The 72,089-nt window shown below is 40.1% G+C and overlaps 2 protein-coding genes across 2 annotated transcripts; both read left to right on the forward strand.

Annotated features, from left to right (window-relative positions):
• Positions 1 to 872: 872 nt before the first annotated feature.
• Positions 873 to 33,056, forward strand: LOC135466882 (xanthine dehydrogenase/oxidase-like). Its single transcript, XM_064744637.1, has 36 exons — positions 873 to 1,230; positions 4,255 to 4,312; positions 4,750 to 4,846; positions 5,324 to 5,432; positions 7,555 to 7,681; positions 8,178 to 8,239; positions 9,329 to 9,412; positions 10,015 to 10,095; positions 10,935 to 11,076; positions 11,753 to 11,920; positions 13,847 to 13,924; positions 14,147 to 14,223; positions 14,528 to 14,621; positions 14,985 to 15,097; positions 15,363 to 15,547; positions 16,079 to 16,241; positions 16,392 to 16,599; positions 17,233 to 17,411; positions 18,659 to 18,778; positions 19,364 to 19,585; positions 20,289 to 20,352; positions 20,682 to 20,751; positions 21,429 to 21,516; positions 22,341 to 22,427; positions 23,131 to 23,322; positions 23,735 to 23,880; positions 24,477 to 24,558; positions 25,052 to 25,147; positions 25,438 to 25,566; positions 26,317 to 26,391; positions 26,914 to 26,966; positions 28,289 to 28,403; positions 28,864 to 28,950; positions 29,366 to 29,533; positions 29,991 to 30,158; positions 30,610 to 33,056. The coding sequence occupies exons 1-36, from the start codon at positions 1,162 to 1,164 to the stop codon at positions 30,658 to 30,660; spliced, it is 4,107 nt and encodes a 1,368-aa protein (XP_064600707.1). The 5' UTR covers positions 873 to 1,161; the 3' UTR covers positions 30,661 to 33,056.
• A 4,079-nt stretch (positions 33,057 to 37,135) lies between these two features.
• Positions 37,136 to 49,622, forward strand: LOC135466883 (mitochondrial chaperone BCS1-like). The gene is made up of 5 exons (XM_064744638.1): positions 37,136 to 37,226; positions 38,755 to 39,528; positions 41,399 to 41,554; positions 47,239 to 47,356; positions 49,367 to 49,622. Exons 2-5 carry the CDS (start codon positions 38,796 to 38,798, stop codon positions 49,620 to 49,622), a joined length of 1,263 nt encoding a protein of 420 aa, XP_064600708.1. The 5' UTR covers positions 37,136 to 37,226; positions 38,755 to 38,795.
• The last annotated feature ends 22,467 nt before the right edge of the window (positions 49,623 to 72,089 follow it).

A 72,089-nucleotide genomic window follows, 5' to 3' on the forward strand; every position in this document is an offset into this window, starting at 1 on the left:
CGGCTTACACCCACCATAATGCTGGTCGCCGTCGTATAAGTGAAATATTCTTGAGTACGGCGTAAAACAGCAATCAAAAAAAAAATAAATAAATGACGATGTTAAGGTTGGACTTGTATGACGTAATTTGGCTGAGACTACAGAGGTTTGGTGGAAAAAATGCATAAAACCAGCCACAGTATCCAGTGATTTTTAAGTACCTTATTACTTAGATTAATTTACCCGTTTTTGCTTTTTTCACACTCAATTTAACAATATATACGGGGTAGTTAATTATGAATAAATAATGAATCTGGGCCCTAATCCTTTAATGTGTACCGGTGCGGTACCAAATGGTGTAGGCTTATTACCTGTGATACACATCTTGGGCTATACGCAAGCACATATATACAAAACGGCATATTCTCTTTTTGAAAGTAAAAGGTGCTGTGAAAGTTAATTGATAGAAATCTAGTCCAGACACTACCCACCACCCCACGCCCACCCCCACCCCCATTTCCATATTTCTGAAGTATATAAAAAAAAGCTTTTCTAAAACCAGTTTTAGAAACTGTTACTGCAAATCACAGTGTTTGGCGTGTGGTTGAATATAACACTAGTAATCAAACTTGCAGACAAGTCACGTACCAGTTCAAACAAACGTAGTGTGAGTGTGTCACATACCGCACCTCGATCATTTGGCAAACCTATAATTTATCCAATGGTAATGGCCGTAACCCATTTCTAGGTTACCGTGATAAAGGGATGAAAACAAAGGGAGTACTTGATTGGTGGATTGAGGCCCGCCCCTTTTGGTCTATAGTCAAGCGGTGAAGGTCGCCAGATATGAAAACACTCGCAAGTTATGCACTGTCTTTTGCTCGTAAGTCTGAAAGATGCACCAGCATGTTCGTCGTGATAAAAGTTGATTTAAGCACCACATTCGTTCACGGAAAATTCATGAGCTGTCATACCAGTTTAGTTTGAGTGTTTCTGGGGCGTGAGTGTGTTTGTGTCCGATACGAAATCTCCTAAAACTCCACAAGAACTGGTTACAAATAACGTACGGCGAAAAGCGTGGCATAGAGTTAGTGTTATTCCCATGGTGTGTTGTAGCCGTGTGGTGGGTCCGTAGTGTTCTCGTTGAGTTGCCTGCTTCACCATTCAGTCACAGTTCTCAAAATGCCAACTGCCAGATCTGAAGGAGCTTCCACACCTTGCTGCCTTATCTTCTATGTCAACGGGAAGAAAGTAAGTAGCCTATGGTAAACACAGTGTACACGTAGCAAGCATAACGATCATAGATAGGTTTATATAGGCAACTGGTTTATGATATATAACGTGTTGAGCATTCCTGTGTCGTATATACCCTAATTCTTCTAAAATTTGGGACAGATAGTAGTACGGTAGTGTTGAAAGTCGAATGTTACATTCGAAAAAAGAAACTCAGTATTCCTGCTTGACTTACATATATATTGGCTAAAATGAGCCGATCAGGTGTCCCAAATTTTAGAAGAAATAGGGTAGGCCTACCCTGTCAAACAAGATGTGTATGATGTGTACGATGTTGGTATACTATTCGTTTTATGATGACCTTCCGGGGGTATACAGGTATATATTTGGCTGAGGTTGATAATGTTTTTCGATATTATCAACCTCATCCAAATGTCTACCCGTATACCCGTACACAACTGCTTACTGCAGGACAAAATCCTTAAATCTTTCCATGTCGGTGTTGAAGTTCAGGGCCTTCCAACGTCGAAAGAAGGTTGTAATCGATGTCATTTTCTGTTAAAATTATAGTTCACTCAGTGTATCGTACAGTTATTAAACATCGGAGCTGTCGTGCTTCTGTGAGTGACGCCGGAGCTACGTCATTGTAGTCACTATTTAGTGCTAATCAAATGAAACGTGCGAAGAAGATGAGATGACAGAATACTGTGATGGATGGGATGCTGCGATTTCGATTTCGGAATGGAAAATGTCGATTTGGATAATGATGGGGATAGTATGGTACTCAGTAGGGGAAGTCTCGTCACTGAACATTCAGTCTTTGCCCATGTCAAATTTCTCATGCACGACCAACAGGGTGATGTTGTGATTAACAGACAGGGACGAAACTGATTGATATGTGTCGGGACACAGGGGCTTCTGGAAGGTGATATAACCACATCTAGGAATGACAAAGACATTCAAAGGATAAAGGTTTGGTCCCATCCTGTTTTCAGGCCTCAAACCAAGGCAAAGTGTCCTAGGACTTTACCTGATCTTTCTGGAGGAAATTCTTCAAAAGATTTTAACTGTCCTTTTCATCATGGTGGGAACAAAAATTATCGCAACATGCTCATTAGATTTTTTTCATATTTCCACAGTAACGCTTACCCATTTTGCCACGTTCTTTTTATTAGTGCGAAACTAAAAACGTTTCTTTTTTTTCCCGACGTCGGCCATGATCAAAGCAGATGACAAAAAGTTGTTTTTGTTCAAGCAAAGCTGTCTCCCTTTTTTGTTACATTTTGCATCTGCGTCCCTCGCCTTGACTCGGGATATATCTGCACGTGATGCCTTCACTCCAGGAGTATATGGAAACTGAAGTAGCCCCGGAGTCCTGTCATATTCGTTCTCAATGAAATCAGTAGAATTTTCTCCGAATGGTGATAAATGTATGTGTAGGCGTACACTGGCTGGGAACAGAGGCTATATACATTTTCTTAAGATTAATAGACAGGGGTCAATTTTCACAAAATATAATCAACTTCATTTGTAAATCTGACAGCCTGAAATTTGACAGCTTTCCCAGACGACCATAAAGTGAATTTTTAAATTAGAAAAATTTTACAAAGTGAATTCATCCTTTACATAATAATTCAGTTGCATCACATTATTTGATTGGTGTTTTACACCGTACTCAAGAATATTTCACTTATACGACGGCGGCCAACAGTATAGTGGGTGGAACTGGGCAGGGCCCTGGGGAAACCCACGACCATTTGCGGGTTACTGACAGACCTTCCCATGTACGGCCGGAAAGGAAGCCAGCATGAGCTGGACTTGAACTCACAGCACATTGAAACATTAAAAAAAAGGTATAAAGTGAAAGTATACATGGCAGATCTCTGTCTTAAAGTTTAGTATTATATGCATGATTTTGTTTCATGCCAGTGTGGTTGTATAACTGTAAATATCTGGCCTACATCTCCTGCAGTCACTCGCACTGTATGAATGTGTCAGAGGTCACACTTCACTGACCTATGGGTGTGACAGGGAGGACAATGGCTGCTGTCAAAACACCAAGATATACATGTTGCCCCTGGGGCACTGACCCACATCCTGAAGGTCAGAGAGTGAGAGCCAGTAGGGGTCAAAATATTTTATACATCAAGTACTTCAGAGCATTGACACGGAGAAAACTGAGGTCATCCAATATGTGAAATGCATTATATTTCTGAGGCCTATACATTTCCATCATAGTAAAACAACACAGAAGTAGATTAACAAACATTCATTTATCTTTCTGAAGTTATGAATATTTCCATGATCAAGAAAATGTAATCTTGTGATGACCTGTGCTCAGTTTGCATTAGGTCATCAATTTTATTTTGGGGCCGCAAAAAATTGCCTATACAATAAACCGATTTTGATCCCTCTTAGCATGAGGACACAAGAACTGCCCAGAACAGCTGAGGTCTTCAGTCTGATCACACCTACACTGTCTATATCCCTTACTAGTTTGATGGATGGTGTTGTCAACCCGGAAAAGCCGGTCAGTGGTAGCCTGGATATGAAGTAGACCTACAATATAATACATGTGTATGTGAATGACTGGTTCCTGACCTCTGACCTCCAATATTAATACCCTCCTGAGGGCTCTGCCCATGCAGTTTTCTCCAACCATATAATGCTGGCCCGCCATTGTATTTATATATGTATGTGAAATATTCTTGAGTAGCCCATGGTGTAGAACATCCCTCAAATAAATAAATGAACAAATAATAAATAAATCTGATCCTAGGTAGGTTATGATTTTGAAGTTTTGCAAGCTCATGATTCTAATAGTTACTTTCTGAGATTATCTGAGGCTATGATTTTGAAGTTATGATTTTGAGGTTATGATTTTGAGGCTATGATTTTGAGGTTATGATTTTGAGGTTATGATTTTGAGGCTATGATACTGAGGTTATGATTTTGAGTTTATATGAGGTTATAATCCTGAGGTTATTTGTGGTTATAATTCTGATGTTATGACCCTGAGATTATGATTTGTTTGTTTTATAGATTGTGGAGAAGAATCCTGACCCGGAGACAACATTACTGCTGTTCCTACGGCAACGCTGTATCCTTACTTAGGAATTCATGTGATTTGATTGTCTTTTTTTAGTTATATATATATATAAAAAAATTCTTAAAGCTGATTTGGTTAAAATTGTTAATTTCTGGACTGAGCTGGTGATAAAATGTGTTTTGCAGGTTACACAGTAATATTCTTTTTGTAACAGAAGAGACAAGGAAATTCTGGTAGCCCCATTTTGGCCTATAATAGGCGTTTTTACCAGTGTCTTTTTAGTTGTCATAACACCATAAAAGGTATCTTAGAGGATATTTGATTGTCCTCATTTATCAGACCATTAGGTCATTCCTCTCACAAACTTGTAGGTTTCCAAGGTTTCTCTCTTATTCTGCTAATTATTTATCTGGTCAGAATCATGATGTTCAGCAGTCAAGCACCACTACAAGCTTGCTGCCTGTAACTTTCTTAACCATTTTTGTCAGTGCGCCTGACGGGCACTAAGCTAGGCTGTGGGGAAGGAGGATGTGGCGCCTGCACCGTGATGCTCTCCAGATTCGATCGCAAACAGAAGAAAATACTGTATCCATTCTATGATATTATCCCCAGCCGGTGGCTAACTGTCATGGCTGATTACACTTATGAGTGTCCAAAGTTAATATAAAGCTTGATATCGTATTGACAGTTCTTATGACTTGGGATTCAAGAAAAGAATTACGTGTATACTTTTATCACTAAGTTGAACCTGGGACAATTATAACATTTAGATTCACCCCAGTCTGAGCACAGAGAGAAGCTTTTTCTACATGTAAAGCAAAGTGTTTCATGATACATGTAGTAGATGTACATGTACCTGGATACGCTCACATACATAACAGATGTCAGGAATTAATGTGGCGTTAAAAGTTATTTTGTTATGTTTTTTAAGTCAAAGGAATTGTCCTATGCCTAGAACTTGTCCAAATTTTAATCTTGTTTTAAGTATCTGAAATGTACATGTAGTTTAGCCTGAAAAAACTTCTGATCTTGAGTGACAATTTCGCCTTAGCCATTTGTCAGACATTACTCTGTCAACTCTTGTCTATATCCGTTATGTAATGTACATGGACTGGCTGTGACCACAGTGGAGGGGATAGGCAGTGTGGCCCAGGGGCTACACCCTGTCCAGGTAAGGGGTAGCTAACAACAGTTGAAGGGATAAGCAGTGTGACTCAGGGACTTCCACCTGTCCAGGTAAGGGATAGCTAACAGCAGTGGAGGGGATAGGCAGTGTGACCCAGGTAATACACCCTGTACGGTTAAGGGATAGCCGGCAACAGTGGAAAGAATAGATTTATTTATTTGATTGGTGTTTTTACGCCGTAGTCAAGAATATTTCACTTATATGACAGCGGCCAGCATTATGGTGGGAAGAAGCCGGGCAGAGCCCTGGGGAAAGCCAGGACCATCCGCAGTTTGGACACTCCATCCCTGGACACTCTGTCCGGGTAAGGGATAGCTGACAACAGTGGAGGGGATAGTCAGTGTGGCCCAGGGGCTTGTCCAGGAAGGGATAGCTGACAACAGTGGAGGGGATAGGCAGTGTGGCCCAGGGGCTACACCCTGCCTAGGTAAGGGATAGCTAACAACATTGGAAGGAATAGACAATATGACCCAGTTATTACACCCTGTCTAGGTAAGGGATAGCTGACAACAGTGAAGGGGATAGGCAATGTGGCTCAGGGTCTATACCTTGTCCAGGAAGGGATAGCTGACAACGGTGGAGGGGATAGGCAATGTGGTCTAGGGACTACACCCTGTCCAGGGAAGGAATAGCTGACTACAGTGGAATGAATACATCTGGAATATAATACAGAATTTGCAATCCAAATTGTGCAATGTTTAATTCTAGATGTAATAAAGATTTTGAGGTGTTTAAATCTGGAATGTAATGCACATTGTGTAGTGTATAAATCTGGGATGAAATACAGATTGTAAGGTGTTTAAATCTTGGATGTGATACAGATTTAGAGGTGTTTAAATCTTGAATGTAATACAGATAGTGCAGTCTATAAATCTGGGATGTAATACACATTGTGCAGTGTATAAATCTGGGATGTAATACACATTGTGCAGTGTATAAATTTGGGATGTAATATACATTTTGCAGTGTATAAATCTGGGATGTAATACACACTGCAATGTATAAATCTGGAATGTACTTCACGTTGTGCAGTGTATAAATCTGGAATGTAATACAGTCTATAAATCTGAAATGTATCACAGTGTATAAATCTGGAATGTAACAGTGTATAAATCTGGGATGTAACAGTGTATAAATCTGGGGTATAACACAGTATTTAAATCTGGGATGTGACACTGTATATATCTGGGATGTACAGGGTGTCCCAGAAGCCGCATTGTGCAGTGTATAAATCTGGAATGTAATACAGTTTATAAATCTGAAATGTATCACAGTGTATAAATCTGGAATGTAACAGTGTATAAATCAGGGATGTAACAGTGTATAAATCTGGGGTATAACACAGTGTTTAAATCTGGGATGTGACACTGTATAAATCTGGGATGTAACACGATGTTTAAATCTGGGATGTAACACAGTGTATAAATCTGTTATGTAACATAGTGAATAAATCTGGGATGTAACAAAGTGTATAAATCTCGGATATAACAGAGTGTATAAATCTAGGATGTAACAGTGTATAAATCTGGGATGTAACAGTGTATTAATATGGGATGTGACACTGTGTAAATCTGTGTTTAAGTCAGGGATGTAACACTGTATAAATCTTGAATGTAACACTGTTTAAATCTGGGCTGTAACAGTGTATAAACCTTGGATGTAACACAATCTATAAATCTGGGATGTGACACTGTGTAAATCTGTATAAATCTGGGATGTGACACTGTGTAAATCTGGCATGTAGCAGTGTATAAATCTGGAATGTAACAGTGTATAAATGTGGGATGTGATGCTGTATAAATCTGGGATGTAACACTGTTTAAATCTGGAATGTAACACACTGTATAAGTCTGGGATGTAACACTGTATAAATCTGGGATGTAATGCACTGTATAATCTGGGATGTAACACTGTGTATAAATCTGGGATGTAACGCCTACTGTCTGGTGACACATGTCTATGGTGACTGTGAGACAAGATAGTGGAGGATGGCCGTGGTTCATTTCTTACTCTATTGATCTAGTTTTCAGTCTAGTCCCAGCTGATGAACAACTTGTATGCCTGTAATGATCGAAATGACGCATATCTACCTTGTGTAATATTTCAGGAGAGGATAGCCAAATCGCACGGCTCCCAGTGTGGTTTCTGTACCCCAGGCATTGTCATGTCCATGTACACCCTTCTGAGGAACAACCCTCTGCCCTCCACACATGAGATGGAACATGCTTTTGATGGTATGTCAGTCACTGCTATGTTGTAACACACACTGGAATTTTACTTGATTGCCAGTCTCCCTTTGTCACACTTGATATCCTTTGTGTTATTTGCATATACATGTACATGCACTGTAAGAAGCAATGAACAAACACTGAGTACTGAGAGGTTAGAGCATGAAAACAGGACTGGTTGGCCTGATTGGCCCGGTGTTGTTATAATAGCTATGTTATAATGTGACACGTGGACATGATGGAGTACTTCAGCGCTGGCAACACTTTGGCGGCATGGATTTGGCATGCCAAAAGAAGCAGACTTTTGTTACTGGTACACATTAAGTTCATAATTTAATGAAGGAAGTGATAATGATACTTGTAGCATTATGCCTGTCTTTCTCAATGTTTGGGCTGCCCTGTCTGGCCTTTTTTCCCCTGTAGACCATGCATATTGTGTTTGCTGAGAGGCAATAGTGTCTTGTATTTAAGATGTTCACATACGTGAAATGTTGTTCTGTAGGAAACCTTTGCCGCTGTACTGGTTACAGACCAATACTGGATGGATTCCGCACCTTCACAAAGGTACTGTGTCTGCTTGTGTTAATGTGTAATTGGCTGTGGCAAGTGCATCGAAAAAGGGCCTAGAAAACAAGTTGTTTTCCACAAATTGGGAGCCTACTTTCAAATAACTTTTCTTAGCAGATCAAACCCTTCCCCATGCCATATCAAAAGTTTTCCTCTATAGAACCCGCCAAAATTTTTCTACAAGAATTTGAACATAGGAGGAGTGGTAAAAAAACTGAGATCTTTATGTTTTTAATGAGAATGTGTAAAAATGATTTTTTTTCACTTTATTATCACACAAATCGTGTTTTTATTTTTAGATTTTAGACTGCCACTAGACCATTTTGAGAAGGACTCCACCTATCAAACATTGAGTGCTAGGACAACATTTTGTATTCCATGGAACAAAAAATAAAAAGTCAAATCAATGGAGATAAATTTTCCTAGATAAAGATAACATCAAATGTCTACAAAAAAACGCATCTTCTTCCTTCAGATTTGCAAGAGTTAAGTCCCTAGGCAGTTTACACCGCTTGGCAGTCTTTGTAAATTCAGCTCATGAGGGTCTTTTCGTTCCAAAACATTGGTAAAGGTTCTTACATATCTGATTATTTTTCAAGTTTATTTTATTACGTACTATTTTGTAGGGCTGGGTTTGTTATATACTGGAAGTAAATTGACAATATCACTGGAGAATACATTTGCCGGGTACACATTTTATTTTAAAAATATTAAACTTACCACACATATATATATATATATATATATATATATATATATATATATATATATATATATATATATATATTTAAACCCAGCCTTGGACAGGGAATTTCCCAGCGCACAATGTTTTTGGTGCCATGGTGATCGTAAGTGGTCAACAACGCCCATGTGCCCACTTCCTGTGGTTTCCTCCACCCTTAAAACTGGCCGTCATTGTATAAGGAAAACTCATGAGTATGGGCTTAAGCAACAATCCAATAAGTAAATAAATAAACATTTGGAAAATCTCAAAACATTTTTCATGTTTGCCAATACATATGTTTAATGTTTCAGGTTGCATGAAAACATTTTTTTTTTAAATTTTTGGTGCCTATCTATTTGTAGGAATGTGCCATGGGTGAAAACTGTTGTAAAAATCTATCAAAGACAAGAGAAAATGGTGACCAGAATGGAGTCAAACTCAGTGATGTGAGTTTTGTTACAGTTGTGTTTTGTCATTCAAATATGCCGTATTAATCATTTGAGATTCTGAATATACAAAGCACTAATGTTGCCCGAAATGAAGACTTTAGAGTATACTTGTATATATGAAGATTGCTCTGTATACTTGTATATGTGAAGACGTGTCTGTATACGTGCATATTTGAAAAACTATACTTGTATATGAACTATACTTGTATGTGAACTACACTTGTATATTTGAAAACTTAATATTGTCAAATGTCAATGTAATTTTATGCTAGTACATTGATTTAAATAGATAGTTGTGAATTTGCTTAAATATCAGACCAGTACCGGTTGTGCCTTGAGCCCATTATCTCTCAGCATGGTACTATACATATATGGTTGTACATTACCTGAATAATCCTTCCTTCAGATTTGCAAGCGATTTGGTGCCTGACTCTGAGGTCTCTGGTTCGAAACCCGCAGTGGTCTCAGCCAAATTCCGCTCTAGAATCTGTGCTATATTCAGGAAGTGTAATCCCTATTAACAATAATACTGTTGCTAAATAAGATATACATGTAAGCATATACTTATATTATTGTTACATAATTCCACTGTAACACAGGTGACAGTGGATCATTTGGATGCCAAGGATTTCAAACCATACAACCCTTCTCAAGAGCCCATCTTCCCTCCAGAACTTCAGGTATGGTAACCACGGTAACTTCATTGAAGCTTTGTTTTTGTTTTGTACAGTTGTATGTTTATATATTTTTGTTCTTGATGTGTATGAGGGTCACTTGTTGATAAAACTGTTGGAGCTGGTGCTACCTTGACCAGGGATGCAGCGTGTTTGGATCCAATTAATGCTAGTTTTGTCGGTAGATTTTGTCAGGTATGTGCCTGGTATAAAGGTTTTCTCTGTGGTTTGTTACACCGGCCCCGATAGCTTAGTTGGTAGAGCATCTGCTTCAGGAGCTGTAGATCCAGGGTCAATCCTCTGCCAGGTCACACCTAAGGCTTTAAAAGAGGAAGTTGTAGCTTTCTCACTTAGCGTTCAGCAATAAGGGGAAGTGCAATGACTGGTTAACCCAAATCAGTATAAATGCTCTTTTGGGGCAGCTTACTTGTCTTCAGTAAGCCGTCTCTGTGAAGCAGCACTAGGTAAAAGAGTGGTGGAAATCTGTCCTGCAATAAGGAGGCATATTACATGCATTCTAAGGATTCCTTCATTGTCATGTGACTGAAAAATTGTATGATGTTAAACCCCAAGCACTCACTCACTCCATGGTTTGTCACAACCATTTATATGTTGCTGGAAGACCTTCCCACATATGACCGGAGAGAAAGTCAGCATGAGGGGGACTTTTAGCCAGCATGAGGTGGATAAAACTCTGTAGTGTGTGCATGTTAATTGTTATAATTCTCCATTTTATGAATGGTTATCATCAGTCAAGTTTTATTCTGGCAGGAATAAGCCTCTTACAATGTGTATTGCAGTTAACACATGTAATTTTATGATTCTTTGCTTTGCTGGATTACTAGATGTCAGATGAATTGGACAAGGCATCACTGAAGTTTGAGGGAGAAAGAGCCACTTGGTACCGTCCAGTGACCCTCACTCAGCTACTGGAGCTGAAGGCATCCCACCCAGACGCTGTGCTGGTCAATGGGAACTCAGAGATAGGTAAGATTTGTATGGGGAAATACAAAGTAGAAACTTCAGAGACACTTGTGAGTAACAATTATATGGGGATTTGTAGCATAGGGATACATGTACAAGGATTGAGTGAGTTGGAGCCCAGATGTACAAGGATTGGGGAAGGTGGAACTCAAATATACAAGGGTTCAGCGAGTTGGAATTTAGATATGTAAGGGTTGAGGGAGTTGGAACTCAGAAGTTCATGTACATGGATTGAGGGAGTTGGAACTCAGAAGTTCATGTACGTGGATTGAGGGAGTTGGAACTCAGAAGTTCATGTACGTGGATTGAGGGAGTTGGAACTCAGATGTACATGTACATGGATTGAGGGAGTTGGAACTCAGAAGTTCATGTACAAAGATTAAGGGAGTTGGAACTCAAATGTATCTCTACATGGATTGAGGGAGTTGGAACCCAGATGTACAAAGATTGAGGGAGTTGGTACTCACATTTACAAGGGTTGAGGGAGTTGGAATTCACATGTATTATTTGCCATTATTATCCTGTCATCAAATTTTTAATCTACAGTCAAGTACAACACGACAAAGTGCTCATTTATTCATTTTATCAGTAACCAGAAAACTGTTGATAAATTGACACAGCAGTGTAGAATCTTTTAAAAATTACTTAGTATAGTCTGCTTTGTTTTTGGTTTACACAGGGGTGGAAATTAAGTTCAAGTCCAAAGTGTATCCAGTAATAATTGCCACGACACATATCCCAGAACTGAGAGGGGTAGAGCTGACAGATTCAGGCGTGGTGTTTGGGGGATCAGTAACGCTGACAGAGATTGAGATCTACCTCAGATCTGTTGTGGAGTTGCTGCCAGGTAAGACTAGATTTGTTAGATTCAGGTGTGGTGTTTGGGGATCAGTAACGCTGACCGAGATTGAGATCTACCTCAGATCAGTTGTGAAGTTGCTGCCAGGTAAGACTAGATTTGTTAGATTCAGGTGTGGTGTTTGGGGATCAGTAATGCTGACAGAGATTGAGATCTACCTCAGATCAGTTGTGAAGTTGCTGCCAGGTAAGACTAGATTTGTTAGATTCAGGTGTGGTGTTTGGGGATCAGTAATGCTGACAGAGATTGAGATCTACCTCAGATCAGTTGTGAAGTTGCTGCCAGGTAAGACTAGATTTGTTAGATTAAGGTGTGGTGTTTTGGGGATCAGTAACGCTGACAGAGATTGAGATCTACCTCAAATCAGTTGTGAAGTTGCTGCCAGGTAAGACTAGATTTGTTAGATTCAGGTGTGGTGTTTTGGGGATCAGTAATGCTGACAGAGATTGAGATCTACCTCAGATCAGTTGTGGAGTCACTGCCAGGTAAGACTAGCGCTGACAGATTTAGGTGTGGTGTGTGAGGGGTCAGTGGTGCTGAGAGAGACTGAGATCTACCTCAGATCAGTTGTGGAGTCACTGCCAGGTAAGACTAGAGCTGACAGATTTAGGTGTGGTGTGTGAGGGGTCAGTGGTGCTGAGAGAGACTGAGATCTACCTCAGATCAGTTGTGGAGTCACTGCCAGGTAAGACTAGAGCTGACAGATTTAGGTGTGGTGTGTGAGGGGTCAGTGGTGCTGACAGAGATTGAGATCTACCTCAGATCAGTTGTGGAGTCACTGCCAGGTAAGACTAGAGCTGACAGATTCAGATGTGGTGTTTGGGGGATCAGTAACACTGCCAAAGGTTGAGATCAGCCTTAGATCAGTTGTGGACTCCCTGCCAGGTAAGACTAGAGCTAACAGATTCAGACGTGGTGTTTGGGGGATCAGTAACACTGCGAAAGGTTGAGATCAACCTTAAATCACTTGTGGAGTCTCTGCCAGGTAAGACTAGGTCTGTCAGATTCTGGTGTGGTATTTGGGGGGATCAGTGATGCTGACAGAGATTGAGATCTACCTCAGGTCTGTTGTGGAGTCACTGACAGGTAAGACCGGAGCTGACAGATTCAGGTGTGGTGTGTGAGGGGTCAATGGTGCTGACAGAGACTGAGATTTACCTTAGATCAGTTGTGAAGTCACTGCCAGGTAACTAGAGCTAACACATTCAGGTGTAGTGTTAGGGGAATTAGTATCTGAAAGAGATGGAGATCTACCTCAGATCAGTTGTGGAGTTGCTGCGACGTAAGACTAGGTCTGTGGTGTTTTGGGGATCAGTAACGCTGACAGAGATTGAGATCTACCTCAGATCAGTTATGCTGCCAGGTACTGTATGGGCTCAGGCTTTTAAATCTTAAAAGAACATCTCAGACCAAAGACAAAAATGTCACGAAATGAGAATTTATAGTGGTCAGGAAGTTAATGTATGAAGAATAAAGAATAAAAAAAAATGTCTTTGCTCGATGTGTCTGTGAATATAATAGAACAAACTATTTGATCAGAATTTTTTTATGTTTGTCCAGCAAGTAGTTTTGACTCAAAAATCCCTGCGGAGGAATGTGAAATGTTGATATTTCTTACCTTTAGTGCCCAGATTAAATCTTCTAACTAAGGTTTTTTGAAGCACTGAGTGGACCATTTTTTGTATTTATTTGTTTTATTAGTGTTTTACGCATATTCAGGAATATTTCACTTGTACGACTGTGGCCAACATTATGGTGCTAGGACCACCTTTTGTAGTCAACAAGAATAGTTGAATATGTGTTAATACATGGATTGGCACACTGAAATTATTTGCAGAATATTTACAACATGTATTTAGTGGGAAATGTGTTTGTTTTATGTTGTGTATTTGTACTTATTTCTCTGTCAAATAGAGCACAAGTCCAGGACATATGTTGCCATGTTAGAGATGCTGCGTTGGTTTGCTGGACATCAGATCAGGAAATGTTGCTGTAAGTACTGAAAGTTTTGTATTGTACACTGTTTAACATTTTCACTCTTATGTGATTAATGTTCACCGTGGAAAAAAAAGATATGAATTGCATGTGAATGAAAGGATGAATGAATGATTATAGCTTGACACCACGATGGCAATATTTCAGCCATATTGTGAGGGGAACATGTTTATACTAGGAGACAGTAAATGACTTTTGATGTGATGGAAACATTCAAAGTAAAACAGAAAAGACAGACAGAGTTCAGAGCAGTTAAGAAGAACCAACCCTCGTTAAAACTCAAAACCACAATATTTGTATTAGAATAGATAATCTAGAAAATTGTATCCCAGTGTATACATATACATGTATACATGTATACATGTATGTGGAAAGAATTTGATCTTGTATATAGGCCAATGGTGTTTCAAATATTTAATGACAGCATCACCAGTAATGCTGTCATGTAAATCAAATATAGTGTTGATTGTGTAAAACTTTTTTGAACATTAAAGTGCTTGTGTGTGCTGTAGTTATTTTGATGCTATGTATGGTGTTTTGTTTGTGTGGTATTTGCAGGTCATTGCCTATCTTATATGGTTTTGTTTCCTGTATTTGTAGGCTATTGCAGGGAACATCATGACAGCCAGTCCAATCTCTGATCTGAACCCGATCCTTCTGTCAGCTAAAGCTGTTCTCAGACTGGCTTCTAAGGGTGAGTCACCTTGACATCTTTGTCAGGCATAACTTTGCAGTGTCCATTCAACTTGTATGGTCAACAAAAAGTTTGAATGCCTTCCTACATGCATGCGGTATTACAGGTAAAATATCTCATTTAATATTATTATAATATTATGTCAGCAGTAAAGTGAACTTGATTGAGTGTGAATAACAGGAGAAAAGACTTTTGATAGTCCTGCTCTACCCTGACAGCAATTAAACATCATACAACCAATTAATACACTGTGACAGCTTGTCCTCTATTTAGCAATAATGGTTTGCTGGATCTCTTATTATGTAAATGTAAACCACATGTTCAGATTAATAATTTCTCTTTCACTCTCCATACGTTTTTCAGATGGTGGTTACAGAGAACTGAAAATGGATCACAATTTTTTCAAGGGTTATCGCCGCACTGCTGTCAAACCAGAGGAAATTCTTATTTCAGTTCACATTCTGTTCACCTCTGAGGCAAGTTCATTTAATAATTGTTTCCTACAATGTTAGCACAAGCATTTGGAGAACTACTTAAGGTACAAAATTCTCCCAACACTTACAACTATATGAGAGATAGTCTGTTGAAATTTAGCACAGCATCATCTACCTCCACCTCTAGTCCAGTTTAACCCTTGCAAAGCTTTGACACTCATGGTCAGTCTCCTTATTTTCCTTCTTCGTGATTTGTCAAGATTGATGAAAAGATTTTGAATGTTAATGGAGAAATGCTGTTTTTCAGACGGAGTACTTTTCAGCATACAAACAATCACACAGACGAGATGATGACATCGCCATTGTAAATGCTGCAGTGAGGGTGGTGTTTGAGGAAGGGTGTGACCGGGTGCGGGAACTGACCCTCAGCTACGGTGGGATGGCTCCCACCACTGTCATGGCACACAAGGCCATGAAGTCTGCTGTGGGAAGGTCAGCTGTAGCAAGTCATAATTATGTCCTCCTCGTACATCTAGGTGAATTCTCCGAGTGCAATTAGTATTACTATATTACTATATGTGTTGTGAAATGATCTTTTACAGATCTCTCTCAGTGTTTTGGAGAAATTTTGCGTATGAATGTAGTTCTTTAATTATCCGCCATATTTATTTGAATGAATCACGGAGTTGATCTTATTTTACTATTAACTTGCCAAAAAGGGAATCTGTTTATGTTCTCTGAATACCTATTATTGTGTAATCACTGATGTACTAATTATTGTGTAATCACTGATGTACTAATTATTGTGTAATCACTGATGTACTAATTATTGTGTAATCACTGATGTACTAATTATTGTGTAATCACTGATGTACTAATTATTGTGTAATCACTGATGTACTAATTATTGTGTAATCACTGATGTACTAATTATTGTGTAATCACTGATGTACTAATTATTGTGTAATCACTGATGTACTTCAGTCTGTGAATTCTCACTCCTGTATTGCAACTTATCATCAGGTGTTGGGATGATGAGTTGCTGTCTCAGGTGTGCAGGGATCTGGCAGAGGACATGCCCCTCCCCCCTGGAGTTCCGGGTGGAATGGCGGAGTATCGGCAAACGCTTACTGCTAGCTTCTTCTTCAAGTTCTACCTCTCTGTCAAACTCAAAATACAGAATCAGGTGAGTGAATTTACACCCTACAAATATAACGTATTATCATCAGGTCTAACCTGTCATTTTTAAGTTTGATCTTTGGTTTTTTAAAATAGTTAAATATGACGTTGACAAACCGTGATGTTACTTGCTCTGTGGTGTTTTCCATTTTGGCAGCTGTCAGTCAAGTCTCCAGTTCCTGCTTCCTATCACAGTGCCACTCCCACATTTCACAGAGAACCAACCAGAAGTCTCCAGCTGTATGAGGAAGTGGTTGAGGGACAAGATATTGAAGATGTGGTGGGTAGGCCCCTCCCACATCTATCCTCCATCAAGCAGGCCACAGGAGAGGCTACTTACGTGGATGATATGCCACCATACAAAGGTACACTATTACTCTTGGAATAACCTCATTGTGTTCCTCTGAGCTCCTTTCTACGGTGGTCAGTTTAGTAGCAGAATTTACTGAGTTTTAAAGTTGCTGTAGTTTGAAAAACAGATCTTCAGTTATTTCAGTCCCAAATGGAAAGGAAAACTTATTAGCTTGAAATGTGTGTGCATGAAGCTCTGGAGAAAGAAAGTGCTGGCTACCCATCCTGGCCATGGCCTTTGGTGCCGTGTTGTAATTAGCATTTTAAGTTTTTCACATTTGTTGTATCAAAAATAAACAAGAAAGACTAGATAAAAAAAAATCATTGATTATTGTAAAGAACAGTCATTAAAATCCCAGTTGTTTTACAGCATACATGTAGCTATGATCATTATTGGTCATTGATGGAAGTCACCAATTATTTATTTTATTACTTTTCATTAATATATATGTGTGCACATGTAACTGCCAGTCAGTGTCATTTTCTAATATTTGTTTTTCTGTTTATTGATGTTGTCTTGGGGCTTTTATGACCATCTTACTATTTGGAACCCAACTTTATCGTGGATGAACTATCACTTATCAGTGTGTCACTCAGACATCCTATCACTCCATGATATCATGTTGTTATTCTTGTGTCTTCTGTAGAGGAATTGTTCCTGGCCCTGGTCCTTAGCACTAAAGCCCATGCTAACATCGTCAGTATGGACGTCTCTGCCGCCCTGGAGATGCCGGGTGTTGTAAACTGTGTTACCTGTAATGATGTACCTGGCAGTAACCTGTGGGGCATCATCAACCAGGACGAACAGTTGTTTGCTGATCAGAAGGTATCACATGCAGCACTATGTTTATCACTACCTACCTTATGTACCTGTCCTGTAACGATGTACCTGGCAATAACTGGTGGGGCATCATCAATCAGGATACGCAGTTGTTTGCTGATCAGAATGTATCACATACAGCACTATGTTTATCTTTACCTACCTTGTATACCTGTCCTGTAATGATGTACCTGGCAGTAACCTGTAGGGCATCATCAACCAGGACGCGCAGTTGTTTGCTGATCAGAACGTATCACATACCTACCTTTTGTATCTGTCCTGTAACGATGTACCTGGCAGTAATCTGTGGGGCATCATCAGTCAGGATGAACGGTTGTTTGCTGATCAGAAGGTATTACATACAGCACTATGTTTATCACTGTCTACCTTATATACCTGTCCTGTAATGATGTACCTGGCAGTAACCTGTGGGGCATCATCAGGACACACAGTGGTTGCTGATCAGAAGGTATCACATGCAGCACTATGTTTATCACTACCTACCTTATGTACCTGTCCTGTAACGATGTGCCTGGCAATAACTGGTGGGGCATCATCAATCAGGATACGCAGTTGTTTGCTGATCAGATTGTGTCACATACAGCACTGTTTATCTTTACCTACCTTGTATACCTGTCCTGTAATGATGTACCTGGCAGTAACCTGTAGGGCATCATCAGTCAGGATGAGCAGTTGTTTGCTGATTAGAAGATGTCACATACAGCTCTGTGTTTATCACTTACACTTTGTACTTACCTTACATGTACCTGTATGTACCTTTCCTATAACGATGTACCTGGTAGTAACCTGTGGGGCATCATCAACCATAATGAGGGGTTGTATGCTGATGAGAAGGTGTCACATACAGCACTATGTGTCACTTACCTACCTTACATTCCCCTGGGCTCTGCCCGGTTTCCTCCCGCCATAATGCTGGCTGCCATCGTATAAATGAAATATTCTTGAGTACGGCGAAAAACACCAATCAGATAAATAAATATATACCTACCTCACATGTATGTACCTGTCCTGTAATGGTGTACTTAGCAGTAATCTGTGGAGGATCATCAACCAAAACAAGTAGTTGATAACCATCAACACATTCAGTGAATATTTGTGAATTGATATTGTTCTCCTATTGCCTGCTGTATATATAAGAAGACTGCTAGTTCGTGTATGTGTGTTTGTGCTACAGGTAACAGGTAAAGTGTGTTTTTGCTACAGGTAACAGGTAATTTGTGTTTGTGTTTCAGGTAACGTGTCAGGGTCAGGTAATTGCAGGTATTCTGGCCGACACCCAGTTACACGCTCAGAGAGCGGCTAGAGCTGTGTTCATTGAGTATGAAGAACTGGAGCCCATCATTACAATCAAGGTAAGATTACATAGGTGCTCAACCTCCCAGGTGTGATAACTGGTGCAAATTGCAGGTGCTCTGTTTATAGTGGTTAGTAAAATTTTACATAAGGAGGTGTGTTATTCATTCTTCAGGACACATTATGTGGTGGTTAAATCACAGTCTGGGACAGGAATTCCTGAACATCCCCAAAGTCTTTCTGAACATCCCCAAGCCTTCATTGTTCCTGGCATCTTTGTTATATTAGTGATAATAAGCGAGTGACATTCAAATCAGTTGGGGCGGTTTTGTATGAAGGGTTTTTTTTCTTTCTTTATACACCAGTATGGCCTTACACCTAGCTTTGTTCTGGTATGTGTCACACCTTGGACAGTTTGTCAGTTGCATGCCCCAATGCCAGTGGTTTAATCCATACCCTAAATTTCTTGAACTGGTAAAGCTACCTTTGCGTATGGTGATAAACACTGTTCGAATATATAAAATGTTGACATTCATGACGGAGTGGGCCTAGAATATTTTGCACATGTAGTTTAGTACTTTTGTACAAACCTTGACTTCCTGTTGGTACATACATTGTGATCATATGTTCACTTGACATGACAGGAAGCCATCAAAGCTAAGTCGTTCTTACTGCCCACCAACTCCATCCAGAAGGGAGACCTTGGGGAGGGATTTAACCTGGCAGACCACATCCACCAAGGGGAGATGACTCTGAATGGACAGGAGCACTTCTATCTGGAGACACAAGGATGTCTTGTGGTCCCAGACAAGGAGGATGGTCAGATGCTGGCCTTCTCTTCTACACAGGACGTGGCAGAGTGCCAGGTAAAAGATACAAGCAAAGGGTGTTTGCTGGTGTGTTTTTATAATGTAAGACCTAAAAACAAGTTCTATAGTGATAATTAACTATTTCACCCCGTAAAAAACACAGTATTTTAATAGTATAGGCCTACAATAATTGACACTGCATTACCATTCATACTGTTCAACTGTTCACACTGTGCAAACCTTCACACTGTATAACCATTTCTCACTGTAGATCCATTTCATGTTGTTTAACCATTCATACTGTACAACCATTTCACAGTGTAAAACCATTTCACACTGTACAACCATTTCACACTATACAAACACTCACATTGTGTAACCATCCACTTTTCACCATTCTCACTGTAGGTCATTTCACATTGTGTAACTACTTGTATTGAAACTGTACAATCTTTCACATGGTATAGCCATTAACACTGTAGACCTACGTCCATTCAGTGTGTACAACCATTCATTGTGTACAACCATTCAGTGTGTACAACCACTCGCACTGTATATCCATTCAGTCTGTACAACCATTCACACTGTACATCCATTCTCACTGTACAACCATTCACACTGTACAACTTTTCACAATGACAACCATTCATGCTGTATAACAATTTCTTACTGTTCATTGGATAGTGTGGAAAGGCCTGCAGATCTGTGCACAGGCACTTGAGTGATGTTAATGGCCTGTTAATTATCTGCCATGTTTCAGACTGTGATTGCCTCAGCCTTAGGCGTTCAGGACAACCGGATTGTCTGCAAGACAAAGAGGCTAGGTAAACTATGGAATTAACTGACAAAAAATCAAGATTTCACTCTAGTCTGAGAGGCAATGTACATGTCATAGACATTGGTGTACATATAAGGAAAAGTCAGGTTTATTTTATGAGCATTTTCCGTATAATGTGCACAATACTTTTAGTTTGGATGCATCCTGGCTTTAAAGTGTGATTTATGCCCATCATCATTATTTTATAGTTTTGTAAGTGAAAGTAGTTAAAGTATTGCAGGCATAATACTGATTTGCATTAATGCAGACAGTAAAACATATGTAGGCTCTACAGTATTACACTTATGTAATATTTATACTTTGATTGATTGTCAGGTGGGGGATTTGGGGGTAAGGAGACCCGAGCAGCAGCCTTGACAGGAGTGTGTGCAGTGGCAGCCAACAAGTGAGTTAGCAGGGTAGAATTATGATATGTGTCATACAGGTGGGTGGGTGGGTGGGGGTGGGGGGAGACTCATGCAGCAGTGTCTACGGTGACAGCTATAAGCAAGTGAGTCAGCAAGCTAGAATTACATTCTGTGTGACACAGGTGGGGGATTTGGGGTATGGAGACTCACAGTGAGCAGCGGCAGCCAACAAATGAGTTAGCAGGGAAGAACTGTGTTATGTGCACAGGTGGGTGATTTTGGGGGTAAGGAGACTCAGGCAGCAGTGTGTGCACCTGTTGGCAGCTAACAAGTGAGTCAGCAAGCTAGAATTACGTTCTGTGTGACACAGGTGGGGGATTTGGGGTATGGAGGCTCACAGTGAGCAGCGGCAGCCAACAAATGAGTTAGCAGGGAAGAACTGTGTTATGTGCACAGGTGGGTGATTTTGGGGGTAAGGAGACTCAGGCAGCAGTGTGTGCACTTGTTGGCAGCTAACAAGTCAGTCATCAGGGTAGAATTATGTTATATTTGACACTGGTTGGGGATTTGAGGGTAAGGCTTGGGCAGTGAAAGAATAATGTGTGCTTCTCAGAGGTTAGTGATTGGCTGTAAAAGGCATGATGCTTGTCCCAGGTTTGGTAACACTGTTCCTAACTCCTGTAGTAGATGTGTTGTTTGTTGTTTGTTGATGCAGGTGCATGAGGGTGGTTCGCTGTGTACTAGACAGGGATGAAGACATGAGCTGTACAGGTACCAGACATCCTTTCTTGGGGAGATACAAGGTAGGTTCTGAGTTTTGCTGGGCTTAAATAGCCTCTAGTTTTGACGGTAGGGCACTATTCTCATTGTGACTGATCTGACCCTGTTCAATTAATTTGCAGGATTAAATCCAGCACTTAATGGTTCAGCTGTAGTTTTGAGCTGAAAGGTTCACCAATAACATACCAAAGGTTGGTGGTTTACTCTGAACAGTCCATTTTCCTCTGAACATAAAACTGCATGGCCTTGACTGCATGGTGTGCTGGATTAAACAACTACTAAATGAATCCATTTACATTGCAGCATGTGAATGTTCCTTTGCATCATGTAGATAGTCACACATTCCGCTATTGAAGTAATTGTGAAATTTTAACAAAAAGCACCTGACACATGATATTGAGTCTTTCACAAGGAACCTATATTAAATTGTATTTCTAGAGGTCAAAGGTCATTGGGTGTGCTATAGTGTTTTGTACATCTAACATTCTTGACATTTACACAGTGTTGTACATGTAGAATTGTAACACTTCACAGTGTTGAAGAATTGTAACATTCCACAGTTTTGCAGGATTGTAACATTTCACAGTGTTGTAGATTTGTAACATTTCACAGTGTTGTAGAATTGTAACATTCCACAATGTTGTAGATTTGTAACATTTCACAGTGTTGTAGAATTGTAACATTCCACAGTGTTGTAGAATGGTAACATTCCACAGTGTTGCAAGATTGTAATATTTCACAATGTTGTAGAATTGTAACATTTCACAGTGTTGTAGAATTGTAGCATTAAGGTGAAGCCATGAAAAGCTTGGTATCCATGTTTATGTGAATATGTTGTATAATTTAGGTAGGGTACACGAAGACTGGCCGTGTGACCGCTCTGAACATGGAGCTCTACTGTAATGCTGGACATACCATGGACCTGTCACTACCTGTGAGTTCACTCTGCAGACATACAGGTTGTCTTTATAACCCTAAACATCTGTGCGCAGGTGATCAGGGGTAATTGATTAGCAGCATTAAATCTGAGTTAACCTGGCCAGCAGAACTGAGGCTACATGCACATGTACACGGAAATGATTCAATTTTTTGGATAGTTTGGATATTCATTTATGTATAAGATATGCTTTATATATACAGCTTTCAATATAATTACACTGACATGATAAAATTAATGTTAATAATATTTCGAGCTATTTGCAATATAAATATGACCGCTTTGGTGGCCTAATGTCTAGAATGTCTGCCTCAAAGTCGGGGTCAAACATGGGTTGGGTCATATTGAAAGCTTTAAAAATGGTACTTCTTTTTGCTTTGCTTGGCGCTCAGCGCTGAGAGGTTAGAGCAAGGAAACAGGACTGGCTGGCTCGGTATCAGTACAGTGTGACTTGGTAGGTTGTCATGTCTGGTATCTTTGTCATGATAAATCAGTGGTGGCAGCACTTTGGTGTCATGGACTCACCCTGCCACAAGAAGACACTGTATATATACATGTACACACATCTAATGACTCCTTGTCAAATGACTGAAAATTGTTAGGTACATGTACGACTTACATGGATTTATGGTAAATACAAATGAAATCCTGTGAAGGGTTGTGGCATTGTTCAGTATTTTACTTGCATTGTATTGTCCAGGTAATGGAGCGTGCTCTGTACCACTGTACAAACTGCTACAATGTGCCAAACATCCACGCTGTGGGGTACCTGTGTCGCACCAATCTGCCCTCTAACACAGCCTTCAGGGGCTTTGGGGCGCCTCAGGCCATGATGATCTGTGAGAACATGATGACAGAGATAGCCAACAACCTGGGTGTCTCCCAACAACAGGTAACTCCACAGCAGGTTTCTCTTTATGTGTTAATTCAATACATAACATGATAATAATGTAGACATGTATGTCTTTCTTCCCCCGGGCTCTGCCTGGTTTCCCACCACCATGAAGCTGGCTGACGTTGTATTAATGTAAGTGAAATATTCTTAAGTACACTGTAAAACACCAATCACATAAATAAATAAATATTTGTCTTAATTTTGTCAACATTCTGTTATCATTAAACCAAAGACTGACAGCCTTGATATACATGTAGAACACCTGTACTTTTGTATGGGACTATTATAACCTTGATGTGGAACACCTTTCATTTTGTCATAGAACTGTTATAACCTTGATTTAGAACACATGTACTTTTGTCATATTACACTTTGAAGCCTTGATTTGAGCATGTATCTTTTTTCTCAGGTACGCTGGGTGAACATGCTGAAGGAAGGGGATAGCATGTACTATAATCAGCCTCTACTAAACTTTCACCTGCCCACCTGCTGGGATGAATGTCTGACTCAGAGTGACTTCAGAAAACAACAGCAGCTCGTCACACAGTTTAACAGGTGTGCTAGTTGTAATGTAATTTGTAGTGCACAAGTATTTTTCTTCAGTTTTGTAAGAAATTAATTTTATTTGAAAAAAAATAATCAGTTTTTGTTTTTAACTTTTACTGTATTTAACATCTCAAACTTTCATTAAACATCAGTTTTTGTCTGGTAGTAAGTGTGCTGACTCTTCAAGTAATGTTGACATCAAAGCCATGTCTTCATCATATCTGAGTTACATTATCGCATATTTGCAACATGCGGATGGTCATGGGTTTGCCCCTGGGCTCTATCCGGTTTCCTCCTATCATAATGCTGGCCATTGTCTTACAAGTGGAATAATCTTTAGTGCAGAGTAAAGTATCAATTAAATAAATAAATAAATGACAGAGTCCCTGAGATATATCTGAGGTATAGGCATATGCCTGAGGTGTACTTGAAGTACAATACACCTCAGATAATATGCATGAAATCTACAAAATGTAGACTATGAAGTGTACCTTGGTGTACATGCACCTGATGTCTGCAAAGGAAACCATGTTTTGATAATACCTCTACCTGAGCAGCTGACTTGTATCCATCCAGGTTGTCCTAAACCAGATTTTCGGTTTCAGAGATAACCGCTGGAAGAAGCGTGGCTTGTCTGTCATCCCCACCCAGTTTGGAGTTGCCTTCACTTCAACTCATATGAACCAGGTTAGCAATGCTAGAAAAGAAGCAAAGCATCCCAACTTCAAGACAGATTTTAATTCTGTAAAGCTATTTGGAAGTCCAGAATAAACGTTAAGCATTTTTTCAGTTTTAAAATCCTAGTCCTAATTAAATATGCCAGACAGTTTCGGTGAATTCTCACATGTACATGTAAGCGAAAAAACATCAAATGACTCTCATGGCTAATATCATGTGTTTTTACACTCTGTTGCCAACAAAATATTTGTCACTCTCTTTGCATGTCCTATATAGTACATGCTTTAATAGGCAAGGTCCCACCTCTCGTAATTTCAGGCCTCAAAAACTAATCGTACGTTACGTCACAGTCGCTGTTGTATAACAAGGGAGGTAATTCACAGCAGGCCTATTGTTGTAAAGCTGTCATCAAAACCATTTTTCTATTATCATTTGATTATGTTTTCCCATCATCATGTTGTTGATGAGGTGATAACGGTAAGCGCTCTCTCTCTCTGTTTAGGGTGGGGCCCTACTGCACGTGTATAGGGATGGCTCAGTGCTGCTGACCCACGGAGGTGTGGAGATGGGGCAGGGCTTACACACCAAGATGATACAGGTAACCAGCCATGCCCCAGTGAAAATTACATGACACAAGTACTGCCTTACACTTTATGGTGCCTTTGCAAATGAAACACGAAAAAGCTATCTTTGTTTTTTTAAGGAGCTATTTTTAAGCTACAGTGAATAGTGTTTGTGGGTTTGTATGAAATACTGATACCTAAACATTTCATCTCTTTGTACACTTTTCTACGAAAGGGGATTTTTCATTTACATTTTATCACCAAATGCTGTGTCTGAAGTGCTCCAGCTGTATTTTCACTCTCTTACATTTTACAATGTGAACAGGTAGCGAGTCGAGCTTTAGGCATCCCAGCAAGCAAGATATTCATCGCAGAGACAAGCACGGATAAAGTGCCCAACACATCCCCAACGGCGGCTAGCATGGGCTCTGACATTAACGGCATGGCTGTCATGGTGAGAAGCAAAGCCTCACGAGATTCACACAGGAGCTTTTGTGGCTGCATGTACATGTAGCTTATCTCCTTCACTCCACCCTTCCCCATAACTTTTAGTCAGAGAAACAGTATACATGATACAGTCATGTTTTATATCCACCCCTCTGTCTGTTGTTCTTTGTCAGGGCAATCATGTTAGATGTGAATGGCTATTTGGACCTTGACAACTTTGATACCTTGGTCTTGGAACACTAGCAGTCATATTTCTTCACCTTTATTTAAAGTTTGCATACTGGATATCACTAAATGTGAAATCTGGTTGAGGTTATATCTTCATAATGGCTGCTAAAAGGAATTTTGTGAAGGTTTTGATATGTGTTTGTATTGATCTTAAATGCATGTGTGTATTTATTTGTTTTATTGGTGTTTGATGACGTACTCATTTACCTTGGGTAAATTTCTGGTGAACCTTACCACAGTCTTCAGCAGGATTCATGTAAGACTACACCAAGAGAACACCATCAAGCGCATCTTGCCACCAACGACCCAAGAACAATGGGAGCAGGAGATTTAAAGAAACTTCACTGTCCAGGAATGATTTTGAACCCACGTCTGGCACGTCCGAGCAGCTAAAAGCAAACCCCTTGAGCACATGTCCAGAAAGGGCATGAGGAAATATACATGTGAACTGAACAAGATTCCCAAATGTACAAGTGTCCAGAGTGGTGAACAACATTCTACTATTTTCACACTTCTTATTTTCTTTCAGGATGCTTGTCAGAAAATTAAAGATCGGCTTTTACCTTTCAAGAAACTAGATCCAAAAGGGAAGTGGATTGATTGGGTATGCTGTCTTAAGGTTGCTTGTGGGTGAAATGTTTATGGATGTCCCTGTTATGATTGAGTTTTCTTTGCCACGCCAGCATACATCACAGTCACATTTACACTCTACATTTATCACATTTACACTTTTTCGAAAGTCCAGATTGGGGGCACTAGAAGCAGGTCCCATGTTTCAAGTATGTTTATCGATCACGTCATTTCTGAATATCTCTCACCATTGATAGAAGAAAAGCATAAAATAGAAGGGTTATTAAGAAATGTAAAATATGTCTCAAAAATTGAAAAAAAATTCTGTTTTTTATGCATATTTTTTCATTTTCTTTAAAACCACACTCTTAATACTTCCTTTCCATGTATCCTTTAAGAAGATTCAGTGTTTCAGAAGCTAGTTATCATGTTGCATCAAAATTCATTCTTAGCTAAATGTAAAGACTACTGTATTTTACACAAAGATTAGCACTTTAAAGGTTTAAGTTTTTTTTACTTGATTCTGATTGATTTATCCACCTCTTTTTACTTTTAGGTAACTGCTGCTTATTTTGATCGTGTTAGTCTGTCCGCAACTGGATTTTACAAGTTAGTAGGATGACTGAAGCGGTGTCTTTTACCTATATAACCTCCTCTGTCATGTCTCTTACCTATACAGTCTCCTCTGTCATGTCTGTTACCTATATAATCTCCTCTGTCATGTCTGTTACCTATATAACCTCCTCTGTCATGTCTCTTACCTATACAGTCTCCTGTGTCATGTCTGTTACCTATATAATCTCCTCTGTCATGTCTGTTGCCTATATAATCTCCTCTGTCATGTCTGTTACCTATATAATCTCCTATGTCATATCTGTTACCTATACAGTCTTCTCTGTCATGTCTGTTACCTATATAATCTCCTCTGTCATGTCTGTTACCTATACAGTCTCCTCTGTCATGTCTGTTACCTATACAGTCTCCTCTGTCATGTCAGTTGCCTATGTAATCTCCTCTGTCATGTCAGTTGCCTATGTAATCTCCTCTGTCATGTCAGTTGCCTATGTAATCTCCTCTGTCATGTCTGTTGCCTATATAATCTCCTCTGTCATGTCTGTTGCTTATATAATCTCCTCTGTCATGTCTGTTACCTATACAGTCTCCTCTGTCATGTCTGTTACCTATAAAATCTTCTCTGTCATGTCTGTTACCTATATAATCTCCTCTGTCATGTCTGTTACCTATACAGTCTCCTCTGTCATGTCTGTTACATATACCGTCTCCTCTGTCATGTCTGTTACCTATATAATCTCCTCTGTCATGTCTGTTGCCTATATAATCTCCACTGTCATGTCTGTTACCTATACAGTCTCCTCTGTCATGTCTGTTACCGATACAATCTCATCTGTCATGTCTGTTACCTATATAATCTCCTCTGTCATGTCTGTTACCTATACAGTCTCCTCTGTCATATCTGATACATTAATATGTACATGTACATGCAAATCTATATGACCCAGGAGCTGCTTACCAGTGCCGTCGCCATGAGTTCAAGTCCAGCTCATGCTGGCTTCCTCTTCGGCCATAAGTGGAAAGGTCTGCCAGCAACCTCTGGATGGTCGTGGGTTTCCCTGGGGCTCTGTCTGGTTTCCTCCTACCATAATGCTGGCCACCGTCATATTAGTTCAGTATTCTTGAGTACGGCGTAAAACACCAATCAAATAAATAAATAAATAAAATGTCAATCTACATGAATCTGTGGGGCTAAAAATTCCATTATTACATTCATTTGCTCCATTAAGCCATGAAAATGTAACATTTTATAGCTGTAAAGATTGGTGAAGGATAAATCAGGATTGGTTTTGCCAGTTTCTATTCTTCTGTATAGGCCTACATGTTCGTGTGGATTTTATAATTTAGTTTTGTCTCAGGGTGCCTGGGCTAGGCTATGATGAACAGAACAACAAAGGGAACCCCTTCAGTTACTTCACAACAGGTGTGGCTTGTTCTCTGGTGGAGGTGGACTGTCTGACAGGAGACCATCAGGTAATAACCAGTACATTCAGTTTCTGAAAGTCAGGTGTGGCGTGTTCTCTAGTGGAGGCAGACATTACTGTCTGACAGGAGACCATCATGTAATAAACAGTACTGGTACATAATCTGAGAGATGATCTGATGTAGAATCAACCAGTGGCATACAGTGTCCGAGGAGTTATGGGAAGGCATTTGAAATGCATGATAGTGCAGCAAACTGACCCAGGAGCCTCTCCGGTCATACATAGGAAGGTCTCTCAGCAACCTGCGGATGGTTGTGGGTTTCCCTCGGACTCTGCTAGGTTTCCTTCCACTATAATGCTGGCTGGCTGCCATCATATAATTGAAATATTGTTGAGCATGGCATAAAACACCAATCAAATCAATCAATAAATACCCTGGATAGATGTGCATGTATCTCAGCGGATGTGTCTTCATTGCTTGATACAGGATGACCTCTTTCTGTTTTCAGGTGTTGAGGACAGACATTGTGATGGACATAGGCACCAGTCTTAACCCAGCCATTGATATTGGTCAGATAGAAGGAGCTTTTACGCAGGTGAGTGCATGTACAGCCTGCAGAGGGCTAACATCATCTACAATGTAGGTAAGCCTTAAATATTGCTTCCAGTTCTTACCTGAAGTCTGTTCCTTCTCTTGTTAATATCAGCGTTTGTCATCAAGCGTTGGTTTGAATTAGAAATCTCTAGCTTTCATCCAGTGAGTGGTTTTATGCTACATATAGAAGTCTCTACTGTCCCTGTACTTCTAAAACACATGATTTGTCGTCCAGAGGTTAGTTTATACCAGAAATCTGTTCCTTCATCATTTGTAATCCAAGGGATGGTTTCTATAAAGCAGTATGTACCTTCCCTCGCAAATATCAATTGTTAATCTTCCTTAAGGTGGCCATAATATGACAGCAGTATTGTCAAGGTGACCTTATAGTACCATACTAATTGCTTCTCCTCCAGGGCTATGGCTTGATGCTGATGGAGCAACAGAAGGTCACACCATCAGGCTATCTGTTGACTAGGGGACCAGGTGCCTACAAGATTCCCAGTTTCGGCGACGTCCCAGTAGAGTTTAATGTCTCCTTGCTGAAGGGCGTATCAAACCCAAGGGCTGTCTACTCATCCAAGGTTGGTTTAGGTTTATGCATTATATGTACAGGTTTTCCCCAATTTCTGCTCGGTTTCTCCCTCCAAAATGACTGTTGCCGTCAAGTACATGTAAGTGGAATGTTCTTGAGTGCAGGGAAATGCACCAATCAGATAAAGCAAATAAAGTAAATCATCAAATGACAAAAAAGCTGCTGTTATATCACAGCTACAGTGTCATTTGACAAGACATAGTAATCGGAACCAGGTAAACTTCAATCATTCCTTTGTAGTTCCTTTGGAATGTAGTTTCACCAGCATACAAAAGCCATCTGAATGTTGATATCAGTTTTACGATTTATTGCGGCTGGAGTATACCCTTAATAGATTTTTACATGAATGAAGGTTGCCACAGTTGGCACAGACACAGTATAGATGTGTGGCTGAAATATTTCAAAACAAGTCAAGAGGTTTATATTTGATCCCTCTCCCTCTACAGGCTACTGGTGAACCACCGCTGTTCCTGGCTGCGTCTGTCTTCTATGCCGTAAAGGATGCCATCATGGCAGCCCGAGCAGAATCTGGTCTCCATGGTAACTTTGCTCTCAGTTGTCCGGCCACACCGGAGAGGATCCGTATGGCATGTGAGGACCAGTTCACAAAAATGGTGAGTTATGTGTGGTCACCTTGTTTAGAGAGAGTCATCAAAACATGATGTACCTTTACACCTGTCCGGAATCTAGTCGGCTAGTATTTGGAAGATGTTTTAAATAATTTTGGTAGATATGTTCCCATGTCAGTCTGTACGTTTTGACATCACAAAAATTATTAAGGTTGCAGATATCTTGAAGGTTTTGAAAAGAAAGGGTATTTTACCTGTTTTCAGATTTATTCATATGAACTGCATGTATGACAGAATTTCAAGGACATTGTATAAAATGAGTACAAGAGAAGGTGCTCGTTCAAATCCAGCTTTGGGCAGGGATATTTTCTATATAACCAGCCATCCAATATTTGGAATGTCTTGGTGGCAATAAGCGGCTTCCAGTTCTCATAAGGTGTTTAATCTCACTGAAGAACTCTGCATGTATGTTGTTGTGACATCTGGTATGTTTCAGTTCCCTGCAGCTGAACCAGGTACATTTAAACCATGGTACGTTGAACTTTGACCTCTGAACCTGGTGACTTGAATGCCCTTAATTCCGGTGAGAAGTGAAGGGGTCTTACATCGTACTCTGAGAGCAGAATTTACATGTACATATATGTATGTAGGACTGATTTATCTGTGCAGGAAGATAGGATCTTCAGGGTGTGTTAGAAGTACGTTGAATTCATATTGAGTACTACGTGTAGATCTGTTCTGTGTGAATAGTAGAGATCGTACATCTGACTGCCACAGTGCTAACCTTTTTGATATCTATATTATTGTTAATATACTCCTGTTTGTGCATGAGCTATCTTTCCTAAAACTGTCCTATTATTCGACTTAATTTTTCACACCCAAGCCCAGAATTGATTATTTGATTAGCATTTTTATGATGATCAACCATTGCACTGTCATACTGCCATGTTTTGTATCAAACAGTCTGTCATTCAGAAAGATTTTATGAAAATTTTGAAACATTATTTATCTACCTTTAATTGTGATAGAAATTACTTGCTAATGTTTGTTAAAATTATATCTGTTCTCTGGGATCAAGTTTTTTCATGCAGACTACCTCATTCCAGAAGGGTGTCCCATGCAGGTGTTGGTGTATGCATCTGCCATCCTGTAATGTTTGGCTATATCCTGCAGTGTGGTTATATGTGGTGTTAGAATCTGTCTGATCCAATGATCAAGTGTATGTAGTGTAAGCATCAAACTCAGATTACATTACAAGGTTAATCCACATTTTATACAACTAGTTACATACTTTATCGCTTGTTACATACACCTGTTTTGTTGTTTACGTAGGTGTTTATGCACAACAGTGGATTCATTGAAAGTAAATCAGATTCATGAAGACAGTCCTCATCATGTTTTTATGTCACATTTACAATTCAACAAATAATTTGTACCTTTTTTGAAATTATGCCAGAGTGTTATTTTGTTCAGGTGATGTTCAGATCTTTTCATTAGGTAAACAAATTCTATGTATTTATTGTAGTTGATCTCTTGAAATGCAAATGATTTCTTTTATATCTGTTGACATATTACTGATATAGGTGTGAAAACAAGCTGCGTTTGTGTTGCTATTAGTTTTTGACGAATTCTCTGTCTGTGCTACCGGTTTTAAACATATGGAGCTATTTGTGTTAATCTATTCCATGATAATATGCTTAGTGATGATATAATTATGATGTCTGTTCATGTCCTGTCTGGTTATCCCCAGAGTTATTGTGAACAAGAATTCATGCCATTTGAGATATGCTTTTCAGATTTACAGTGTTGGCATGGTTGGTATATGTCCAGTGGTTGAAGCTCTGTCTTTTTAAAATAGGTTCATAAAAGTGAAATACCATCACTGGTTGGTGAAAAAAGGCTTATAGAATTTGACATGTTGGCTTTGACATGTTGGCTTATATTGTCTTGTGGTTGTCTTTAGAAACCTTCCAGTGCTGCCAGTCTGCATCTCACATAACTGTGGTTTGGTGTCGTATGGTTAACTGTAGAAATGTTTTATTGCCAGGCTGTACCTCACATATGTCTGGTTTTGTTATCTTGTGGTTGTCTGTAGAAATATTCTTTTGCCAGGCTGTACCTCACATATGTCTGGTTTTGTTGTCTTGTGTTGTCTGTAGAAATGTCCTGTTGCTAGGCTGTACCTCACATATGTCTGGTTTTGTTGTCTTGTGGTTGTCTGTAGGAATGTCCTGTTGCCAGGCTGTACCTCACATATGTCTGGTTTTGTTGTCTTGTGGTTGTCTGTAGGAATGTCCTGTTGCCAGGATGTACCTCACATATGTCTGATTTTGTACCAAAGTGCTTGGAATATTATGGTGCTGATATGGCAGCCCTGCATGTCAAGTTCTGTGTTAAAAGTTTGATTTCCTGAAAAACTTTGTATGTTGTCTTCATTTACTTGATTTGTGTTCATCTGTAATACAGTTTTGAGTGAAAAACATTGCAATATGGAATCATCTTGCAATTTGTTTTCTGTGTATAGAAATATTTCATGTTTGCTGGTTGGTATTTTATCAAAGTATCTAGTCAGCGGCTTTGCAAAGGTGACAAACAGAGATGATTGTGGTGCTTGTGTTTGTGACAGTGTAAGCTTTTATGATAGTGGTGTTACTGGTCTAAGTGTTGATGTGAGTAGTGGTGCTGGTGTGTTAAAGGGGTGGTGCTGGCACTGGTCTTTGGTGCTAGCATAGGGAAGAGATAGAGACTACCATGGTGCTTGTATTTGTGATGGTAATGGTGTTTAATGGTTTAAGTGTTGATACTGGCACTAATTAGTGATGCTGGAACTGGAGTTCCTGGTGTTGATGATGGTGCTGGCACTATTTATTAGTGCTGGTGAGCTGTAGTTGGTGGTGCTGGTACTGGCACTCTTTAGTGGTACTGGTGAGCTGTAGTTGCTGGTGCTGGTGCTGGCACTATTTATTAGTGCTGGTGAGCTGTAGTTGGTGGTGTTGGTACTGGCACTCTTTAGTGGTACTGGTGAGCTGTAGTTGCTGGTGCTGGTGCTATTTATTAGTGCTGGTGAGCTGTAGTTGGTAGTGTTGGTGCTGGTATTATTTAGTGGTACTGGTGAGCTGTAGCTGGTGGTGTTGGTGCTGGCATTATTTAGTGGTACTGGTGAGCTGTAGTTGGTGGTGTTGGTGCTGGCATTATTTAGTGGTACTGGTGAGCTGTAGTTGGTGGTGTTGGTGCTGGCATTATTTAGTGGTACTGGTGAGCTGTAGTTGGTGGTGTTGGTGCTGGCATTATTTAGTGGTATTGGTGAGCTGTAGTTGGTGGTGTTGGTGCTTCATTTATTTAGTGGTACTGGTGAGCTGTAGTTGGTGGTGTTAGTGCTGGCACTATTCAGTAGTGCTGTTGTTAATGTTTGAAGTACATACATGTACAGTGTATGTTAGTGATGGTATATTGTTTAATAATGTTGATGGTGGAAATAGCTATTCTAAATTAATGACCAATTTTATAAATTTTCTGATAATTGTGAATTTAGGTTTGTTTAACTTGTACAGTAATTTTCATTCAGATTTACCTGTACATATATAGCGCTTAATGGTTCTATGCATGGTGTTTGTAGTACAGTGGATAGCGTGACCAGAGGTTTGACCAGAGGTTGTACTGCCTTTATTGAGGAAAAAAAGTATGTAGGCCTATCCTATTTGGTACTGGAAACCATTTCATTTATATGATGTTTAGAGATTTTTATAAATGTTTATGGCCATTATACATGTATTTTATATAGTTGGCCAGGAGTGAATGCTCTATACCGACTGGTGTTCATTTGTATACTAATACACATATTTTGTATCCTACAGTTCTGCATTTTCTGTGTACACACATTTGTTACTTGTTCACTATTATTTTTCCCACCTTTTTGTGTTAATTACTTTGTTGTTTTTGGCCATAGTTTTGGATCTGTTTATAGGATTTTGTCTTTTTTCTTTGTTATTTCTATATTGTATGATGTCCTGGACGTTTTGGTTTGAGTTTTAATGTTATTGTTGTCCAGGTCTGGAGATTCTGTAGCCAGACTGTATAGTCATAGTCTCACCCGTAAAATACTGGTAGTCCCATGTTTTTTTGTAGTTATATACAGAACATTTATTTATGTTCTTATATTACATGTGTTTATGTTATAATAATAATAATAATAATTAAGAGTACAGCTACATGTGTATGACAAGTCAACACTCAAACCTATACATACATATCTACCAGCTGGTACTATAACTATTGATATTCATGGTAATGGCACCAGTTATGAAAAGTTATGAGTGTTAAAAATGAAGTGAATTCACATGTTTTGCTGTTTGGGCTTCTTCTCTTTTTGAACTCGTCATTATTCATTCATTGAGTATTCCGGAGATTGGGACAAACTTGATTGGTGTTTCAACTTTACTCCGCAAGGTGGCAGAAACCTTTCATATTGATTCAAAAGACATGTAGACCTACTCATATCCAAGATATGTTTACATCAGTGTTCGTAAAAAGAGAACATGCTCTTCTCAGATGTCCCTGTTCTCTGATATTTAGTTGATCCAAGCAAATATCTGGTATGAGTAGTTTGAACCGGCCCTGTTGCATAACCCATCACCATGCCTTGATATTAAAATTAGACATATATTTGATTTGTGGCATGCAAGGTGACATTGGGCTGGTCGCCTGCAATATTCATGCACTGTGTACAGAGTAGCTATCCACACGACAGACAGAACTAACAAGTGATAGCCATGATACAAACAGTAGATCGGCTAACAAGTGATTACCACAATACAAACAGTACGTCGGCTAGTAAGCGGTTACAACAATACAAACAGTACGTCGGCTAGTAAGCGGTTACAACAATACAAACAATAGATCGACTAACAAGCGGTTACCACAATACAAACAATAGATCGGCTAACAAGCGGTTACCACAATACAATCAATAGATCGGCTAACAAGCGGTTACAACAATACAAACAATAAATCGGCTAACAAGTGATAGCCATGATACAAACAATAGATCGGCTAACACGTGGTTACCACAATACAAACAGTACGTCAGCTAGTAAGCGGTTACAACAATACAAACAATAAATCGGCTAACAAATGATAGCCATGATACAAACAACAGATCCGCTTACAAGAGGTTACCATGATACAAACAATAGATCGGGTAACAAGTGATTACCACAATACAAACAAAAGATCGGCTAACAAGCGGTTACTTTGATACAAACAATAGATCGGCTAACAAGCGGTTACCACAATACAATCAATAGATCGGCTAACACCCGGTTACCACAATACAAACAATAGATCGGCTAACAAGTGATAGTCATGATACAAACAATAGATCGGCTAACAAATGATAGCCATGATACAAACAGTAGATCAGCTAACAAGCGGTTACCACAATACAAACAGTATGTCGGCTAGTAAGTGGTTACAACAATACAAACAATAGATCAGCTAACAAACGGTTACCACAATACAAACAATAGATCGGCTAACAAGTGATAGTCATGATACAAACAATAGATCGGCTAACAAGCAGCTACCACAAGACAAACAACAAATCGGCTAACAAGCAGTTTCCATTATACAAACAATAGATCGCCTAACAAGGGGTTACCACAATACAAACAACAGCTCGACAAACAGGAGTTAAAAGCCAATGGAGTCTGTACAGTTTTTAGGAATAGTGAAAGTATCGATATTATGTCCTTTAGATGGACTAGCAATGTGTGAAAAGTGAAACTGTGTATTCCTGTTATAGTTGCGTGTGTACTGGCTGACAAAACCCAGGCCAGATGTCCCAAAATTAGAAGAAATATAAGGCATTTCATGACAAATCTGGTAGTAAACTTATTAACATGGAAATGCTCTGCAGAAATCAGTACAAATGCTCAAAAGTGTACTATTCCACAAGTGTGTCCACGATTTTTTTTTAGCCATGTATGACCAGAAGTTGTACAGGCTGGATGTGGTTTGGTCTGCGGTTCGCTGGTACATACATCAAAGGCAACACAACCTTCTTCCTCTGAATGCAAAGGTATCCATTCAGGGCATGTGTCTCATAGTTCAGTGAGCTGATCGTACTTTTCATCAGTACAAAATATATGCCTGCAGGAAGTTATGTGTTTGGTGTTTTATGTCATACTCAAGAATATTTCACTCATACGTCGGCGTAGCGCCAGCGCCGCGCAATGACGCAGGAGCCTCTCACAAATACGATCGCTGTGAGTTCAAGTCCAGCTCATGCTGGCTTCCTTTTCAACAACCTGCAATTGTTCGTAAAGTAAAGTACATGTATATAGTCGGCTGAACATTGTTTTGGAAGTTGGTCTTGCGATTGTTGACCAGAAATGTTCATAATTAGGCTATACCTGTTTGAGTTGCATGCAGGATGCATGTATACCAATATTGGTATACATGCAGATTGTATAATCCTGCGTTTTGGGGATCTTGGTGATGAAATACTCACCACCCCCCATCCCCACCCCCGGCGGAAAATAGTCCTATTCAGTGTATGCAAGGTCATGTTAAAGATGGCTTGACTTTGGTCTACTTGCTAACTGGTTAACTAGTTCGTCTTGTCTTGCTTCCACAAACGATCGATCCTTGACTTAATAAAGAACTAAGTAGCTTGGCCTAAGCATAAGAAGAAAGATCAGTATAAATGTGTATGCTACCTGATATAGTACAAGCAGACTTTATTTAATTCTTTAGATTTTTTGGTAGCGGTAATATTTGATCTATGGACTATATTGATGATGTATTTCGTGATATGGCCTGTTGTGGAGAAAATAAGCGAAATATAGCGAAAGCTGGATTCGAACACGCAATGTCATTGGTCAAGGTTTTGATAGTTGCAGCAAACCAGTGTTGTAATATTTAAGCACCAGCAATTCAGTAAGGGAGGTAATCAGTACCGGCAAGTCCCTCATGATGAATATTCATAAAAAGCAATGTTTACGATTTCAAGATGTCGGCGCCCACAAACACGTGAGGGGTGAAATCATAGAGGACGTTGTCCAACTAATTTGAACTGTCGCCCACGTGCGATTTCCAAGGCAATCATCTGAATAGGTGACATGAAAATTCAACTGTATTGTCGCATTTTACTTTAGAGCGTAACATGTTACAACAACAACAAGACCATGTTATAGGCCAACGTATATATCGTACATTGCCCATGATTTTGCAGTAGGCCTGCCACCTCTCACCTCGCTCCCTGCTACTGGCTGTTCTGTTGGACTGATTCCTGTTATATAATCAGTTGTACTGATACCGGGATTCGCATACCGACTACATGTATAACAATTCAGTTAGGATCTGCCATACTAGCCTCCTAATATAACACAAGGTTCTGTCACAGGGAACTGCAGGAAAACGTTGAATACATTGTAGCTGTCTGCTCAGCTTATTTGACATCATTTGTGAAAACATCATTTGTGCTGACATTACAAAAGGGTATAACTGCATGGTAGCTATTATGGAGTGGTAGAGGGTGCATGGTTTAAGCTGGAGGCCTGGAGTTCAATCCCGAGACAGGTCATACTGGTGATCTTTCATTACTGAATTTTGACACTTAATCCCCTACCTGGTTTGGTGGCAAACAGCATAACAGGATAGACCAACCTTGTATAATTATTCTGTAATAAATGTATTGTTACGACCCAAACTGTCAGTATTATAAAGAGATGGCTTGTTCGAAATACACGACAGTTTAGCCGCACAAAAAAGTAACCAAAACCAGCAGATTTTATTTTACAACAGTTTATTAGCTTTAACAAGAACAGATAATAAGACTTATACAAATACTAAAGTACTTAAGTTTAACAAGAAAGGATAGCAGTATCTATACAAATACTAAAGTACTTACGGTGTCAAGTCCAAACGGACGCATATATTCCACAATATATACCACACAGGAATAAATGCTCAGAGGCAAATTCACAAGAGGGAAAATCCACAGTATAACTGAGTGTATGACGAAATATACACAAAATTCCACAGACAGGGTCCGTGTACTAATAGGCACTGTGTATACAAGAGCACAAATTAAACATACAAGTTCAGACTGAACAAGTGCTCGGTGGAGATTGGATATAATAAAGCCAGAGGCTATAAAGACACCAAAATTCAGCACAAAAGGCCTACTAAAGTAACACACAGCGAAAGTATCCAAAACTGTCAATAATTCTCCTTTCTCTCCGTTTGACCTGCTTTCATAGGTCTTATATAGCCTGGTGGAATTGTCTAGAATAAGAAAATTCCTGAATACTTGATGTAAACAAACAGGCACCGAACTGAGCGCATTCTGGAATATTCTAAGGTAGAGGCTGACAGCAGGCACTGAACTCATCATATGTAAATAGTGGTAAGCTAAATTTAGAAACTGATGGCAGTCGTGCACATAACAGTATTAATCATACTTTCATTCTGTTTTGTATTTTTAAATATTATATCTGTCACTGAGTAAAGTAGAAAGCACACATGTATGTAAACATTTGTCTGTGAATTTATTCAGACTTTTCTCATGATACAGACTGTGACTGAATCCGACACATGTACAAGTGTCTGTAAATTTATCTAGATTGTTTTCTCATTACAGACTGCAGCTGAGTGCAGTACCTATCTTACCATCCGTGGATAATGGGTGTCTCTGAGATTATCAGCTCTCTTCAGGCAAACCCATACTTTGGTGCTGGGGCAGGGTTGTTTGGTGTAGGGGCTGCTGCTGCTATCCTGCGCAAAGGCAGTCAGTATGGGATGATCTTGTTCCGGCGGCACTGCATGATTACATTGGAGGTGCCAAGTAAAGACAAGAGTTATCTGTGGCTGTTACAGTGGATCTCTACGAAGGGCACACGCACCCAGCATCTCAGCGTGGAGACCAGCTTCCACCAAACAGAGGCAGGACGAATCAACACCCAGTTTGACTTTGTGCCCAGCCCAGGTAGTCATTTCTTCAGGTATAAAAACACATGGATTCGTGTAGAAAGGACTCGCGAGAAGCAAATGTTGGATTTACATTCTGGTATTCCCTGGGAGACTGTTACACTTACTGCTATGGGGCAAAACCGTGCCATCTATTTTGATATTCTAGAAGAGGCACGGCATTTAGCATTACAGAAGCGTGAGGGAAGGACTATAATGTATACAGCCATTGGCCCAGAATGGCGTCAGCAGGGTTATCCCCGCAGGAAACGACCAATCACATCTGTGGTATTAGACCAAGGAATATCTGAGAGGATTCTGACAGATATTCGTGAGTTTATTAACAGTCCCAAGTGGTACATGGAGCGTGGCATCCCTTACAGGAGAGGGTATTTACTCTATGGGCCTCCAGGCTGTGGCAAAAGTAGCTACATCACAGCCCTCTCAGGTAAGGTTTTCAACATAAACCAGCCCAGCTTTTTATTTGTGCTGCTAACTTTTATGCATTAAACGAAATATATTATTTAGATGGTCTTTAAAATAGACAATGGTCATACACATACATGTACATGTATATCAGTTGACATTTTGCCTGTGTGAAATTGAAAGGTGTAGCATAGAAGTGATTGATTCATAAATAACTTTTTAAAAATCATGTGCTGCTCATTCAGTCTTGCTACTACAATTTACATGTAGGCGAGCAATCAGGACCACAATTGCTATGTTCTTATTTGCGTTGAGCTAGACTATGGTTGCTCTGGTGTTGCTTCATGTGAGCTGAACTATAATGGCTATGTTTATATTTCATGTAAGCTGGACTATAGTTGCTGTGTTCTTATTTTAGATAAGCTGGACTATAGTTGCTGTGTTTCAATCTCAGACGAACTGGACTATTGTACATGTATAGTTCCTGTGTTCTTATTTCAGGTGAGCTGGACTATTGTTGCTATGTTCTTAATTCAAGTGAACTGGAGTATTGTTGCTGTGTTCTTATTTCAGATGAGCTGGACTATAGTGTGTATGTTCTTGTTTAGGTTAGCTGGACTATAGTTGCTATGTTCTTATTTCAGGTGAGCTGGACTTTAGTTGGCGTGCTCTTATTCCAGATGAGCTGGACTATAGTTGCTATGTTCAAATCTTAATTCAGGTGAGCTGGATTATAGTTTCTGTGTTCTTAATTCGGGTGAGCTGCAGTATAGATGCTATGTTTTTATTTCAGGCGAGCTGGAGTATACAATTCCTGTGTTCTGGACTTTAGTTGGCGTGCTCTTATTCCAGATGAACTAGACTATAATTATCATGTTCTTGTTTCAGGTGAGCTGGATTATAGTTGCTATGCTCTTAATTCAGGTGAGCTGCACTTTAGATGCTGTGTTTTTATTCAGGCTATGTTCTTAATTCAGGTGAGCTGGAATGTACAGGACCTATGTTTTTTTATCAGACAAGCTGGAGTATAGCTGGTGTGTTCTTGTTTCAGGTAAGATTGACTTTGGTTGCTGTGTTTTTATTTTAGGGGAGCTGGATTATATTTGCTATGTTCTTAATTCAGGTGAGCTGGATTATCGTTGCTTTGTTCTTGTTTCAGGTGAACTGGACTATAGTTCCCAAGTTCATGTTTCAGGTGAGCTGCATTATAGTTGCTGTGTTCTTAATTCAGGTGAGTTGGACTACAGCTGCCATGTTTTTATTCCAGCTGAGCTGGTCTATACATGTAGTTGCTCTGTTCTTATTTCAGGTAAGCTGGACTATAGTCCACATGTTCTTATTTCAGGTGAACTGGAATATACAGTTCCTATGATCTTTTTTTAGGTGAGCTGGACTAGTTTCCATGTTCTTGTTTCATGTGAGCTGGAATATACAGTTCCTGTGTCCTTATATCAGATAAGCTGGATTATAGCTGTGTTCTTATTTCAGGTGAACTGGAATATAGAGTTCCTATGATCTTTTTTCAGGTGAGCTGGACTATAGTTTCCATGTTCTTATTTCATATGAGCTGGAATATACAGTTCCTATGTTCTCATATCAGATAAACTGGACTATAGCTGCTATGTTCTTATTTCAGGTGAACTGGAATATAGAGTTCCTATGATCTTTTTTCAGGTGAGCTGGACTATAGTTTCCATGTTCTTACTTCATATGAGCTGGAATATACAGTTCCTATGTTCTCATATCAGATAAACTGGACTATAGCTGCTATGTTCTTGATTCAGGTCAGCTGGACTATTGTTGTAATGTTCTTGTTTTAGGTGAGGTGGATTATACTTGCTGTGCTCTTATTTCAGTTGAGCGTGACTATAGTTCCCATGCTCTTATTTCAGGTGAACTGGACTATAGTATTTGTGTGCTCAACCTGAGTGAGCGAGGACTTTCTGATGACAGACTAAACCACTTATTGACTTCCGCCCCAGAACAAAGTATTATTTTGTTAGAGGACATTGATGCAGCCTTCATAAGCAGAGATCTGGCAGCAGAAAGTAAGTTTTAGCCCAGGTTTGAGGAGGAAGTTTGTTTATCTGTGTGGGAATTTTCTCAAGTTTAGATGATTTGCTGATGTAGTATATTGACTGGCAGATTTGTGTATGTTGACAGACCCAGTAACCTATCATGGAATCAGCAGACTGTAACCTTGTGACTTTTGTGTGTTGACAGACCCAGTAGCCTATCAGAAAATGGACAGGCTGTAACACTGTGACTTGTGTGTGTTGACAGACCTAGTAGCCTATCAGGGAATGGACAACCTGTAACCTTGTGACTTTTGTTTGTTGAGAGATCCAGTAGCCTATCAGGGAATGAACAGGCTGTAACATTGCGACTTATGTGTGTTGACAGACCCAGTAGCCTATCAGGGAATGGGCAGACTATGACATTGTGGCTTGTGTGTGTTGACAGACCCAGTAGCCTATCAGGGAATGGACAGGCTCTAACATTGTGACTTGTGTGTATTGACAGACCCAGTAGCCTATCAGGGAATGAGCAGGCTGTGACATTGTGGCTTTTGTGTATTGACAGACCCAGTAGCGTATCAGGGAATGGACAGGCTGTAACAATGCGACTTGTGTGTGTTGACAGACCCAGTAGCCTAACAGGGAATGGGCAGGCTCTAACATTATGACTAGTGTATATTGACAGACCCAGTAGCCTATCAGGGAATGAGCAGGCTGTGACATTGTGGCTTTTGTGTATTGACAGACCCAGTAGCGTATCAGGGAATGGACAGGCTGTAGCACTGCGACTAGTGTGTGTTGACAGACCATGTAGCCTAACAGGGAATGGGCAGGCTCTAACATTGTGACTAGTGTGTATTGACAGACCCAGTAGCCTATCAGGGAATGGGCAGGCTATAACATTGTGACTTGTGTGTATTGACAGACCATGTAGCTATTCTGGGGATGGACAGGCTATAATATTGTGACTTGTGTTGACAGACCCAGTAGCGTATCAGGGAATGGGCAGGCTATAACATTGTGACTTTTGTGTTGACAGACCAAGTAGCCTATTAGGGAATGGACAGGCTGTAACATTGCGACTTGTGTGTGTTGACAGACCATGTAGCCTATCAGGGAATGGACAGGCTCTGACATTGTGACTTTGGTGTTGACAGACCAAGTAACCTATCAGGGAATGGACAGGTTGTAACATTTTGTTGACAGACCCAGTAGCCTATCAGGTAATGGGCAGGCTATAACATTGTGACTTGTGTGTGTTGACAGACCATGTAGCCTATCAGGGAATGGACAGGCTCTGACATTGTGACTTTGGTGTTGACAGACCAAGTAACCTATCAGGGAATGGACAGGTTGTAACATTTTGTTGACAGACCCAGTAGCCTATCAGGGAATGGGCAGGCTATAACATTGTGACTTGTGTGTATTGACAGACCCAATAGCGTATCAGGGAATGAGCAGGCTCTAACATTGTGACTTTTGTGTTGACAGACCAAGTAGCCTATCAGGGAATGGACAGGTTTAAACATTTTGTTGACAGACCCAGTAGCCTATTGGGGAATGGACAGGCTGTAACATTGCGACTTATGTGTGTTGACTGACCCAGTAGCCTATCAGGTAATGGGCAGGCTATAACATTGTGACTTGTGTGTGTTGACAGACCATGTGGCCTATCAGGGAATGGACAGGCTCTGACATTGTGACTTTGGTGTTGACCGACCAAGTAACCTATCAGGGAATGGACAGGTTGTAACATTTTGTTGACAGACCCAGTAGCCTATCAGGGAATGGGCAGGCTATAACATTGTGACTTCTGTGTATTGACAGACCCAATAGCCTATCAGGGAATGAGCAGTCTCTAACATTGTCACTTGTGTGTATTGACAGACCATGTAGCCTATCAGGGAATGGGCAGGCTATAACATTGAGACTTGTGTGTATTGACAGACCCAGTAGCGTATCAGGGAATGGGCAGGCTATAACATTGTGACTTGTGTGTGTTGACAGACCCAGTAGCCTATCAGATAATGAGCAGGCTGTGACATTGAGACTTGTGTGTATTGACAGACCCAGTAGCCTATCAGGGAATGGGCATACTGTAACACTGCGACTTGTGTGTATTGACAGACCCAGTAGCGTATCAGGGAATGGACAGGCTATAACATTGTGACTTGTGTGTATTGACAGACCTAGTAGCCTATCAGGGAATGAGGAGGCTATGACATTGAGACTTGTGTGTATTGACAGACCCAGTAGCCTATCAGAGAATGAGCAGGCTGTGACATTGAGACTTGTGTGTATTGACAGACCCAGTAGCCTATCAGGGAATGGGCATACTGTAACACTGCGACTTGTGTGTATTGACAGACCCAGTAGCGTATCAGGGAATGGGCAGGCTATAACATTGTGACTAGTGTGTGTTGACAGACCATGTAGCCTATCAGGGAATGGGCAGGCTATAACATTGAGACTTGTGTGTATTGACAGACCCAGTAGCCTATCAGGGAATGGGCAGGCTATAACATTGTCACTTGTGTGTATTGACAGACCCAGTAGCGTATCAGGGAATGGGCAGACTATAACATTGTGGCTTGTATGTGTTGACAGACCCACTAGCCTATCAGGGAATGAGCAGACTATAACATTGAGACTTGTCTGTATTGACAGACCCAATAGCCTATCAGGGAATGGGCAGGCTATAACATTGTCACTTGTGTGTATTGACAGACCCAGTAGCGTATCAGGGAATGGGCAGGCTATAACATTGTGACTTGTGTGTATTGACAGACCCAGTAGCCTATCAGGGAATGGGCAGGCTATAACATTGTCACTTGTGTGTATTGACAGACCCAGTAGCGTATCAGGGAATGGGCAGGCTATAACATTGTGGCTTGTATGTGTTGACAAACCCACTAGCCTATCAGGGAATGAGCAGACTATAACATTGAGACTTGTCTGTATTGACAGACCCAATAGCCTATCAGGGAATGGGCAGGCTATAACATTGTCACTTGTGTGTATTGACAGACCATGTAGCCTATCAGGGAATGGGCAGGCTATAACATTGAGACTTGTCTGTATTGACAGACCCAGTAGCCTATCAGGGAATGGGCAGGCTATAACATTGTGACTTGTGTGTATTGACAGATTATGTAGCCTATCAGGGAATGGACAGGCTCTGACATTGTGACTTTGGTGTTGACAGACCAAGTAACCTATCAGGGAATGGACAGGTTGTAACATTTTGTTGACAGACCCAGTAGCGTATCAGGGAATGGACAGACTATAACATTGTGGTTTGTGTGTGTTGACAGACCCAGTAGCGTATCAGGGAAAGGACAGACTATAACATTGTGGCTTGTGTATGTTGACAGATCCAGTAGCATATCAGAGAATGGACAGACTGTAACATTGTGGCTTGTATGTGTTGACAGACCCAGTAGCCTATCAGGGAAAGGACAGACTATAACATTGTGGCTTGTGTATGTTGACAGATCCAGTAGCATATCAGGGAATGGGCATACTGTAACACTGCGACTTGTGTGTATTGACAGATCCAGTAGCATATCAAGGAAAGGACAGACTGTAACATTGTGGCTTGTATGTGTTGACAGGCCCAGTAGCGTATCAGGGAATGGGCAGGCTCTAACATTGTGGCTTGTGTGTGTTGACAGACCCAGTAGCCTATCAGGGAATGGACAGACTGTAACATTGTGGCTTGTATGTGTTGACAGACCCAGTAGCCTATCAGGGAATGGACAGACTGTAGCATTGTGGCTTGTGTGTGTTGACAGACCCAGTAGCGTATCAGGGAATGGACAGGCTCTAACATTGTGACTTGTGTATATTGACAGACCCAGTAGCCTATCAGGGAATGAGCAGGCTGTGACATTGTGGCTTGTGTGTATTGACAGACCCAGTAGCATATCAGGGAATGGACAGGGTGTAACGCTGCGACTTGTGTGTGTTGACAGACCCAGTAGCCTATCAGGGAATGGGCAGGCTCTAACATTGTGGCTTGTCTGTGTTGACAGACCCAGTAGCCTATCAGGGAATGGACAGACTATAACATTGTGGCTTGTGTGTGTTGACAGACCCAGTAGCCTATCAGGGAAAGGACAGACTATAACATTGTGGCTTGTATGTGTTGACAGACCCAGTAGCGTATCAGGGAATGGACAGACTGTAACAGTGTGGCTTGTATGTGTTGACAGACCCAGTAGCGTATCAGGGAATGGGCAGACTATAACATTGAGGCTTGTGTATGTTGACAGATCCAGTAGCATATCAGGGAATGGACAGACTATAACAGTGTGGCGTGTGTGTGTTGACAGACCCAGTAGCCTATCAGGGAAAGGACAGACTATAACATTGTGGCTTCTATGTGTTGACAGACCCAGTAGCGTATCAAGGAATGGACAGACTATAACATTGTGGCTTGTATGTGTTGACAGACCCAGTAGCCTATCAGGGAAAGGACAGACTATAACATTGTGGCTTGTATGTGTTGACAGACCCAGTAGCATATCAGGGAATGGACAGACTATAACAGTGTGGCGTGTATGTGTTGACAGACCCAGTAGCCTATCAGGGAAAGGACAGACTATAACATTGTGGCTTGTATGTGTTGACAGACCCAGTAGCGTATCAGGGAATGGGCAGGCTCTAACATTGTGGCTTGTGTGTGTTGACAGACCCAGTAGCCTATCAGGGAATGGACAGACTATAACATTGTGGCTTGTATGTGTTGACAGACCCAGTAGCCTATCAAGGAATGGACAGACTGTAACATTGTGGCTTGTGTTTGTTGACAGACCCAGTAGCGTATTAGGGAAAGGGCAGACTATAACATTGTGGCTTGTGTATGTTGACAGATCCAGTAGCATATCAGGGAATGGACAGACTGTAACATTGTGGCTTGTGTTTGTTGACAGACCCAGTAGCGTATTAGGGAAAGGGCAGACTATAACATTGTGGCTTGTGTATGTTGACAGATCCAGTAGCATATCAGGGAATGAACAGACTGTAGCATTGTGGCTTGTGTGTGTTGACAGACCCAGTAGCCTATCAGGGAATGGACAGACTGTAGCATTGTGGCTTGTGTGTGTTGACAGACCCAGTAGCATATCAGGGAATGAACAGACTGTAGCATTGTGGCTTGTGTGTGTTGACAGACCCAGTAGCCTATCAGGGAATGGACAGACTGTAGCATTGTGGCTTGTGTGTGTTGACAGACCCAGTAGCCTATTAGGGAAAGGACAGACTATAACATTGTGGCTTGTATGTGTTGACAGACCCAGTAGCCTATCAGGGAAAGGACAGACTATAACATTGTGGCTTGTATGTGTTGACAGACCTAGTAGCGTATCAGGGAATGGACAGACTGTAACAGTGTGGCTTGTATGTGTTGACAGACCCAGTAGCGTATCAGGGAATGGACAGACTATAACATTGTGGCTTGTGTATGTTGACAGACCCAGTAGCGTATCAGGGAAAGGACAGACTATAACATTGTGGCTTGTATGTGTTGACAGACCCAGTAGTGTATCAGGGAATGAACTGACTGTAACATTGTGGCTTGTATGTGTTGACAGACCCACTAGCCTATCAGGGAATGAGCAGACTATAACATTGTGGCTTGTGTATGTTGACAGACCCAGTAGCGTATCAGGGAAAGGGCAGACTATAACATTGTGGCTTGTATGTGTTGACAGACCCAGTAGCCTATCAGGGAATGGGCAGACTGACGTTTAGTGGTCTCCTCAATGCACTGGATGGTGTTGCTTCTGCAGAGGGTAGAATAGTCTTCTTGACGACCAACTACCTGGAGAGGTGAGCAATTCTACAGTAACCTATCCTCTTCTTGTTCTTTATTCTGTCTTCAGGTTTCTCAATCATTATTGGCACAATGCATGTGTTAAAGTACTGTGAATGACCATAAATTTCGTCTATGACCAACTTGCTAATTTTTTCCTGTTTCTGAGAGTTGATATTGGATAAGTGTTTTGAGGTTTGCTTGGAACATGGGATGATACTGGAAAAATGTAAGTTTCAACACCAAAAACACTATTTATGACATTTAGTTGCCTTTAAAAATGAACTTGACTGAGCAAGTTTATGATCATGTACATGTAGGGTAATCAGTAAAAACATTTTTGCAAGATCTTGGAAAACAAGGGGAGCTTTTTTGACAAATTTAACTCGACCTTCAGACGCGATGATTTTCTTTCAATACCTCATGTTTACATGAAAGTGTAAGATTCCATGGAATCTGTTATTATTTTGTTGGTCCATGTTAAGACCACCTTACGAAAAGGTAACATTGACATTTCTCCATCTTGTGTCAAGTAATTTGTAATGTATGAGAGCCCTTGATCTTATAGTTTCCAAAACAAAAGGTATGGCTTACGACAAGAGTAGTCTCCCTTCCTCCGTGTGATAACAAACTGTGAAGTGTAAAAGTGGTCTCCCCTCCATTGTATTATAGACTGGCCTCAAGACTGCACTAAACACAGCTCCTACATCTTATACCTTACATCTGACCTCCTTAGATGACTTAGTCGCGATTGTGTGTTTTCAACATTTAAATCACGAAAGATGAAAAGCTTTCTGTTATAAAGATGCCAAGTGAATACATGCTTTTGTACAGGTAAATGATTGAGCTATCACTTTGACAGTTTCATGTTATTTTCTCAGATCAGTTTTAATCATTAATTAGGTTTGTGGGAGTAGTATATGGCCTGGTAAATTGTAATCTTGTCTGAAATTATAACAGTTCTTAATTGACAAATTATTCTGAACAAATCCGTTTTTTACCATGTATATAAGCCCATGGAATTCATGCCATCTTGCTTCAGTTTGATATTTCATACCATAGAAAACTTTCCTCAGATGAGAACTTTTGGAGAACTTAATATGTTTGTGAGGAAGTCTTGTAATCAAGACCAGGTTAAGTAAGCCATAACTAAACTGAAAGGTTTGATAGACTGCCATGGTATTGTAAACTGTACATGTAGCTTGAGAGGTTCAGTGACGTACTTCCATGGTATTGTAATGGTTCAGTCACATACTTCCATGACATTGTAACGGTTTAGTAACATACTTCCATAATTTTGTAACAGTTCAGTTACATACTTCCATGATATTGTAATGGTTCAGTCACACACTTCCATGGTATTGTCATGGTTCATTAATATACTTCCATGATATTTTAGCAGTTCAGTCACATACTTCCATGATATTGTAACGGTTCAGTCACATACTTCCATGATATTGCGACGGTTCAGCCACATACTTCTATGGTATTATAAGAGTTTAGTTATCTACTCAGTCACACACTTCCATGTTGTAACAGTCGAGTTACACACTTCCATGGAGTTCTAACAGTGGTTCCACAGGTTCAGTTGCACACTTCAGTTGTTTTGTAACCTTCCTCCCTTGGGTTCAGTAGCACACTTGCATGGTGTTGTAACCAAGGTCTAATATGTTTAGCAGCACACTTCCATGGTGTTGTAACCGTGGTCCCACAGGGTCAGCAGCGCACCTCCATGGTGTTGTAACAGTGGTCCCACATGTTCAGCAGCACACTTCCATGGTGTTGTAACCATGGTCCCACGAGGTCATTTGCATACTTCCTTGGTCTTGTAACAGTGAGGTCCCACATGTTCAGCAGCGCACTTCCATGGTGTTCTAACAGTGGTCCGACATGTTCAGTTACACTCTTCCATGTTGTTGTAACAGTGGTCGCACAGGTTGAGTTGCGCACATCCATGGTGTTTGTTATAGTGGTCCCACAGGTTCAGTTGCAGACGTTAATCTAAATGCTTTCTGTCTCTCCATTAGGCTAGATGCTGCTCTCATCCGACCAGGTCGTGTGGACGTGAAGGAGAAAATCACCTATGTATCTCCGTACCAGTTGGAACAGCTGTTCATGAGATTTTATCCTGACGAATCTGCGAAGAGGGCATCAGAGTTTTCCCGTGCTGTCACATCTGCAGGCGCAGCAGTGAGCGCTGCGCAAGTTCAAGGCTTCTTCATGTTATATAAAACTGATCCTGACGCCATGTTAGCAGATGTACACAGGATCTCTAAAGTGTGATGCTTACTCATTTAGTTCACTCTGTAATACAGGTTTTCAGTTTTACTCCTGGCTCCTGTTGTTTATTCTGCTGCACAAAGTACATACTTATACCTAAATATATGTCATTAAATAGCTGATTCTGAAGTGATGTCACCACCTTTCAATGAAATGCAGTAAAACTTGTGATATTTGGATGACCTTGACAACAGCAACATGTGTCCACATGTACTTGAACATGTGTATTGTGATAGCCATTCTTCTGTGGACCATGGTAGATCCGAGGTTCAGTCCAAGTCAGCACTATGAATATATATTGCATCTGCCCTATTACAAGCAAACACTGCGTGATAAAACGCTAAAGCCACATGAAATCCAAATGAAATCCAAACAAACTAAATATAAGAAATCATTGGATCATGAATGTACAAATGCACAGACTGAACCAGACAAACAAATAAGCATGTGATCCTCACATATAGACTAACCTATTGATCTTGTGTAGATTTATACGTTTGAACCAAGATGTGAACCTCAAATACACACCAGTTGTGAACCTCAAATACACACACAGCTGTGAACCTTATTTGGACACAAAGATATCAACCTCAGGCACACACAAAGATGTGTACCTCATGCACAGACAAAAATGTGTACCCCATGTACACACAAAGACGTGTACCTCATGTACACACAAACATGTGAACATTGTGTACACACGAAAATATGAACATTGTGTACAGACTGACAAAGTTTAGAATGTCATATACACACAGTTGTGAACCTCATGCACACTCAAAGATGTCAACCTCATGTACACAAAACTATGCCAAACTCATACATGTGTATACACACAAAGATGTGAACCTCCTGTACACACAAAGATGTCAACTGAACATTGTGTACAGACAGTTGTGTGAACCTCCTGTACACATGGACATGTGAACCTCCTTAACACATCATGTGAACCTCCTGTACACACGAACACGGTAACCTCATGTACACACGAGCATGTGAAACTCCTGTACACACGAACATGTGAAACTCATGTACACACAAACATGTGAACCTCCTGTACACACGAACACGGTAACCTCATGTACACACGAGCATGTAAAACTCCTGTACACACGAACATGTGAAACTCATGTACACACAAACATGTGAACCTCATGTACACACGAACATGTGAACCTCATGTACACACGAACATGTGAGCTTCATGCTCACAGGAACAATGAACAATGACAAAGTTTTGAACTTGTTGTACACACGAAGATGTGTGTGAACATTGTGTAAACAGTTAAGGTTGTCACAAGTACACTAGTGCTCACAGTGTTGGGAACACATCTTCGGCTGAACTCTCCTATCACTTTTCTTTCAGGTATAAACACGAGCATTTAACCTCGTTTTTATGCCCGGTTTCTACTTACCTCTGAAGGTCATGTGATCCACGTGCGTGTTTTCACGTTTTTATGCCCGTATCTCCCTATCAGGCCTATGCCCACTAAAGCACAGATGCTATGTTGCTAAGGCAACTATCGAGAGTGGGTTTTGCTTCAAAGAATGTAATCAGGCTGGCCGACCACCTGGTATGATCGTATCGTCTTGGCTCTGACTGACACGTTACCAACATCTTTTCTTCCAGTTTTATTTCTAATGTAATCTACATGTACCAGTTGATGGTTCGGTCAAATATTCAACCTAACTTTAGTGATTATATTCATGACGTTTGACTGAATGTCTCCATTGAGTAAAACAAAACTGAGTTAAAACGATCCATATTGTACATGTAAAAATGTACATTTTGTATCATCAAGTAAGTTTGTTTATGTCTGTAGTTTTCTAAACGTCAGTAATCCGTAAAAGACATGTATCAGAGGAATTAGTTATTTCATATTCGCGTACATCTCAGATGTAGACACTCCTGCACTTTGGTTATGAATTTTTGGGATGTTCTAAATCATTTCTTCAAAATAAACAGACGGACCACGATGAGTGTGGAAGGTATAGTATACTTTGTGAAACCGAGCAAGATGATCAAAAATTTGTAAAAAAAAAAGTGACATTAAAACACCAACCAAACCAAAAGGCAAAATCAATATGTTTCATTAATTGCATTGAAGGTTTTGACTGGATATGACGGAACCTTATACCCCGCAAAAACTTACTCTTAACACCAGCATGCCATGAGCTTTAGTTAATTTCCGGTCAGCGGTTTCCAGTTTTATAACCGGCCTGTGCTGATTATAGTGTGACTAGACGGATACATAAACTGTTGATGAAGACTTTAATTATAACAATGATGAAGAACCAATGCTACGCTATTCAATGAGATTCTTCTGGCAGTTATCCGCTTTAGTATGTTAATGTCTCTGTATAAGTTGTGCGAGGTGTCGTTAAAACCAGGTGTAAGGTTTCTGTCGTTGCTTGTCAATTTCAACAACTTGTCTTGTTTTTGTGAGGATGACAGATATGTCCGTTTCTCTTCCCTCGGCTGGAATTATTAAACTGTAGGTATATCAGTTGTCGCTGACTGATCAAACCAGGTTTGTCTGTGACAGACATTGATTACACGAAAGTAACGCAGTCCAGGTGTATGACAGACATTGATTGGTAAGGTAATGAGGACCAGGTGTGTCTGTGACAGACATTGATTACACGGATTTCCACATTCCACATTTACAGAAAACTTCTGCGTATGGTCTTAATTTTTAATCTGTAGATACCTTGTCATCTGTTATTGGCATGTACTAAGTCCAGACATACATGTAACTTATGTCATACAACGAGGGTCGGTGTCGACGTCTATCAACAGATAAAGCAACATTAAGGTAAATGCAAAGGATGGCATCGAAAAAGTACTGCATGTATGGAACTAGGTTGTGCATTCATTTAGAGCAAAGTAACACCAAAGAAATGTTCTATTATGAATGCTCTGTGTGTGTATTACTGATTGCAGATTACAGAGCTGACGACTTAATTTCGTGTGTACTGGAATCAGTGTTAAGAGTGCTTTGTACAAAAATACTGCATTTATTGAGCTGAAATTGTGCATACATGTAAAACAGGATAACTCAAGGGGATTGTTCCATCGTTGATGTCGTTCCTATATGCGTGTTAATTACTATATGTGAGTAAGGGCCTAATTACCGTAAATTCCTGACTTTGCAGTGTTAGGATCCTTGTTAAAGGGTCTGTTCGGGAAATTTTTGTCAAAAAACACATAGTTGCAAATCAAATTTTCTCTGTTTACCAAGAATAGCTTACGTTATTGCCTGTCATTAAACATCAGACGCGTACCTTTATTATTCGAAGTGTTAAAATGGTTCTAAAGTCTGAAAAACGTGTAGTGTGACCCTAATTATTTGGACTACTCTAAAATAATAGAAAAATTCAACTGGCACTGATCAATTTTTTGCCACAAAGATCTCTTCAAAGTAAATGTTCGACTGCTTTTATGTATTGATCTGAAGGCTTACACTCATGCGTCTCCTTCAGGTGACTTCTTCCTTCCGTTTGTTATTCTGACCCCCCCCCCCCCCCCCCGACCCCCCCAAAATGCATGTTTTTTCAGTGCAAATGATACCTGTCATAGCTTTTAAAGTTTCACGAATATTAAGACAGTATGAACGACTGTTTCAGCTCAAGTTATATTTTGTCAAAGCTATGTCTAATATTCAAGTATAAGCATTTGTGGCCTATATGCAGTCTGAAATTGATCACAATTTACTGTTGTATTCCTCAGTGAAGCCTCCATAATTTGTGAGGACACCTCTGTGGTATTTCTGAAAAAGGAAAAGCTTGGCGGTACTTTGGTCAGGAGGAAAATTACGTTATAGTTGTGGAAAGGAATGCTTCTTGTGTTGTTCAGGAAAACCTAGTGGTATTTTTGTCAGGAAGACAAACACAACGTTATAGTTGTGGAAAGGAATGTCTCTTGTGTTGGCGAGGAAAGCTTGGTGGTATTTTGGTCAGTAGTAAAGTACGTGTTACTTGCGGTAAGGAATGCCTCTTGTGTTGTACAGGAAAGCTTGGTGGTATTTTGGTCAGGAAGAAAGCCACGTGGTGCTTGTGGAAAGGAATGTCTTTTGTGTTGACGAGGAAAACTTGGTGGTATTTTGGTCAGTAGTAAAGCTACGTGGTACTTGTGGAAAGAAATGCCTCTTGTGTTGTACAGGAAAACCTAGTGGTATTTTGGTCAGGAAGAAAGCTACATGGTACTTGTGGTAAGGAATGCCTCTTGTGTTGGTGAGGAAACCTTGGTGGTATTTTGGTCAGTAGTAAAGTTACGTGGTGCTTGCGGTAAGGAATGCCTCTTGTGTTGTACAGGAAAGCTTGGTGGTATTTTGGTCAGTAGTAAAGCTACGTGGTGCTTGCGGTAAGGAATGTCTTTTGTATTGACGAGGAAAACTTGGTGGTATTTTGGTCAGTAGTAAAGCTACGTGGTACTTGTGGAAAGAAATGCCTCTTGTGTTGTACAGGAAAACCTAGTGGTATTTTTGTCAGGAAGAAGTCTACGTGGTACTTGTGGAAAGGAATGTCTTTTGTGTTGGGGAGGATAACTTGATGGTATCTTGGTCAGGAGGAAAGCCTCTTGTGTTGTACGGCTTGTCGAATAAAGCGACATAAGATGACGAGTTAAAGCATTCATTGCTTTGTCTCATGAACTGGTCTCAACTAAAACGTCCACTTTCTGGTGGTGTCTAATGAAGAGATAATAACTAGAGAGTAGCAGCGAGGCCTGTTTGATTGTTATCACTCTGAATGCTATCAGCAAACTGCGACGCCTCCGGCTCCTCGCGGAAGCTTCTCTGTGCAGATAGCTCTGTTATTCCGTGGTTAAAGTGAGATGGGAAGGGACCCACACAGGGATAACTTCCAGACGGTAATTCTCCCTGTCTGCAGAAGATTTCAGATTGGTCATGGTGATTACATGGGGGATACGTCCTCTGGTGGCAGGAGGGGCGATGGGTAAGGGTTAGATCGTGGTCTGTGACAACAAACAGAAATGGTCACTCTAAGTTTGTGGATAACAGTATCTTAGTGTGAATTACACGTAACATTTGACTGTCACATCACTCTGTTTGTTTAGTATACCTGTAACAGATCTCTGGTAACCGACTGACATCCCTAGCACAGGTTGGGGTCCGGTAAACCCATGTCTGCCAAGGGAAAGGGGATATGCCTAGGGTGGCAGAGGAACAGGATTGTATAGTACAATGTCCGCAGGGAAAACTATATCAGTCGTTTCATTACGCCTACTCTCTGAAGTTCCCTAGTGAGTTTACAATTCACCAAAACACTTGCAGTTTTGTCGTTCCATCATCTTCTTGCTTTGTTTTCCTGCGAAGATAGGAGTTTATCTCTGAGGTAGGTTGGACTTACAAGCTCAGCTTACAAATCAGCCACTATGAATCGCTACTTTCACTAACGTGGAACTCTGACCGGTCGTCTGCGCTGTCCCTAAAAGAGTCACAGTTGAACGCGCCGAAGAAAGGTTTTTGAATTAATATCACTACAATTAATGACGTCGCAATTAACACAAATGTAACCCACGCATCCACTCAAAAAGCATGAAAACTTCGCAAACCTGCACTTTCCTATCACTTAACCCTGTTGGAATGGTAGACTCGGCTTCTCTTCCCGAAATTAAGATCATTTTCTTTTTTAAAAGTAGTTGCTTATAGTTTCTTCTGTTAGGTATTACAATTAAAATTAATGTTAAGATTTCCGAATAGGTCGCCAATCGTAATTTTAATGATGCACATCTTCGTTTAAATCCAATCCTTGATCTTTTTCGTCATTTTTTTTCGGATTGAACATAATGGTTTAATTGTGGTAATCTTGAAGTTATGGTCTTTTTTATTCAAGAACAACTTGGTGATATGAAGTCAGAATTAAAAGTTAGTATTAAACGAATCATGTTTGTGTAGGATACAAGTGAACATATTGTGGACAGCGCACTCGGGAAGAGTTCCAGTTCAGTAGACAAAACCAGAAAAAAAGACCTTTCTTTAACTCGTCATCTTGTGTGGCTCTGTTAGACAAAACAAGGTAATAATCTACTTTTACAAGCTCAGATTCTGAAGTATGACATCATTTTTGAAACTGTGTAAAATTTACCATTTCATTTTTATTTATTAGATATTATCCTTGAAATACAATCCTCCTCATTTAAATATCACCAAGTTTTCCTGATCATTACAAAATAGCATTCCTCCTCACCTATATCAGACAGCGTTCCCTTTGATCAAAATATCACCAAGTTTTCCTGGTCAACACCAAATAGCACTCCGCCTCACCAATAGCAGACAGCCTTCCTCTGGACCAAATTATCAGCAAGCTTTCCTGGCCAATACAAAATAGCATTCCTCCTCACCAATATTAGACAACCTTCCTCTTGACCAAAATATCAGCAAGCTGTCCTGGCCAGTACCAAATAACATTCCTCCCACCAGTGTTAGACAGCGTTCCTTTTGGCCAAAATATCACCAAGCTTTCATTGTCAATGCAAAATCGCACTCCTCTTGTTCAAATTAAGACATCGATTCTCTTGGCCAAAATATCACAAACTTTTCCTGGTCAATACAAAATAGCACTCCTCATCTCCAACAGAAGACATCGTTCCTCTTGGCAAAAATATCACCAAGCTTTCCTGGCTTATACGAAATAGCATTCCTCCTCACCAACACCAGACAGCGTTCCTCTTGACCAAAATATCATCAAGCCTTCCTGCTCAATATGAAATACCATTTCTCCTCGCCAATAGCAGACAGCCTTCCTCTTGACCAAAATATCTCCAACCTTTCTTGGTGAATGTAAAATAGCATTCCTCCTCAACAATAGCAGACAGAGTTCCTCTTGACCAAAATATCACCAACTTTTCCCGGTCAATACGAACTAGCATTCCTCCTCACCAACAGCAAACAGCATTCCTCTTGACCAAAATATCACCAACCTTTCCCGGTCAATACGAAATAGCATTCCTCCTCACCAACAGCAAACAGCATTCCTCTTGACCAAAATATCACCAACCTTTCTTGGTGAATGTAAAATAGCATTCTTCCTCAACAATAGCAGACAGAGTTCCTCTTGACCAAAATATCACCAACCTTTCCCGGTCAATACGAAATAGCATTGCTCCTCACCAACAGCAGACAGCGTCCCTCTTGACCAAAATATCTCCAAGCTTTCCTGCTCAATATGAAACACCATTCCTCCTCACCAATAGGAGAAGCGTTCCTCTTGACCAAAATATCACCAACCTTACCCGGTCAATACGAAATAGCATTCCTCCTCACCAACAGCAGACAGCGTTCTTCTTGACCAAAATATCACCAAGGTAACTTCAAGTGTCACTGCAAACAATTTCGTGTGTCTCATTAAAGGTACCGTACGCGGGAAGGTCTGCAAGCAACCTGCGGATGGTCGTGGGTTTCCCCTGGACACTGCCCGGTTTCCTCCCACCGTAAAGCTGGCCGCCGTCGTATATTCTTGAGTAAAACACCAATCAAATAAATAAATAAATAAAGGTAAATAGGTTGCGATTGACTTCGATCAAAAGATGTCGACGTATCGCAGAGATCTGAGTTATAAATTGTTCTGGTGCTGTCTGGGCCTTAAAAGATAATCTCCTACACTTACATTCATCTGAGACGACGCATATCATCTAGCATCTGTAAAGATCGTCTGCATCATCTGCGCCTCTGCTGCAGTTATCGTCTGCAGAGGCCCTTCTTCTGGCATTATCGTCTGTAAAGGCGTTTCGTCTGGAGTTATCATCTGTATCATTTGCGTCTCTGCCGGAGTTATCATCTGTGAAGGCCCTTCTCCTGGAGTTATATTATCTGTAAAGGCGTTTTCGCTTCTCCTGTAGTTATCATATGTAGATGTGCCTCTCCTGCAGTTATCGTTTGTAAAGACGCATCGTTATCTGTATTTAGCATTTGCAAAAGAGCATCTCCCATAGTTTTTTGTTAAGGCGAATGTTCAGCAGTTATCATTTGTATAAAGAGGCATCTCTCAAAATTATCATCTTTATAGATACGCTTCATCCAAAGTTATCATCCTTATAAAGACGCATCTGATAAAGTTATGATATGATGATGATGACGATGTTAAACAGCCCCAGATACATTATATGTATAGGTTTAGTAAGTAAATGTGACAGACACACAACCACGGTATCATCTTAACAAACCTCGTCTGTATTTATGAGAAAATTAACATGTTCTTTTAAAATGTTATGGAATTGTAAATATAGTTTTCAGCCTGATGCTAACCTAAGGTATAGCTGTTTGTTATTAGAGGTAAAATTATTAAAAATTATTATTAAAAGTTTAGTCTGACTTGAATAGAAGCATTAGTCATATCCTAATACAAAATAAATAGAACTGTTTAGACAAACTTAACCGGTAATCTAGAGCACAGAGTCACACCTGGAAACCGTAAATGTTCTTCGTTGGAGAGGTGAAGAATACCCATTTGGACAAGATTTCGCCTCTCGGTCTGATCATGATTCATAATATTCGATCTCCACCGGGAAATTTTCTTTTTTGTGTTTTTGCAATAGTTTTGACTTAATTGGAGTATATGGAGTTTTGATGTTATTAACCGTACCATAAAAAGGTCCTGTAACAAATGTGGTATTGTGAAACGTTTTTTTTATCTAATCCGGTATTACGGAATATCTTCCAGAAAATGTGATACTACAGATTGTCTTAAGAAATGTGACATTACAGAATGTATGTAACAAATGGGATTATACAAGATGTCTGTAACAAAAGTAATACTGCAGAATGTATGCAACAAATGAAATGCATGTATTGCACAATGTATGTAACAAATGTGACAATACAAGATTGTCTTAACAAATGTGGTACGACAAAATGTATGTAATAAATGGGATATTTCAAGATGTCTGTAACAAATGTGGTACTACAGAATGTTTGTAACAAATGTAATATTACAGAATAGGGATGATGCATAATATTTTGTAACAAATGTGATATTACAGGATGTTTGTAACAAGTCTGATTTCACAAATTGTCTTGATATGAAAATACAGAATATAAATATCACTTTTGTATTACAGAACAGTGTGAAAAATATGGTGGTGAACAAATTACTTATGTTGACTTGAAAAGCTCATCTTTATTTACGATATGGTTTTGTCCTGATTAAAAATTCAATAGATCATGATTCTATGTGTGATATTGGAGTTGCATCCATCAGCGGTTCTTTGGCATGTCTTAATTCGTCCACATTCTAAGTGACAAATATTCTGTTTCCCTGATCAAGCATTAAAATGTAAATCTGCTCTCAAACTGGGTGGTCATCTATCTGAATATCTGGGGCTGCAAACTGCTGTTTGGGACCCTCGAGAATTGTGAGTTTTTCCTCTGGCATTTCCCGATTCCTTTTAATAACCACCACTCTCTTCCGCAGAAAGAGCAGTATTAACTGTTATGAAGCATGTTTGGCATTCTTGAGTCTGGGACGAAATGTCTGTCCTGATTCCTTGGCCTGGGCGGTTCTCTCCTGATGGTGTGGACGATCAGGGCTGGGCGATGTGGGAGTTGGGGGGGTGGGGGTCTATTCTATCCATTATAAGGGTCTGGCGGTTGACCTTATAAGCAACTCTCAGGAAGAATGTGATTTTTATTGTCAGTCAAACTGGCACCTTGAGGAGGCCGAGAGTATGTAATCTGCGGACGTGACCTTCTACGACCGCACTATCTGTGTATTCAGAATCTCAGATTAGATGTCGCACTTACCAGTCATACATCACATTCATAACCATGTTTACCAGCCCCGATAGCTCAGTTGGTAGAGCCTCCGTTTCGGGGCGGTAGATCCAGGATCAATCCTGGGTCGGGTGACACGTAAGACCTTAAAGAGGTTGTAACTTCTCGCGTGGCGTCAGTATTAAGGGGATAGTGCAACGAATGGTTGACGCGTAGTAGTATAATGGCTCGGGTGGCGCGGCTTACTTGCCTTCGGTAAGTAGACTCAGTGAAGCAGCACTAGATAAAAGAGCGTTGGAAATCCGTCCTGCAACAGGTAGGCGCTTTACAAGCACTATGAGGAATCCTTCGTCGTCATATGACCGAAACTTGTAAAGTACAACGTTAAACCCCAAGCACTCGAGTATGATCACTTACTCACTCACTGATAACCATATTGTGCTGTCAAGTATCCATATACCGAGGGTGTATGTTGTTCTATATTCTATGTTCCATATATGCCTCGGATTTGTGCTGCTCAGTTCAGACATACACATACACGTATGAATAGTTGTGAATTTGCTGTGTCAGAGCCCTCTAGGTCGGGTGAACTAATTGACCGGCAGTCCGCCAGATCTAACCTGCTGGCTAGGGAGAAGCTGCAAATCAGGGGGTTAGCAGGATTCCCGGTGAGTCACAGGCCCGGTGGTTTCTTTTTGCTTCTGCACTATTTACTCCCCCCAAATTAAAAATCTAAAGGTCGTAAGATTCCAAATTATTATATAAATGAAGCATAACTGACTAACTATGTCATCCGAACTGTGCAGGATTTTAACATGGTAGCATAAACGATCTTTACCTGTCACCTGGTTTTTTTCTTTTTTGATTGGTGTTTTACGCCGTACTCAAGAATATTTCACTTATACGACGGCGGCCAGCATTATGGTGGGTGGAAACCGGGTAGAGCCCGGGGCTTCTCACGTACGGCCGCCAGCATGAGCTGGACTTGAACTCACAGCGACCGCATTGGTGAGAGACTCCTGGGTCATTACGCTGCGCTAGCGCTTTAACCGACTGAGCCACGGAGGCCCCGTCACCTGGTTTAGCGACTTCATCAGTGTTATATGAGACATAACCCACGGCCATGGTAGTGTGGCAAGTGTGAGATCACACAAGTCAGAGTAGTGAGACACTTACGACAAGGCTGACGGCTAGGAAGCATGATGGCACTGAGATGGGTTGACCATCATCTTCAACGGTGAATTACATCGACAAAACTTCAGATTGAGGGCTGACAGGAAGTACAAGGAAAATTAGGTGGAATGGCCACCATCTTCAATGGTTGACTGATACTGGGGAAACTTGGACTGAAGCGGAAAGGAAGTATGACCTCAATGAGGTGCACTGACCACCATCTTCACAAAAGTTTGACTGGTGCTAATGAAGCTTAGACGGAGACAGACAAGAAGACTGACCACCATCTTTAACAGTCGACTGACATTGATGAAACTTCAGACTGTGGCTGACAGGAAGTATGAAGACAATGAGGTGGTCTGGATCACCATCTTCCATGACTGACCCTGGCGAAACCTTCAAACTGAAATCAACCTCACCCATCTATTCCGACCCTGTAGCACGGGGAACAGTAGGATAGTAGCAGAAAAACACATGGGACTGACACAGAGCATCTCGTAACTTGAACACGATAGCGTTTACAGCGGCTAGAAAATATATTATCAGGTTTGAAAATGTGTACAGAAATGTGGATGGTGTATTCAGAGCAATCAGATCATTATTGTTTATGTGATGATGATGAAGAGGGAGTGGGAATTGCAGTTTTCAAAAATCAGGAATATTTAAATCTTGAGCGTGAGGATTAGGATTTATCTGAGAATGCTTTATTTTGTTGTAAATAATGATATACGAAAGTCAAATCCTAAATCAATCCACGCAGACTGAAGGAAAGGCAGCTGTATATATATACAGTAGGGAGCATGCGTATATAGTTTGTCATAGGCCGGAGTTTCTAGGTGGCCGACTTTGACAAGCTGTAGGCCATTCTCCTATGGAGACGGGAAGCGTACTGACAACCAATGGTTTAATATTGTCAAAACAAATAGGCAGCGAGATTAGACTGTAGATAACTACGCTTTATCACTGTGCATTTTCAAACTTCCATATGTTGTTTTCCTCTCCCTTTCAGCACCATAAAAATAGTCAGTGCTTAAGAGAATGATGTTGACAAATAAAAACCCCAGTTCTCCGCACCTGGATATGTTTTATTGCGGTGAAATCGTTGCACTGCACACACAAACCTTGACGTGGGTGTTTAAAAAAGTCGTAAGTCGTAATGCTAAACGTGCCTGCTTGAATACACGTAGGGTTTACTGTAGGTGGTAGTTAAATATGAAATTATATATTTCATCGTTTTCTAAACTGTTGTATTGCTCTCAAAGCTTGTTAGTGATTAGATAGGGCTGGAATGTAAAGACTATTAACTTGGGACTTGTGTGTGTATATATAGGTAGAAGAGATAAGCCACGGCTTATGTCACTGATAGCATCACCTCCTATATGTAAACACTCTACGGCTGGTCCACAAGAGCGCGCGATACCGTTGAGCCATTTGGACAGTTAGTTGATTTTGTATATGTGGCTGTAATTACTTAGCATCGCACAGCCTGCCATTTGATCAGCAACATTTTTGTATAATCTATAAATCAACCCTGTGCTCCTTATAGCCTTATACAAGACGCTGTCTGTGATTGTTTTGTGTGTGTACATGAGTATTAGGCTTAATCTATTGTGATCATGGGAATTTCTCCGAATGTTCTCTTTTGACAAGGTGCCAACTCTGAACCTTAATTCCCCATCTGAATTGATGAAGTTTGAAATTTTGATACAAATATAACTAGGTCAATTAAGTGGTTTGAGGTGCTCAGAATCGGGTCAAAAGTCAGTTTGGGTTGTAGTGTTGATCCAGACGGCAGTGAGTTGGTGGTATGGTTGTCAGACAGTCAGTAAGTGAACCACTTCCATAAACTATAAGCAGGTGTGGGGAAGCCTTAGATCTTGTACCCCAGAGCCCGGTGTAGTAGTGTGACCAGTCCCTTGCCAGCCACTTCCTCAACGACCTGGGATCAAGCCAATAGCCGGGCAGGAAGTTTGTTAAGACTTGGTTGGTTTATGATAATTAAGTCTAATATACCCGGCCGCAACCTCTGCCAGCTCTAATCTCCATTCACATTTGTGTTTACATACACCACGGTCACTTTGTGGGAGGGCTGCAAGAGGTCGACAGAAGTATTCCTAAACATAAGTTATTAAAACTGGCTAACATGTTTCAATAAACAACTTATCACTCGTTTTTCTGTGCACGGGTACATGAAGCTTGTTTTCAAATCTGTTTATTCTGAAAGCACTGTGGATTTAGGTGCTGATAAACCAACGCCATCTATGGCGTTTTATTTTACTGCTATACCCGACAGTGAGGTTTGGTGTCATTGTCAAGAATTTGCATCTTATAGATTCGTCAAATGAACATGTTGTCTGCAGGAAAAATAAATGCTGTAAACCGTGAGAGCATGTGGCCAGTGTATGCATCCTAAGAAAGGACACACCCAGTTAATACCGCAGTTGAATGGACGGCCCTATTACAGTTTACATGACAATCTTCTATCCCTATATTAGGAATTCCTGTTAAACTTGATGGGGATCCTTCATTTGATTGATCTGACGCGAAGACGACTTATCTGATAAAATGGACGCTCTAGATTTAAAAAAAAATCTTTTTGGCGGTTTCTATTCTTCAGTGGAATTTTAAAACAAATGTTGTTCATGCATGTGAAGCCTACTAATGAAAGAAAATCTAACCGTATAGATTAATAAATGACTGCAAATTTCCTGCCACTCAAGACATGTGGACAATGTAATGAAAATGGCCATCGAAATACCACAATCCTAGCGACATTCTGCATCTCTTGCTTTGTTCATACATAACAGCCTTTGTTTCGGTTTTAAGGCCAATTGTCTGCTTGCGACAAAGCCGGATGGAATGTGATAGCGATAACACTGATAAATGTAACACAGTCAAGCAATATGCAATAGCCTTCATCTGTAGATAATTGACCTGTTCAGGAATTCAGACTCTCATGATCTAAACATAGATCAAGGAATAATAAAAAAATTAATTAACGCCTTTGAAAATATTAAGAACAATAACATGTCGTTAACGGGAGGCTGGGTCCAAGGGGAGGCTATCGTGGATTTCTGATGTGAATACAGTAGCATTTCGACAATATGATGGTGGTAAACTTTATGTGTTGGAAAGAATCACTGTCTTCAATGGTAAATTGTAGAACTCTTGAATTCATTATTAATTAATTTGTATGTATAAATGTTGAGTAAAATTATTATTTCTTGAGAAAATATCGTGATTTTGTTCAGTTTGGGCTTTCCAAATCTGGACCACTGCAGACCTGTTTGGAATGTTCTAATTTTAGAGAAAGCTTTGAATTGTCTTATCCCTAACCTGACATCGGATTTGTGCGAGTACATTATAGTAACTCGACTAGTAAAGTATTTTAAGACTTGCGGTTCTGGTTGTTTTAGGCAAATCAAAGGGCTTTTCCGTCTCCTGAGAATCTTGTATTGTGACTTATGCCGCTGCCGTGAAGATACCTCTGGGGATTGTGTTTTGTTTTTAATCTCCTAAGATAAAGCTTTCTGACAGAAATGTCGGTTGGATTCTCAGCTGGAGGCAGCCTGCCGTGTTTGGCCGGTCTGCGTCGGCACTGTTGATGGTCCTCTGACAGAGTTACAGCAGCGTATGCCTGTACGATATCTCTGCCTTATCAAATGACCTCTATACTCTTCACCCCAACATCTTTCAGTGTATCTCCATCCCCACCATAATGAGACAGTAATGTCCAGAAGAATTGTTTCTTTTATCCTGTAAATATATGTTCATTCACAGTTACGTTGAGTTGCTAGTCATGGAAACCCTAAACGCTAGAAGGTTTGTGCTCAACTCAATTCTGATGTTAAACACTTGTTACAACAGACCTTTTACAGGCTTTTAGGCTTTTCGAACAAGGGTTTTACATTGCCTAAGCCCCAATACTCACGCCCTACGGCACCAGCAATGTTGCCCATATTGATTTTAATTATATTTCTTTATTTGATGGTTGCTAAAGCCATACATCAGCTGTTTTAACTTATACGAAGGTGCGCAGTTTTGCGGACGGAGGAAAGCGGAGTTCCGGCGTAAGCTACCTATCTTTGGTAGGTAATTTCCATGTCTAGCGTACAGACATACACAACATATTGGTGGGAGGCAAGTGGTCTGCATCGAATGTTACAGTGCGCAAAACTTGTCACGACCATCGTTGACCAAATACAAAGAGAGCCGAGGAATCTACAAATTCATTGTTCAAGGCCGGGTTTGAACCCGCACTTCAGCTTATATGGTACTATTTTTTAAGTTTTAAAACTGATTATAAGTCTTGCAAAAAGTACACCCTTTTCATAGTTTTCAAAACTATTATTCGAAGATTTAAAATTTTTTTAATGCTCTGGAAATATTTTGCAAAAGTTTTTGGAGATTTGGAAATGTTTATTACGATCATTATTAGTCTTTTGATACATTTGTGCAATTTACACAAACTATGACTTTGCTCTGATGTCGCTTCCGTGAAACGTTTTTGTAAACATATTGCCGTACGATTTGGCGCAAGGCTTGTAAGTGCATTTATTTGAGGATGATACTGTGTAGATACGGTATAAGTCCCATACTGCATATATTTAATATACAGTAACATGTGTTAATCAGTTAAATGGCTTGTGTAGTATCAAATAATTAGGGCATTAAATCAGTAGAAAGTTACAGCTACGATTTCACTCACCTTTGATTTAAGTTGCTTTTACAGTTGTATTTATGCAATGATGGTAATATTAGAATTGATGTATACATGAATCAACCTTTGTAGGTTTGCGTGCCGGCACACACGGCTGAGTTTCCCCATGTTTGGGCGAGGCATTTATAATGTGATATAAGACACTGTTAATAGAGTGTCTGAATGTAGAAGACTGTTTTATGAGCTGACATTTGGTCTCCATTGTTAAGCTTATGTTGCGGAGGTTTATTTTCGCAGAGCTGAGCAGAACTGAGGAACGAGTGAAAGGTGATGGCAGGTGTGTTTGTAGTGTCTATACCAGTCAGGTAACTACAGTGGTAGCTCATCACGTCCTCTTGGACAGCCTGTTCACAACTGACTGCAGGAATAAATGCTGGACTATGCCTCTGTTATTGAAGACTGGCATTGTTCCAGAGGACGTAGGCTCCAGGGCAGCACAGAATGGCTGTTGATCCTCGGAACACACGATACTGACATGGTAAAAAAATATTTTGGTTGAGGCGAGCAGCTGGAAAGATACAGAGATAATCCAGCTACCACGTGTTTATTGTCTCTCCAACAATACACAAAAACTAACATCACTCCTCTCAACCGCTGATAGACATCTGCTTTCATTTCCTCCCATCAGGGGGCGACACACATCTTCCCTGTCAAGTTACCAACAGTATCTTATGGCTGAGAAACTGGACTGTATTTGCTGAGGAAGGCCAAGACGTTTGACCGGAGATTGTCTGCAAATATACATATTTTATACCTCCATTTTGTCATTCAACAACATACATTAAGTAAAGAGGAAAACAGCTATTATGCCAAAATTAGTCGGCCATATGCATGAGAAAAATCACTATGTAATTTGGAGGTCACTGTTTTATTGTTGGTTATCAGTAAGAACGTCAAATGGAACTTTCCTGATAGTACTGTCTTCTCAAGTCAAGTGCAACTTTGTGTTTATTTTTCACGCTGTTGTGCCTCCAAAGACGCGAAAATCTCTTTCCTTCATATAATTATTGCGCTGAAGATGAACGTTAATTTCATTAATTACAATTGATACAATGGATAGTTAGTGATGACTAAGATCAAATAAAACATTTTTATTTTATTTGTCTGATAATTAATGAAATATCTTCTGTTTTTATGGATACTGCTATCTAGAAACAAATGAACATCCTTCGTTTGAGGGATACCAGTATCCAATATTAAATGGAACATATCTATGTTGATAGTTACTGCTATCCAGAAACAAATAAACATCCTTCGTTTGAGGGATACCAGTATCCAATCATAAATGGAACATATCTGTGTTGATAGTTACTGCTATCCAGAAACAAATAAACATCCTTTGTTTGAGGGATACCAGTATCCAATCATAAATGGAACATATCTGTGTTGATAGTTACTGCTATCCAGAAACAAATGAACATCCTTCGTTTGAGGGATAGCAGTATCCAATCATAAATGGAACATATCTGTGTTGATAGTTACTGCTATCCAGAAACAAATAAACATCCTTCGTTTGAGGGATACCAGTATCCAATATTAAATGGAACATATCTGTGTTGATAGTTACTGCTATCCAGAAACAAATGGACATCCTTCGTTTGAGGGATAGCAGTATCCAATCATAAATGGAACATATCTGTGTTGATAGTTACTGCTATCCAGAAACAAATAAACATCATTCGTTTGAGGGATAGCAGTATCCAATCATAAATGGAACATATCTGTGTTGATAGTTACTGCTATCCAGAAACAAATGAACATCCTTCGTTTGAGGGATAGCAGTATCCAATCATAAATGGAACATATCTGTGTTGATAGTTACTGCTATCCAGAAACAAATAAACATCCTTCGTTTGAGGGATACCAGTATCCAATATTAAATGGAACATATCTGTGTTGATAGTTACTGCTATCCAGAAACAAATGAACATCCTTCGTTTGAGGGATAGCAGTATCCAATCATAAATGGAACATATCTGTGTTGATAGTTACTGCTATCCAGAAACAAATAAACATCCTTTGTTTGAGGGATACCAGTATCCAATCATAAATGGAACATATCTGTGTTGATAGTTACTGCTATCCAGAAACAAATGAACATCCTTCGTTTGAGGGATAGCAGTATCCAATCATAAATGGAACATATCTGTGTTGATAGTTACTGCTATCCAGAAACAAATAAACATCGTTCGTTTGAGGGATACCAGTATCCAATCATAAATGGAACATATCTGTGTTGATAGTTACTGCTATCCAGAAACAAATAAACATCCTTTGTTTGAGGGATACCAGTATCCAATATTAAATGGAACATATCTGTGTTGATAGTTACTGCTATCCAGAAAGAAATGAACATCCTTCGTTTGAAGGATACCAGTATCCAATCATAAATGGAACATCTCTGTGTTGATAGTTACTGCTATCCAGAAACAAATAAACATCGTTCGTTTGAGGGATACCAGTATCCAATATTAAATGGAACATATCTGTGTTGATAGTTACTGCTATCCAGAAACAAATAAACACCCTTCGTTTTTAGGGACACTTCTATGCCATGTTTTCCATTTTCATGCTGAAATGTTCATGTGCTAATGTGTTGAACTAAGATCAATATGCAAGTACCATCTAGATTTATATCAGCCTAGATTATGTTGTTAAACTATAAACACACGATGCATCATGTATTAAACAGGTGTGGAAGTAGTTTATAGAAGAGAATGTAACAGGATGAAGAACACTGCATGACAAGTAGTGGGACATATAAATGTGGACGTATTTTTTATTTCACAAGAGACACTGACGTCGTGCTCGTTGTAGATGGCTGCTGAGGGGCAGTTTACGGCAGTTTACGAAATAGTGTCGGCTACAGTCTGAAACCTAAACCCAATCCATAGATTTCGTTGACAGTTGTTTTTATACCACGGACTCAAGGTTAAATTAGGGAACCGGGTCATCTTATGGGTGTGGACAGGCACTCCGTTTCGCAAGATTAAAATCATGTATTTTAGTGGACTTCTACACAACATGTGTGTTGTCACCGTAGCCTTTTCTCCTGCCTTTCGGGGATACCGATACCCGGAAGGCCTCTCGACCCGGGATAAATGCTCCCAGAGGGGTGGCCTGCTCTGGCTTAGCTGTCCTTGGTGAGCCCGACCTTGCTACCATCTGGATACCGGGGAGAATCCCATCGGGGATTGTTTTCCTTGGAGAAACAGACTGTGGATGTGAAGAGCTTACAACTGTGTAAGATTATTACTCTTCGGGGGTCCTGGTGCGTTCTTAACAGCCCGGTGTTTTTGTTTGGGCTGACTGTCGCGGTGGGAATTCTTAGTCCTCATTTTCAGTTCGTGTTAAATAACACCACATGGTCGCTTCAATGATAGTGGACAGAGCAATTGTTTACTGACAAGTCCCGTGACACCTTTGTCTGTAAGAGAAAGGATGTTAGTCTATGTGTCGATGTTGTCCGTGGGTTCTCTTAATCATCTACAATCATAATTCTGTCGTAAATATGTCCATCACTTTGTGGCATTAATCAATTCAATGTAATATACAGAATCATTGTCCTAGCCATGATAAAAGTTTGTATGATTGAGTACTTCACGTTGGCGATATTTGCGTGAATATAATGAAACAGTGAGAGAGAGGGGGGGGGGGGATAATTCATTGGCGTCTGTCAAACCCGATGGAGGATGACGGACATGGTTAAACAGTCCTACACGACTAGAAGTATATCGATGTGTCCTCACGGAGACTGTAGTCTTAGCACCTTTACCGGTGTAGCTGGACTTCTAGCAGACGCAGTCAAACCATGGCTGGATAACCATAAACCAAACGTATTAGTTTTTCTCTAGCTATCCATTACGTCTTGATATTTTTGTGCCTAAATCTATACTTCCAGCTTCTAACTCCAAAAGAAACACGTTGATGAGGTGGCACCAAGTTAATATTTTAAGTTTCATCTGACTGATATGTTTGAGCATAATATGTTCCAGTTAGTGGGTAGAAACACCTACAGGGGTTGGCATAGATTACCGACATAGGTTACGGGTATTGGTTGACATTAATTATCCTTATATTAGCTATATTCTCTATCATCTGCTCTGAATTGCAAAGCCAAGAAAAATATAGGCATAACACTTCGTCTGAATGTGAAATTTAAACTGCGCTTGCTTGTTTTACTTGGCACACAAAATGATATCCATTAGTAACGAAGGCACCTTTCGCGTAACTGTCAAAACCCCACTCCTGGCTCGGTAGAAATGAAAAAATACCTGACTGACGTCAAAAGATTGTTGTTGTTGCAGTTTATTTAACCAGGTCTGGTCTCCCAACTGATTTGTTTAGGTGTTACGAGTCCGCTTGCACAGAAGTCTTAGATCACAGGCTGGACGAGGCCTTAGAACTGACAGTCTCGTAATTTTGAAGGATGGCTTTCATTACATCAAGCTGGTAGCACCAGATCTCTAATATATAGTAAACATTATCCAGCTGCCAATTGAAGAGATGTAGACCGATGCCTACGTTAATTCTTCAACGTTTTCATCCGCCTCGGAAACCAGTATTTTGAAACATTCTGAGAGAACCATGTGTTGTGTAGAGAAATAAATTGCACAGTTTTGTGAAGCTTGTTTCTTTAATGACACAAAGAAATCATATTTAGAGATATAGAGTGATTCACCTTCCACTACTTCCATGTGCAATATAGAACTGTTTGTGATGCCTAAAAACCTCTCCAGCCTCACATAGTAGAAACATTTCCATCACTAAGCTGCCTTTGTATTCGCAAGTTCAAATACAAAGGCAAATACAGATAGTTTGGATTTACTACCTGTTCAGTGAATTGTTAGTCATCAATTTGAAACATCTTACTCCTATGAATCGTTAGACATCACGTTCCCTTCTATAAATTGTCACTTTTATGAATTGTTATAGATATCACATTCTCTTCTATGAATTATTATAGATATCACATTCTCCTCTATGAATTGTTACGCATCACATGCTCTTCTATGAATTGTTGGACATCACGTTTTCTACTATGAATTGCTATAGATATCACATTCTCCTCTATGAAACGTTATAGATATCCCATTCTCTTCTATGAATTGTTAGACATCACGTTCTCTGCTATGAACTGATAGACATCACATTCTCTTCTATGAATTGTTATAGCTATCACATGCTCTTCTATGAATTGTTAGGCATCACGTTCTCTGCTATGAACTGATAGACATCACGTTCTCTTCTATGAATTGTTAAGCATCACGTTCTCTGTTATGAATTGTTAGACATCACGTTCTCTTCTATGAATTGTTAGACATCACGTTCTCTTCTATGAATTGTTAGACATCACGTTCTCTGTTATGAATTGTTAGACATCACGTTCTCTTCTATGAATTGTTAGGCATCACGTTCTCTGTTATGAATTGTTAGGCATCACGTTCTCTGTTATGAATTGCTAGGCATCACGTTCTCTGCTATGAATTGTTAGACATCACGTTCTCTTCTATGAATTGTTAGGCATCACGTTCTCTGTTATGAATTGTTAGGCATCACGTTCTCTGTTATGAATTGCTAGGCATCAAGTTCTCTGTTATGGATTGTTAGGCATCACGTTCTCGTCTATGAATTGTTAGGCATCACGTTCTCTTCTATGAATTGTTAGACATCACGTTCTCTGTTATGAATTGTTAGACATCGCACAGTAAGAGAGCTGTGCAGAGAGTTAATCCAAGTCTGCTGTTAAGACAAATGGTATCTGTTAATACTGGAGCGATTCAAGGGCCAATGGAGTGTACATTTTTTGGGGCTGCGTTGATTTAGCGGTGTATCCACCTGACCATAGTACACGGAATATTGTAGTACAATGGGAATTACCTGTCAGGTATAATTGTTAGAGTCTGTCTGACAGATTCCTAGTATGATTCTCACAAGACATCACATAGTTTCTTTGACACGCGATCGCGGGTATCCGCGTGCCTTCAGGATCCGCGGTCTCCGTGGCTTACAGCATTACACAGCCTGGACATTCTTATCATAGCGTTTCACGGGCCAGCTGCAACCCTATAAACAATGCAGGTCATCTGATAATCCCAAAACAAGCAGTTTGCCAAAGTTAGACCAAGCATTCTGCCAAATTTTCATTCGTTGTACCGTCAGAACTCTCATCAAAGCAAAGAAATCTGCGGGAAGGGAGTTGATAGCCATAGGAGAGTGTGATGAATATATATATACACCTTACCCGACTATCGGTGTATATGTCTATATATACATCCCTGATATAAGGTAGGTGCCAGGCCGACAGGTGAGCTCAGCAGATAACGTCTTCACCTCAGCCAATCGGAACTTCTTCTTCAAATGTTGGATCAAAAAGAACTGTAGGGATTGAGCGGGTCAGTTCTTCCATACGATAGCCCGCTCCACTGCCGCTACTTCTGGTACCATGCTAGCAGGCTAATATGGCGTCTCTATGAATTATTATTAATTACAAACGTTTTCCCTGTGCAAGAAGAAAGCCAAAAATTAAATGGAATCAAATATAACTGGCACCCTGTTAGATACTATACTGTAGATGGATAAAGAAAAAGACCGATTTAGTTCTCATTTGATATTACACACTATTACTTCTTACAAATTGATATCCATGTTATGTTGAATCATGACGGACTTTACATGTTTAATTATTTGTGAAAAATTCATTGTCACTATTGTGCCTTACTGTGATTATTATTCATAATTTATAATCAAATCGTCAAGCATTATATGTAAAATTAATAAGAATGACAATTTACCCAACCGGGCACTTTTCATCTGTACACGTATAAACTATTTATTATATAAAAT

The sequence above is a fragment of the Liolophura sinensis genome, chromosome 6 (genome assembly GCF_032854445.1).
Source record: "Liolophura sinensis isolate JHLJ2023 chromosome 6, CUHK_Ljap_v2, whole genome shotgun sequence".
Taxonomy (NCBI): Eukaryota; Metazoa; Mollusca; class Polyplacophora; order Chitonida; family Chitonidae; genus Liolophura; species Liolophura sinensis.

Coding starts and splice junctions, on each gene's coding strand:
- LOC135466882 (XM_064744637.1), top strand. CDS start 1,162: ATGCCAACTGCCAGATCTGAAGGAGCTTCCACACCTTGCTGCCTTATC. Junction 11,921..13,846: donor TGTTGTGGAGTTGCTGCCAG/GTAAGACTAGAT, acceptor TCTGTCAAATAG/AGCACAAGTCCAGGACATAT. Junction 14,622..14,984: donor TCTCAGACTGGCTTCTAAGG/GTGAGTCACCTT, acceptor TACGTTTTTCAG/ATGGTGGTTACAGAGAACTG.
- LOC135466883 (XM_064744638.1), top strand. CDS start 38,796: ATGGGTGTCTCTGAGATTATCAGCTCTCTTCAGGCAAACCCATACTTT. Junction 39,529..41,398: donor CTACATCACAGCCCTCTCAG/GTAAGGTTTTCA, acceptor CTCTTATTTCAG/GTGAACTGGACTATAGTATT. Junction 41,555..47,238: donor CAGAGATCTGGCAGCAGAAA/GTAAGTTTTAGC, acceptor ATGTGTTGACAG/ACCCAGTAGCCTATCAGGGA.